This window comes from Akanthomyces muscarius, chromosome 4 (assembly GCF_028009165.1).
Source record: "Akanthomyces muscarius strain Ve6 chromosome 4, whole genome shotgun sequence".
NCBI lineage: Eukaryota > Fungi > Ascomycota > Sordariomycetes > Hypocreales > Cordycipitaceae > Akanthomyces > Akanthomyces muscarius.
The window spans coordinates 4,781,469-4,849,141 of NC_079244.1; the positions used below are offsets into that span (position 1 = coordinate 4,781,469).

A 67,673-nucleotide genomic window follows, 5' to 3' on the forward strand; every position below is an offset into this window, starting at 1 on the left:
CGAGGCGAGGCGGGCTGCCTTTGAATGCACAACTTATTTCTACCATTTAGTATTTTTATCCAATGAGATGCCCCAGTTGAATCAGCAGCCTCAGACACATTTTTTTTTTCCTTTTTTTTTTTTTACCAGTATACGGTTGCTCGAGTGTTTGTCAAACTCCGATCCCCCCCTTGTCAACGGCTGCATCGTGCAGCTCGCCGTGACCATTACTCGCCCCGACAGATAGATGTGCTCCACGCTAATGTGTCGTGCCTCGTTATGCCAGATCAGCTCAATCAATCAAGTAATCAGACGCAGGGCACACTACGCAAGGACGAAAAAGAGCCCCAGACAAAAAAGGCCCGATGCTGGGGACCTTTCTCTGGCGAGTCAAGTGATTGATCATTGAGTGTCAGGCGTATCAATTGCTGCCCACGCTGTGCAATGGAAAGACTGCAATGTGATGCACTGTTCTTCACAAAGCGTTGAAGACCATGTTTCCACTTTCTCGAGTCCCATACTAACCTAGGCCATATGCTGGCTGTTTGACAAAACTCTCTTACACCTTGCCCTTCCCCCTAACAGCTTTGCTTTGATGCCCCATTGTTCGTCCATTCGCTCGGCTCAGAACCACGATGGACTCATGGCCCCAGTCTCTCCCGGGCTCTATCTGCCCCATCTCAAACCAGCAAGCTTATTAGTCGGCTAGTGTATCTCCGCCTTCGTGCCCTCTGCTTGTGTGCTGTGATTTCTCTTCACAGAGTTCCCCTCTCATGCTGTCAATTTATTCAACTGCCCCTGATGGAACTTGCTGGCGCTGCATAAAATCGTAGCCTTATCTCTGCTAGCCGCCTGAAATACCTACCGCCCCTGTGCCCCTTTCTGGTCTAGCGAGCACACCACAGCTGGCTCTAGGCTCTTACCCGTCTTCGTGTCTCTGCTTTGTCTCGCCGTCTCCTCTTTCGCATTGTGTCTTGGTGCGCTTTGTTCGTGAGCCCCAAACCGTCAAGCTGCTGTGCACGTCATATCACATCAACCATTCATGACTTTCCCTCTTGACGCTCGTGCGCTCGGCTGGCTTAGAGCTGGTGTCTACCTCCTACTTACTATTGTAAATAAACACCAATTTTCAATATCTATATACCACCGCCCGAACTGCAAAAATTTCAAATGCACGTCTCCAATGGAGACAGAGCGGGAGCTTACTTGAACCATGTGGTTACCCGCCCGCATCTTACTAGATAGTACTACCGACCATCTTCTGTACGACAGCATCCCTTACCTAGCCGATGAAATCTGGCATTGACCCAGGTGGACGACTTCCCAAGCATTGAATAGACGTCAGATCCAGCTGCGGTTACCTAACAAAGAACCTGTGATGCCTCTTCCTGCCCGCCCGGCTTTCTGCCACATCGCGCACCCCCCGATCCACGCTCTGACACAGTGAACTTGCGAGATGCGGTAGGGACGCCATACCTACACACCACACTCCGTCCATCATGCATGGCTGGACCACACGCAGCAGATGCATGCTGAGTACATATCCGCACCTGCACCCCTCCAACAAGCGTGGCAGTCAACAGCTCGCCCCCAGTTGGCCGGCCACACTCCAGTGAGACTGCCCGGAGGTGGCGACCATCCTCCGGCTTCACTTCCGCAAACCAAAGCAAACTTCCCGCCTGGCTCGCTCGTGGATCCAGCCACTTTCCGGTAGGCTAGCCTTCTAAAATAAGCCTGTGGATTGGATCTGTTTATTTTCCTATGCTAACCCTCCTCCATACGTGTACGACATCATCCCCCAAGAAAAAAAATACCCAAGCCCTGGATTCCCTGACACGCCTCCCCCCCGTCCACACGCCTCCCCCCTTGGCCCAACACCCACACACCACCCCTTCCCTCTGGCCTGGGCTTCTGCCTCCCACTTATTACCTATTCCTAACTCTTTTAACCTGCCTTGCTTGTCACGCTTGTCTGACCTTTTCCTCATTGATGGGCCTGATGTGGACTTGGGCATGTGTGACTCGGGTGAGAGAAGAGCGCATTGCCCTGGAGAGAGACCCCTGCCGCCGCCTTCATTTTTTTCGCGACCCGATCTGTTGGCAAGACATACAGGGAATTAAAAGAGAGAGAAAGCACCCTTGTCAAATCCAGGCGCCCCCCGTGCTAGGCGTTTTTTAGACGTGTACAACGTACCCCGTACAATAATCCAAGTGGTACTGCTGCTCTGCTGAGCCGTTGCCGCCGTCAGTCTCTGCCTCATCTGCTAAGCTCATCTCCCCCCATTGGTCGGATGAAACCCCGGCATGTCCAATCATGCTTCCGCCTAGCCTCATAAACACTGCTCTTGCTGTGGCCATTTCTATCCAGTCTTTTTCCTCTGCTCATCTCTTCCACTCTTCGTACAAGTACCTGTGTACTGCCCGTTTTCGCTAGCCTCCTTTCAACTTGACCGTTTCTTGATGCCAACCTACCACTCACTGCCTACACCTTCTTTCCAGATAGAGCTCACCTGCACCGCACGCCTGCCTGCCTCTACTCCTACAAACACTACACTCACTAGCACTTGCCGTTTTCATCAAAGCAAAATCCAGAAGTTTTCTTGTTCCCGCCTTTGTCGCCGCCTGTCGTCATTCGGCGCGCATACCCTGTCCACCGATTACAACCCAACACCTGTCCGACTTAGCCACAGTCGGAGGCCTGCGTTGGGCATTGACTCTCTAGTCATTTCGTCTCCGATCATTCAAAGGCGCACATGCCCACAGCCTAACAATAGACAGCCCTATCCCAGTGCCGGCTACCCATCTCTCGCATCCTTCGACGCCCTTTATTAAACCAGTTGCCTGCCTGTTCGCCGCACCGGGCAAGCAACGACCATAATCGCAGTCGTGGCTCAAATCGAGACACAGTCCCTACTCTGCCTCTCGCAGGCAGAGTTTCCTTATTCGTCAACCGTTCCCATCAACTTTCGTGGAGTCTCAAAGAGTAGCCTTAAGAGGCCTGCATCTGGACGAGCATCTCGAACGACCATCACAGTGGATATCGCCTCTCTAATCAAACGAGAAGACTCAGATGAGTCGAATCTTCCGCCGGCAGACTCGAATCGTGCTCCCTCATCTTTCGCTTCTTCGGTCCCACCAATGCTTGCACAGCCAATGTCCCATGGACCACCTCCTCTGGCCTCCCACATGTCCCACCATCAGATGCCTCAAATGCCGCCCAGGGGTGGTAGTTCGGCAACCCGACGCCACTTGCCTCCGCAAGGCATAGATACATATCAACAACAGCCTGTCAAGAAGCAAAGCAAGTGGTCCGCGGAAGAAGACACTCTCATTATCGAACTACGAGGCAAAGGCATGAAGTGGGACGACGTATCCAAGCACTTGCCTGGTCGAAGCGCCATCAGCTGCCGCCTTCATTACCAAAACTATCTAGAGCGACGCAGCGAGTGGGACGAAGAACGCAAAAACAAACTCGCACGACTGTACGACAGGTTAGTATTTTCCTCTCTCCCATGGCAAAATTGATTTCCCTTTCACCAGCAAGCACCAGTTCTGGCAGCCAGCACTTAACAAGCCATAGGTGAAGTGATTTTACGCGAGGCTGACATGACGGCAGATTCAAGGCAGAGATGTGGGCAAAAGTGGCAGAAGAGCTGCAGGTTCCGTGGCGCGCGGCGGAAGCTATGCACTGGCAGCTCGGAGAACATGACATGGCGCGAAGGGCAGGTCAAACGCCATTCACACTCGCCGCTGTCAATGCGGAGGCGGCCGGCCGAAATTCTCACATCCGAGGTCACGCTCATTCGCAATCGCAAGAGAGCGTGGGACGCGAAATGCGAGCATCACCACCACAACACCCTTTTGGAGCCATGACAAGCTCCCGTTCAGGCAGCGTCATGTCACGTCGTGATGCTGCCATGCAGATTGGTCCACCACCACCACATCCTATGCCACCTTCTGTCACATCGATGCCGCAGCAACAGCAGCAGCAGCAGCAGCAACAGCAGCAGCAACAGCAGCAGCAACAGCAGCAGCAACAGCAGCAGCAGCAGCAGCATCATCCACAACATCATCCTGGCGACTATACTTTCCACAAGATGGGTCCTGGTGGCACGTTGCCGCCTATACAGCCACAGCCAAGAGTGCCCGGCCCGCTGCCTGGCGTTGCGGAATTGACCACGGGCGTCACGCCCTATTCCACGCCACCATCGATACACATACCCGGACCACCGCCGCCGCAGGGTATGCATCACGGGATGGCGCCGCAGCAGCAGCAGCACGGACACCAACACGGGCCGCCGGCCATGTACGCGGAGCAAGACCTTGGCCGACTGAAGCGACCTGGCAGCCCTGACAACCGACTACGCGAGAGCAACTACCGACGACGAATGGACTGATACGATTCTTTTGCTACTTCCTCTGCATAATTTCCTTTGTCAAAATTTGCATAGACGGCATGATTTTTACGGGATATGGGCGGATTACAGAGTCGAGCATTTTGAAGCGCGCGGATTTTGAAGGATTTTATTATTATTTTGGGAATAGAAAAACGCACACACAACAACAACAACAACACAACAACTACAACTGGTTTCCGACAGACGGCTGGCACGCAAGCGGAACGTTTTTAATGACCCCAAAGCATCCAGAAAAAAAGGAAAGTCACAGCAGCACAGTGACACGGTTGCACACGACACAAAACAGCAAAGACAAAAGTTGTGGTTTTTCTTCTTCGTCTTCAATAAGCGATAGATTCATTTTCTTGGCGAGGATTGGTAAATTTCTTTCTGTCTTTTCTTGTTTTGGATACAATATTCTCTTGGGGGTGGTCATCTGTCCATTGGGAAATCTCGATTTCATACGGTTGAGTACATTATGCAGCGGATCTGGTAATAACAAGCGCTTGGATTTCTTTTACTCCGAACAAACTGGTTACAATGTAGTGGGATAGGCTGGAAATCCACCAAAGGGATATTATATAGGGGCCATAATGTTGCTAATAGCACTGCAAGGGATAATTCTCTTAGTTTTTCGTCTCGTCTCGCCGCATCTCTGTTGTACTTTTGTGTGCCTGTTGCCGTTGTGTGGCTGCTTTTGTGACTCACACTGCGCGCTCACAACCACAAAGAGATTTTGCAGACCATGTATATTAGACTGCTAAAACATGCACGATTTGCAATACACCGTCTACAATAAGAAAGGAAGAGGTCAAGCCATGTCCCCTCTTCCTAATTGACAAGTATCGTGGCTGGTATTTTGATTACTATTATTTCTTTGCATTCTTAAACTTTTTAAACTTTCACGAATCTGCGTGATCACATGCAGGATCAGCAGCGACTTGAAAGGACAGCACACATAATCTGCTCCATAACCTGGGGAGGGCGGTCTATGTGTATGTGAGTTTCCATTCATCTTCGTTCCGTTTCTACGACTGGGGCCGGCTAAAGACCGCCCACCAGTTATCGCGCTCGTAGCCACTCTCCTCGACTACACCGCCCGCGGCGACAATGTCCTCCTCGAGCTCGCCCTCTTTGTAGAGGTGATAGTACCGCTGGAAGGTTTCGTTTGGTCGGCCCTTGGCCCGCATGACCCAGGGGACTAGCGTGTCCTGCTCGCTGCCCTCGTCCCAGCCACGACGGCTGCTCGACTGCTCGAGAGCCCACACGTAGACGAGACCAGTAGCTTTGTTGTGGCTGCTTCCGCCTCTGGGGGTGTCCTTGTCGTTACCGCCTGGTGGGCTGCTCCCGGCTGGCTCCGAGAAGAGGCCTGCCGCTGCCGGCGATGTGTGTGACGACGGTTGAAGCCTTGAGAGAAGCTCGCCGATGGCCTCGACGCGGCGTTGCTTCGTGGAGAGATGGTGCACGACGGCGATGCAGATCACAAAGTCAAAGGCGCCGAGGCGGTAAGGCAGGGCAAGGCCGTCGGCCACGGCGACCTCGGTGCCGCTGGCAATAAAGCCACTGCTGCTTTTTTCTTCTGCTCTTTCAGCAGTAGTATTGCTATTTTGCGTCGCAGGGGCGTCTTTTGGAGCAGAACCGCGACTGCGCGCGAGGCGCACGAGCTCGTTGCTGCGGTCAGACCCCAGCATGTGCAGCGCGGGATTGACATCGAGATACTTGCCGTTGCCACACCCTACATCGAGCCCAATGGCCCCGGCATGTTGGGCCGCCAGGTAGGCGGCCACGCGAGGCCAGGGCGAGTGGCGCGTTGACGAAAAGTGCGGTGCGATGGCCTCGTACACGGCATGCACGTGCGTCGACTCGTATGCCTCTGCGTCGGCGGCATGATGCGCATGCGGCCCCGACTCCGTCTGCTGCTGCTGCTGATCCTGCACTGTCGCCATTGGTGAGAGCCCTTAAAAATGGAAACAGGCCGTGGGGGGGCGGAAGGACAAAGGGTAGTAACTCGCTCGGCCTCAACTGCCGGGTGAAATTCTTGGCGTCAACGTCGGGGGGTCCTTGTCAAGGCTTCCTCCGTCCTTCTTCTCTGAGCCTCCACGTTTATGCAACTCAACCAGAGATATAAAACTCTTTTCACTCTTTTCCCCTTGCAGTGAAGTTACAAATCGCGTGCTCGTTAAAACGTCTGTGAGCCTTTTTCTTAAGAGACACCCGGCGGGGCGTGTAATGCAACGTCAAACGACCGTGCGATGGTCGGGTCTTTTCAGCTAAACACCGGCGTTGCTTCAGACGATTGCTGTGATTGGTTCGGTAGGACTGATGCGGATTGGGTGTGGGCTGGCGGTGGTGATGCAAAGATCGATGCCAACATAACAATGCCACGCAAACTCGCGAAACCGGAAGAGTAAGGAGGGCGCGCAGGTTAGTTGTTCTCGGGCGACTGCGACAACGGGGAAGAGGAAACGGCTATAGAAGGAACATGAACCCCTCTCTATAGCATCGATTGCCGATATAAACGATGGGCTGATGAGTCTGTGTGTCTGTTGGTGGAGTTGGCAAATGAGATTTCGTTGTTGCCTCCTTTGCTGTGCAGGGCGTGGGGCCGCAACTTGTCGGCCTGTGACTGGTGAGGCCTTTTTGGTTGTCTCTTCAATCAAATTGAACCGTTTTCCGATGCTTATCGTGGCCTTGTTGCGTCAAAGCTTTGCCGTGCTGGTAGGATGAGATGCAGCCCTTGCAGTTGCAAGAGGCAGAAAAAAGGTTGGTCGGGTTCTGAGTGGATCACGCACTTGCGACACCCCCCTCTCGATGAGTCGCGACGGCAGTTGATGGGCAACTGTGGGAGAAGCTGTCCTCTTCCGCTTTTCCGAGAGCATGGTTGTTTCTGGAATACTGTTTGCATTGAATTATAGGTCGCGGCCCAATTAGCATCAGTGTGAGTGCCGTAACAGCTGCCTGTCTACAGGGACCCCTCGAGCCGCCTCTTGGCCTGTGCCTCATCGATTGATCCCTGGGGCTGGTTCGTTCTTGTAACACTCTTTTCCTAATGGTCAAAAGGCATGAAAAGAGGCTTTTTCTTTGGCTATAGCGCGCATAAAGCACTCCTGCATTGACACATGCTATGGCCTATGTAGCGCGTCGCAGATTGTTGCGTCTGTCACGTGTCGGGGCTCATTCATGCGTCGAGCCAAGACATGAGACGGTCTTCAAAACCTGCGAACCGAACCTTCGTGTTTTGTTTCAATGCGTCTTGTCTTCGGATGAACCGCCAAGATGTAGATGGGACCTACAGCTTGGTTACAGTGGCCTTCAACCACCCAAAATGTGTGGCTAGGGGGCTATTGTCAGCGATTGCTAATCGCAAGCATGAATTGCCAAGAGGGAAAGAAGAAGTTTTACAATGAACAGAAAGGGCAAGAAGAACAGTCAGAGTCATGACTGTAAAACCCCAGTATTTGTCAAGAACTTGGCATAATTATGCTCCACGGGCCAGGTGGTGCGCGGTGACGGTTATGCCCCAAGACTACGAGACCGATTTGTTTTTCATGCACTATCATGACAAAGCCTTACGTACAGACGTTATTTATGGAGCGTCCATATCGTTGTAGATGCTCCGCTGGTCAATAACACGAGTCTATTATAACCACCGGCAGCGTGCGAACCGTTCGAGTGTTTCATGTTGTCAGACGCTATGCTTGCACGCGGGTAGCACACCGGTAGCTGTTAGCCACTTTAAAAAGAAATAAATTGAAAATAAAATGAGGGTAGTAAAGTAAATAATGAAAAGTAAGAGCAAATGAGAAAATCCAGAAGGTTAGAAAATAATAGTAGGTAAAAGAAATAATAAGCCGCGGCTTCTATTAATTGGAGCGAACTCTTCTTATGTCACCCACTTACTTGCCTTGGTATCCCATTGAAGCAGCACTGAACATGGGTATATGTGTGTGGACAGCACTCTTTTCATACTATATTTAAATTTGTGACTCATGATTGCAATACTAGCGAGATTACTTCGGCGCGCTCTGCCATGTCGCTGTTGATAAGTAGCAGACACTTCAACTGGCCCGTGGGTTACTATATTATCCCGTGCTATACATGCGACAAACGCCACTGGGGAACGGCAATACCGGCATTAACTTGTTGAATTATGCACTGTGAAGTCTCGACAAATAATCAGCTAGAGTGAAATTCCCCCAGATCAATTTGAAACAGAGTTCGAGTGCTGAGTCCAACGCATTTTAAGTAGAGACGTATCCATGGCCACCTATAGAAATGGTCACATCATATTTTCTCCTCGGCTTGTATTTTCTTTTTCAAATTATATACAAATTTCTTAGCACTACCGGTTGCCAGCATTGAGAGGACTCTTGGGGTCGTAGATATCCGTAGAAATCAGCTCAGGGTACTTGACATTGCCCTGCTGAAGCGCAGAGTCCATCGTCTCCATGATGGCAATGCTCTCGCTCAAGGGCAGAGTCTCGCTCTCCTTGCGGCCGTCACGCAGACAACGCGCGCACTCGTCTGCCTCCCAGAACATGCCATGGCCGTAGTCAACCTTGGGGTCCTTGGGGATGGGGCAGTCGACAATGTCGACGTTGCTGTCGCCTTCGCGGATGACCTTGTACTGCGTGGGGCGGAACGCGGGACCAAAAACTTGGATCTCGCCCTTGGTGCCCTGGATGCGGATCGCGGGGCCGGCCGAGTTGAGGCCGTTGGGGTCAGTGGCTACCTTGATCGATGTGGTCGCGATACCGGTCATCTTGTTCTTGGGGAAGTGGCACATGATGCTCGTCGTCTCGTCGGCACCGGTGCGGTACTGGTCGATGGCGGCGAGGACGTTGGGAGACTCCTTGTCCTTTTGGAGGTGGTACAGTGTCTGGAAGACCCAGGTGAGGGCGTAGATACCGAGATCGAGGAGCGCACCGCCGGCGAGATCCAGGTTGACCATGCGGTTGGTGTCGGGGTACTTGACGGAGCCGTCGTCCTGACCATCCGCAAAAGCAAGATCAGCTACAGGATGTGGTCAGCCATGTCCATTACTGTCGAGTCATGATATGAGAATTTCCATACCAGTGGTGCGGTGAACCCTGCCAATGGCGCCAGAGGTAATCAGCTCGCGGATCTTGATGCTGAGAGGAAAGTAGCGCGTCCACACAGCCTCCATCAGGAAGAGGTTCTTCTCTTTGGCCTTGGCGACGAGCTTCTTGGTCTGGGCCGCAGTGACGGTAAGCGCCTTTTCGCACAAGACATTCTTGCCAGCCTCGAGTGCGAGCATGGCGTTTTGGAAGTGGTGGCTGTGGGGGGTGGCAACGTAGATGATGTCGACATTGGGGTCCGCGACGAGCTCAGCGTACGAGCCGTAGGTCTTGGCGGTAGAGGGCCCCTTGATCTTTTCGATGAAGCTGGCGGCGCGGTCGGCGGAGCTCGACGAGGCAACGGCAGCAATCTCGTGGCGGACATCGTGGACATCGCGGACGGCGGGGTCGCAGAGCAGATCTCTGCAGAATGCTGCGACAACAGATTAGACACGCGCACGCAAGACGAGGAGCTTGTTTGCAGAGCAGCTTACTCTCGGCGATTCCGCCAGTGGCGAGAATGCCCCATTTGACAGTGAAGGGAGATTGAGAAGCCATGGCGACGATGATTGTGTTGAAGTTGCGAACGGAAGCCTGTCGTGGCTGTTGTGTTAATTGTGGTGTCACTACCCCGCCATAGGGACCAGTCGCCTGTACTAACCCTTGTGTATCGATAAAACGGTTCTCCTGGCTCCGTGGAATTTTGGTTGGTACACAAGCTTGCTGTATTTTCGAGTGTGTATGAAGATAAACAAATACATGCACAAAATGTCTAGCTTTCCCCGCGAAGTACGTCCGCCAAACGCGGGATCAGCGCCGCCTCCTCAAGGTGGGATGGTGGGGTTTTCTGAATGACGTCCATTATTTGCGACTGCGAAAACCGGGCCCGTCGGACGACGAAGGGCGCCACGAATTCAACGTTACCTTGGTCGGGATCCAGTTTTGGAGCAACTTGACGAACGCAGTTTACGTTATAAAATCGAGTTGACGAGAGTGATATCACATCGCACTGGAGAGCCCGGCTATTTGGCAGTACTTCGATGGCTGTTCTACGGGGAACGATACAACAGAGAATAAAAGTTGGAGCTGATAAGACCATCATGGAGAATTTGGCGAACATTTTAGAAATGCGCAAAGCCTGAGGATCTTAATGCGAATCCGGATATAAAGGTTGGTCCCATTTCCACAGCTCGTTGGCCGCTTGTGCAGAGCTCGGAGAAACCGCTTGGGTGGGCAATGAGACAGCTGGCGCATAACCAGTCTGACTATTCGAACTAGCAACTGTGTTTTGCGGGCGATTTGCTGCCAACTCTGCGTAATTCGGTGCCGGTATATGCTGCAGACTCCCTCCTTGGTTCCAAGCAAGCTGTTGGTTGCTGCCCTGCAGCTCGCTGGTCTGGTCACAGACCGACTGCCCGGGTGCTTCCGACAAGGGCTGACCGAGAAGCTCTGACTTGTAGTACGGTTCTGCCCGGCTTTCTGATACGCATATCCGGCGGTGCCTGCGAGCTCCTGCCGTCCCGGAGGAGGCGGCGGCAGGGGCCCAGGTGCAGCGGCGGCCATCAAGGCTGACTTTTCGCTTTGAGTTCTTGCACGTCTCTTTCTACGAATGAAACAAAGCATGAAAATGGCAATGCCGGCAAGTAATATAACAACGGGTGTCGTGACGCCAATGGCAATTTTGGCGCCTGTTGTCAGCCCCCCGCCGCTGTTGCCATGATAATTCGATGAACCTGAGGTATTGTCGGGAGAAGACGAGCCTGTTCCGCCTGACGTTGAACGCGTACTGGAAGATGATGATCCTTTCAAAGCGGACGTCGGAGTGTCAGCTTCTGAATTAGGGCCCCCCTGAATCATTATGACGCGCCGACCGTATGCTATGGAGGTCGTGGCAGATAGTGACTGAATCGTGAATGTCGTCGGCTGCGGAGTGCAAGATGTCTCTCGGATAATACCGGTGAGAACTTGACTGACGCTACCGGGTGTGTAGCATTTATAAACGTCGTCATTGGCACACGTGTAGCCACTGCGTTACAAATCCAAGTCAGCCAGTGATCTGAAACTCGTAGATTGCTCCATTGAGAATTCCTTACTCTGGATAGCACCCGATGGCCGTCTCGCCAATTGCTAGAACATTAAACATGGCGCGACTTGCTGTCTGGAACAGTCGGCCCGTCGTTGGAGGCTCATCATTGGCGGAGCGCGTCACGGTGCACATGAGGAGAACCCATTAGGACATATACTACCTGGCGAGTACACGGCGATGGTGGTAAGCCACTTGTCCCCCGTGTTGATGTATGATGCCAACGAGTTGGGAAAGCATGCTGAGTCTGCGCCAAAGATTTGGCCATCTCCGGAAACGGCTCGGCAAGCGTAGCCTACCGCACCGTTGAGTCCGCCACCAGTCTTGGTAAAGGATCCGTCCAAAATACTGCAGCTTGAAGGCGCGGAAAAGGTTGTCGTCAGCGGGCCCAAGTTGGTTCGCTCAGTTGGCACAGACATGTCTGTTGGCCACTAATTCTGGCCTTTTCGTCCCGGAAAAACAAGTGGCAGCGGCAGTCCCTCGACGTAATCGAAGAGTTGGTCGTGTCGATTCGTCAAAACGGTTGTTGGCAGCGTCGTGTCGATTCAGATGAGGATTGTTTCTACAAAGGAGGACAGTAAGAACGCAGTGAGAGGAGAAAATCTTTGATTCCGCACATGCAAGAACGAGAAGGGGGCAGAAATTTTGCGCTATTCATTTGATGTCATTCAATATTCAGCTGCTCTCATTCAAGCGACATGTCGATCGTGCTAACAAGTCTGAGCCAACCTCAGCCTTATCACGCTAGCTAGCCGGTTCGACGAAGATGCTTTAAAATATGGCATGCTATGCGACGCGAGGGATACACTCAATGGCAAGATAAAACAAACATTTCCCTTTCCGCTCAGAGCACCAATTAAGCCTTGATTAGTATCAAAACCTTCGACAGCGAATTGAACAGGGCGATCCTAGCATTATACCCTGCGTTGCATCTCGTTTCCGTGAGCTGCTTCACGTACGCAGTAGAGCATGTTCAACTACGCTACAATTTGCGATTACTTCTCTGATAGCATACAATAGTATGCAGAAGAAAAAATATATACGGCAGGATCACGATATGGTCGAACAATGGAGCAAAAAGACAAAAAAATAGTTGACGACATTGGGATTCGAACCCAAGCGACTCTCGTCAGTCGAAACCACCTTGGAGGTGATAAGGTCATCCCTTGACTCGACCGCCTTAACCACTCGGCCATATCGCCAGGCCGGGAAAAACCCGGTTCAGTGGGAAGTGTGCCACAATTACCTACTATATTCCTAACAATTTGTGGCTAGAATGAACGGCAGGTTTTGAACAACCTGCGCACTTCAATACAAGTCATATTCCCATGATAAATGATCCTAAGCGACTAATAAGTGACGCTTTTGACTATCTCCACCTAGAAATCCTTCTCTCGTCGATTCTACGGACGGCGCTGAAGATCAATGCGTACAGGTCTCTCACATCGTTCACATTTTCAACCTGAGTTTAATGCTAATATGATGTTCCAAGTTTCTATAACCTGTAGTTGCATGCAATGGCTAACGAACGAATAATTACTTGACATGGTGAGCTCACCGCGTATTGTACCTCCATGAAGCAGCCTCATTGTCATTCACACGTAGTGGACCCCGCTTATTTCCGTACCTGTGGCAATCAGACAGCTGCCGACTTGAGCCTCTCAATTCACACAGTACAGACTCACCATCGTCATCGAATATAATGGCACAGCCGTCCATAGGTGCTCAAGCGTCCCGCTTGGCGCGAGACTTTACGCTCAACGGGACCTCGCGGACGCGCATGCCCAAGCTCGTCTACGGCACGGCCTGGAAGAAGGACGCGACAGCCAACCTGGTGTACACGGCTCTCAAGACGGGCTTCCGCGGCATCGACACAGCCGCGCAGCCGAAGCACTACAATGAGCAAGGCGTTGCGGCGGGCTTCAAAAAGGCTGTCTCAGAAGGCTTCGTGAAGCGTGCCGATATTTTTGTGAGTCTACCGGGCTTGTTCGCACTTTGAGTTCGGAGCTGGATTCCTGACTGTTTGGAATTCTAGATTCAAACCAAATTCACGCCGCCAAGCGGCCAAAACGAAAATGCACCGTATGAATTCAGCGCGTCTGTGGCAGACAAGGTTCATCAGTCAGTCCAGTCGTCGCTCAAGAACTTTACCATAGACGGCCAAGATGCCTATCTTGACAGCGTAGTGCTGCACTCCCCGCTCGACACGCTGGACGATACCATAGCGGCTTGGAAGACGCTGGAAGGCTATCATCCGCACCAGATCCGTAATTTGGGCATCTCCAACGCCACGCTCGGCATCGTCGAGGCACTGCATAGTCGCGTTACTGTCAAGCCTGCCGTCGTTCAGAACCGATTCTACCCGGACACCGAGTACGAGGCTGGGCTGCGCGCGTTTTGCAAGGAGCACGATATCAAGTTCCAGTCATTCTGGACCATCGGAGCGAACCCGCACCTAGTCAAAAGCCAGCCAGTCGTGGACGTTATGCAGGGCGCTGGCGTTGATGCTGTGTCTGCGTATTATGCGCTGGTCATTGGCCTGGAAGGAATCACGATTCTGGATGGAACCACAAAGGAGGCGCACATGAAGGAAGATTTAGAGGGCCTTGAGCGCGTTGGTATATGGGCTGAAGGCGATGGTGAGGCGACGTGGAAGAAGGCTCTCGGTAGCTTCAAGCAAATTATCGAGTCTTGATGAGATGTCGGGTAGGCTGTGCAAGTCCAAGCTTCCATGGAGCCGCATCGAATCTTTGCTCCAATAAAGAGAGTGCACTATTGATAAAAATGCTTCTATGTGTATTTGATCACAAAATGCGTATATGGTTTTGTTTAAATATCCTTGGCAAAGGTGTTGGCCACAATGAATGGGAAACAAGCTGTAGCCTCCATATATACCTGTTGCAGGGTTTATTAGCACTCCTTTGAACCGATGGGCCAGAGTATCACCACAGGGGTAAAAGCTTTGACCATTTACCTTAACACTGTCTGCGCCGATTTTGATCTTGCCCCACGAGACTGCCTCATCTGGTCTGGCGCCAGCATCACTACCATCAAATTCCTGTCCCGTGTTGATGTATACTGCGGACTCTGCACCGTTGCGCATGAGGCACGCGTTGGCAATGTGGTGCTTGACGATGCCGCCTCCCAGAATGATCATGCCAGCCCTCTTGGCGCGCACGGAAATGGTGTTAATCTTGCGAATGTCCTCGACAATGTCGACCTTGAGCTGCTGGGGCGAGGACTTGAAGGTGTGAAAGTAGAGCATATCGCCGAGGCTGCCGTCGGTCAGTGCGGGGCAGAAGACGGGAATGCCGTTCTTGTAGGCCCAGTAGTAGACGGAGCGCTCGTCGTTGATCTCTTTGCCGAGGCGGTGGATGATTTTGGACGGCGTCCAATTGATCTCGTCGTCGGTGCCCTTACTGGCCTCTTGCTCCTCGAGCATCTTGTCGAGGATGGGCACAACCCAGTCCTCAAAGGCACAGTAGTTGGCGTTGGGCACAACTAGGTTTCCGATGCGGTTGAGACCACGTTTGCGCAAGTTGGCGCCGACGTCGCTAAAAGACCCCATGTACGTTTCGCCGAGGCACTTGATGAAGTCCTCCTCGATGCCGCCAGCGGTTGTAACAATGGCGGAGACGTGCTTGTGTTCGACCAGCCAGCGCAACACGCCGCGGAGGCCCGACGATATCAAATTAGAGGTGTAGCCGAGAAAGATGGTGGTCTTGTCACCAGTCTCTGGGTCTTTCCAGTCTTGCTGGAGAGGAGAGTTAGCTTATTGTGTTGTATGATCTTATTTGACGGAAGTGCATGAATTTACCATATCATTTATAATTCGAATGGCCTCGCTCATGGCTGAAGCCTGGAAGCCCATGTGACGCATGCCCATGAAGAGATCGTGTGCTGTGATGGGACCCTTGAGCTTGTTGAAGTCGAGCTCCTCCACCTTTTGGGCGTCGGCGGGCATCTCCTCGGACTTGACGAGAACGGCATCCTTGGCGCCAGAAGGCGCAGACTGGTCGACCATGATGGTTATGGTATGCTGTGTCCTCAGTGCTATAGGTAGCGATTTGCAGCATGAGTTGCAGGCAGTGAATACAATTTTCCGGTGAACCCCACTATGACTGTCGATACCTGCACCCACTGGGCAGGTACGCCTCGTTGTACCGCCTGCCAGGCGAAATGCTGCGGACTGAGCGGCGGAATGGGCCTCGATTCACTCTAAAAAAAAGAAATAAAAAAGAGTCGCGGAACAGAACACTGTACTCGATTCATGCTAGGTCAGGCCAAAAACAAAGAAGCAAAATAGCTATGGCGAAAGCAGGCAAACGGGTGGTGTTCGGTCGGCCAACACACCAAGGCCGAATCAGGACTAGCGTTATTCGATGCCTGGCACCTGGGCAAGGCCAGCTCAGCCTTTGCCTGTCAACCTGGCTGTCTGTATCCGTACCTGTACCTACCTAGGTACCTACCTAGCTCTGGTGCGTTCCGGCACTGCACGTCTCGGTTAGCGCGGTGGCTCGGTGGCTTCAGCCAATGGTTGGCCGTTCTGATAGGGCGTCTTCAAGTCGGCGGGCCACCTCACCTGCTCGCCCGCCTGCCTGCCCGAGGCCCTGGGCGGCTTCTGGGGGGCGCGCGACTTGGCTGGTGCGGTGCACCGTATTTTGAGGTGCCCCCCGGGGGTGGGACCGCCGTGCATCCTTTAATCCCTTCATCCATCTTTCCGTTCGACACGCATCACGACGACGGATACCCGCCGTTTGCTGCAGCTGCGCCCCGAGCTCTGCTGCTGTACTCCCGCGCCCGTATTGCCGACTGTATTTTTAATCTTGTGCGCTCCGAGTTGCGCTCTGCCGCCCGCCGCCTCTTTTTGGCGTGTCCTTGTGCGCATCGAGCCAAATCTGTGCGATCCGATCGCCAGGAGACCACCAACAGATTCACTTTTTCCGACCACACCGCTCGCCAAACGCCATCTACGCGCCCCGTGCCCTACCTATCGCTGTTTGTATGAATGGGGCCCTAATCTTATCGCGCCAAGCAGCGACGCAGTGGCCTGCTCTTGAGCATGTACGCATCCATCACTCCGCCCTCCCTACCAGCCGCCATCTCGAAGCCATCGTGACCCGGTTTCCGACGTGACGTCCGCCATCGCTGGCCGGGCTTGGGCGCCTGTCCCATCGGCCACCTACTGACTTTCTCCTGCAGGGCTTCCAGATATTCCAGATATGATCCGGACCGGCGGTCGCGCTCTCCCAGGGACCGCTCGCCGGATCGCTTCGACCGTGGACCGCCGTATGACCAGGATAGACGCCGCTCATCCGCCGAATCGAGAGGAAACCCCGGTGGCTTCCCCCCCAATCGCGACGGCTTCGGTGACTCCATGCGAAGAGACCCGCCGCGCGGTCCCAAGGCCCTTATCGACATGCCCAATGGTCCCCGCGGTGGCTTTGGAGGAGATTTTCGTGGCGGTCGCGGTCGTGGCAGGGGTCGCCCATGGCCTGCTCGCGATGATAGTAGAGAACGCGGCAGGGAAAGAGATGTTGACTTTCGCGACCGTTATCGCGATGACCGTAGCCGCGAGCGAGACCGCGATCACAGGGATAGAGAGTGGCGCGACCGGGGAGATTTTATTCGCAGGCGATCCCCCATTGGGCGACCCAGATCACCCAACCGAGACTTTAGGGATCGTGAACGCGATGCACCACCGCCAGTTGATGTGGAACGACCTCGTCGGGGCTCTCGTGACGCTGGGCCCCTTTCGGCTGGATCTACTGCATCTGACCAACCCTTCAGCGGCCCTTCGTTTGCTCGCGGAGGTGGCTTTATGAGAGGTCGTGGGAGAGGGGGACGAGGCGATTGGAACTCCGACCGAGGTAGAGGGCGCACTCCCTACGATGACCGCAATGACCGCTATCCTAGGAGTCGTTCTCAAGAGGGACGCTGGGGTAGAGAGCGCGACGACCGAGACAGAGGGGACCGTTATCCTCCTGACGATGGCCGCAGAGATCTTCGTGACGACCGCGACAGATCTGACAGAGATCACCTTCGAGTCAAGCCAGATGCCCGCACGCCAAACCCGGCAGAGTCGGCACCGCAGTCCCGCGAGGTGTCGCCTCCTCCCATCGCACCATCCGCCCCAGCATTTGGCTCCGTACCAAATAGAGGATCGATATCCATCGACGGGACGGGAAAGCCGCCTTCCATGCCTCGGGCACATAGCGACCGTCCGCCTTCCTCAGGCCATTTGGGACCCGACAGCCCTTCCATGAGCACCCGTGGCCCCCCACAGGGCCCTAGTCGACAATTTGGCAGAAGAATACCGGACTCTCCCAAAGCTATGCGGTCGCAAACCTTTGCGTACGGAGGCGACTATCCAGAGCAACGCCGGCCCCGTAGTAGCGGAGCAAACTCTGATTCCATCACCGGCATAGAAAACCGATCGCGGTCCAATTACAGTGCCGAGCCAGGCGAGATTGTTAAAAGCGAAAACGACACGCAAGACTCGAAACACTTGGCTGCCGATCTCGATGAAGGTGAACTTCCCCAAGAAGACGAAACGCCGTCAGCTCAAAAGCCCGATACCAAAGCTGTCCCGCTGAGGGTAACTCGTAAGCGGAAACGACCTGTCGTTGGGGTTGTTCGATTTTCCCTCCCGCCGAAGACTTCGAAAGACGATGACTCTGAATCCGACGATGACGAAGATATGGCCGACTACTTTGACATGGAGATCAGTAAAACTGAAGCCGAGCTGAGCAAGCTCCATCAGCCTGAATTGCCACTCGAAGTCCTTTCGCGCTATGCCTCGCTCTCTCATGGAGCAATGGTGAAAATACTCAATGACCATGAAAGGTTGACCGAGATGCTTGGCGAACCACCGGAAGGCATTGCGATTGCCCCGACCAAGGAAGAAGTGGAGGTGGCCAAGCCTGTCCAGGACGAAGCTGCTGCAGCAGAACCCCAGCCAAAGCCAGAAGAAAGCACTCCCGCCTTCGCTGATGTTCCGGAGGCGACCAAACCCGAGGAGTCGACTGTTTTACCTGTGGCTACAGTTCCGGAGCCTGAGAGCAAAGCAAAAGAGCCAGGGCAGAAGCTAGAGCAGGCACCAGAGCAGGCACCAGAGCAGGCGCCAGAGCAGGCGCCAGAGCAGCGACCAGAGCAGCGACCAGAGCAACAGCCAGAGCAACAGCTAGAGCAGGAGCCGGAGCAGAAGCTTGAACAGGAGCCGAAGCAGAAGATGAAGCAAGAACTCGGACAAGAGCCCAAGCAAGCACCGAAAGAGCCGGAGAAAGAACCGGAAGAGCCAAAGCAAGGGCTGAGGCGAGAGCCGGAGCAGAACCTAGAGAAAGGGCCGAGACAGGGGCTGGAGCAAGGGCCGGAGCGGGAATTGGAGCCCGAGCAGCAGGCCACAGTGGTACTGCCGGTTCCTGAAGTCGACGACGCCATCAAGGAGCCAGTACCTGAACCTGAACCCCAAGTCAACGGAGATGCACAAGCTGCTCACCAACAGCCGGTGGAATCCAAGACACTCGAACCTCTCCTGGCAATGGAAACCACCGACACGGGATCCAAGGTACCTAGCACTCCTTCACAAGTCGAGGACGATGAGACGGAGTCTGAAGACGAGGCGTACCTGGACGTTGATGCTATTCGCCAGTACATGACTACTCCACCACCCGACAGCCTTCCAACTTTCGCCTCGAAGCCCTGGGAAAAGGACACTGACTTCTTAGCAAGTCTTCATCCTGATCCCGAGGTCGATAAATACGTTGCGCAGCACATGGACAAAGTCCACCTTGATAGGGATCATGAACAAAATGAGCAGCGCCACGTGTACGCAGACAATTATATCCGCTATCTCGATTTCACGACCTCGAGCGATCCGGTTGCGGTCAAGAGTCGAGACAAATTCTCCGTCACAATGCCAATTCCAGAACCCGCTGCCGCTGCGACGCCTGAGCCAAAGCCCGAAGGCCGTACGTCAGGACGTCGCTTCGCCTCCGAACGTGATCTTGAGCGAGTTCTTCAAGCCTCTATGCGTGAAGATGAGGAGCGAAGGGAACGTGAGCTTAGAATACAAAAGGAAAAGTACCGCAGCGAGAAGGAGGCTGATATACCTAGCATGTACTGGGACGCCGAAGAACGCCAGAGCGTACAGTACTGGGATCATTCTGGCTACGTGCCGCAAGACCGGCTAGTATCTACTTGGCAGGTCCTTGCGCCGACAAACAACTTTACAAAGGAGGAATCAGAACTTTTCGAGAAGCGATATCTGGAGCATCCTAAGCAATGGGGCAAGATTGCAGAAGTCATTCCCAACCGCGACTTTGGCACATGCATCCAGTATTATTACCTTATGAAGAAGGACCTCAATCTCAAAGAGAAGCTTAAGAAACAGCCCAAGAGGCGCAAGAAGGGCCGAGGCAAGCAGCGTTCTAGTGCCCTGATGTCTGAACTTGGCAATGCGGATCCCGAGACGGAAGATAATCAGGAAACTGGAGAAAATGGCGAGAGGCGTCGGCCGAGACGCGCTGCTGCTCCTACATGGGGCTTTGAGCAGCCTCCCATTGATCCTGATACTTCTACGCCTGTCTCAACCCCAGGTCGCCGTGGCCGAGGCGAAGGAGGAGAAAAGTCCGACGGACGGAGGCGCGGCAGAAAGTCAGCCAAAGACAAGGATAAGGAGGCCAAAGAAAAGAAGACTAACCAGTCATTGTCCGCCGCATCTACTCCTGGACCAAGCAAGGGAAGACCACGGTCGTCTTCACGTATGCCTGAAGGTCCTGTACCAGCGACCAACGAAATCCATCCCGCGATACCCAACTTCGAGCAGGCTATCCCCTCTGGCATCCAGCCGCCGTTTTCTGTCCATTCGCAGCCTATGACTGGCATCGAAAGGCAGGTCACGCCTGTAGCCCCGCCTCCCATAGTAGATGTGCTATCGGCGCCGTCTCTTAGGCCGGAGCCGCCGCCCCCACCCCAGCCAGCAATGGCAACGTTCAATCTGTCACAGTCCAGCCAAGATCGGAAGGCGGCTACGCAAGCATCTAGTTACTGGAGTGTATCCGAATCCAACGATTTCCCATTGCTTCTTGCAGCATTTGGGTCGGACTGGAACGCTATTGCAAATCACATGGGCTCCAAAACTGCTGTCATGGTAAGTTGATGCAGCAAATGAAAAGCCGAGATTGCAAACAGCTAACATTTTGCTGTAGGTCAAGAACTATTTTGTTCGCCAAAAGGACCAGACAAAACCGGAATTGGAAGCCATCGTGCAGGATGCAGACGCGAAACGTATGCGAGGTGAGAATCGACCCGATCCACCTCCGCATACGGCTGGTGGTCGTGGAAGACGATATGATGTATTGCCACCTGCACCAGGGCGACCGGGACCATTTGGCGTTCCACCAGGTATGGAAATGCACAATGAACCGCCACCGCCAGTCAAGCAGGACGCTGGACTGCCAGGCCGTGCGCCAGCGTACCCCGCCTACGGTGTCCCCATTGCAAAGGCACCTGCACAGGGTCTTGGGCCGCCGGCAGGACAACCTGTCGGAGCCCAAGCCGCACCACCGCCAGTCGGCCCGCCGCTTTCTCCCTCCCGCACTGGACGTGGACCCCCGCCTGCCTTTGGATTTCCGGACCGTGAGCGAGATATTCGCGGATCCCTTCCACCGAAAGCACCTGGTGCTGGCAGTCCTGATATTCGAGATCAGCGAGCCTTGCACGAGCGCCAGAAAGCAGATCTTGCACTTCGCGATTCTCACATGCGCGAGAGAGAACGGGAGCGCGATCTTAGTCGTCAGTCTATGCGTGTTAAGCAAGAGGAGATGGCACCCCAACATGGAGGCTACGAGCCATTTGGCCATCGCCAACAGGCGAGCTTAGGACAAGGTAGACCTGATCCACTGTCTCTTGGACGACCGGCAACGACAGAACCGTCACGCAACTATGGCCAAGGGCCGCAGCCTGGCCGCGGATTGCTTGGCGATCCTGGCCCTGGCCACTCACCGCCTATGGCGAGACCAATGTCCACGATGGGCTCGCGACCACCATCTGGAGAGCTTTACCCTTCCCATCCTCCTCCCCAATCGAGTACTCCTGGGTCCGTTGGTGGCTTAGCGAAGCCTTCTGAGCCACGTAAGACGTCGAACATCATGTCTCTTCTGAATGACGACCCTCCACCAGCACCAAAACGGGTCAGCGAAGTTGCGGCTCGAGCTGTCGCAACTCCACCGCCACAGCCCATGTCGCGGCCGCCCCCCTCACAACAGCAGGCCGCGCCTTTGCGTCGTGAACCGGAGCCAGGGTATCACTCATATGGTCGCAACCCTCCTCAAGCGGCTCCTGCAGGCATGCCTTCGCTCAAGCCATCGCAGCCTCCCCCAATGTCGGGATCGCGGATGGCAATGGAAGCTCAGCCCGAGCGTGATTACTACCGATCACATGCATACCCCTCTGTACAACAAAACACGGCCACGAACTCGCCGCCGACGGCCCCTCATCGATATGCTCCTCCGCCTTCACAAGCATACCAGCCGCAGCCTGGCTACCCGACTCAATACGGCTCCGCGCCGCAACCGCACGCAGCCTCACCGCCTCCTCAGTATGCCGGCCACGGAGCTCCCAGAGGACGGGACCATGGGCCTCCTCCTCCGCAGAACGTTCGTGACCAGGGCTGGCCTTCTCATCAGCAGCCTCCTGGCAACGGCTGGCAACAGGGCCCCGGGCCTAAGACGTCACAGGGCCCGCCACCACCGCAGTCGTGGTCTCCAGCTCCGCAATCGCAGCACCCCTCCCATCCACACACAGTTAGAGATGAGCGAGCGTACAGCACGCAGCCCATGCAGAGTCGCTACGCACCGCCGCCAGCAACCTCGCGGCCTCCTGACCCAGGGCCGCCTTACAACCGCTACTCGTCGACGCCCGTGCCACGTGATCCGCGAGAAATGCCCGGCCGGAGCTACACTCCCGTCGGTTATGACAACCGAGGGCCGCCACCTCCTCCCCAGGGTCCAGGAGGGTATCCGCAACCGGACCCGCGAGACCCAAGAGATCCACGAGATCCAAGAGACCCGCGGGATATGATGTCGAGAGGACTGCGACCGCAAGACTCGTATGACAGACGCCAGGATCAATATAGACGGTGATTGGGTGGGTTTTTTCTTCTGTATTTCTTTTCGTTATTTCAGAACTCTTGTTTATTACAGCGGCCGAAGCAAAGGAGTGGGAGTAGGAGCAAATGGAAAAAGGGCATGCACGAATTTCATTACGAGCATTCGGTGTTGGATACCAATGGTTTAGGGGATGTATGCATAGTTTGGGGTGGTCTTTTGCTGAATGGTGCTAGGCGCACTTTTGTATTTGTTTGATTTTAAAAGGTGTTTTCATTCTTGTAGTTTTTCCCCATCGCCATTCTTTTACCCGTGCCGGATTGCTACCCTTGTATCATTGGATTCTACTTTCGCTGGAGGAAGATGGCATCCAAAGTATCGATAGTCTGGTGTGTGGGCACCGTAAAACTTGAATCAGATCTCTGATTTAAATGCATTCGAAATTAACCATACCTTTTTTGTCTCTAACGGCTGCGGGATTGAACTGCCTGTGTCTCGTCATGGCGTTGACGTCGTGTGGGTCTGCACCGTGGCGGATCTGGCCGCCCCTCTACGCGACGACGCGACCAGGAGAGACGAGCGTTCGAATCCAACGCCTGCAACACCGCTGCCATTTCTACTCATAGGGGCGGGGAAAAACGAAAAGAACAATCGGCGCGCACCTGAGGGACACATATATTGCGAAGCAAGAAACAGTATGGCTTCGGGTCACCGCGGCGCATCCGTGGGTCCGTCCCGCGACAAGTCGTATTTCGAGCAGCAGCGCGAAGCTCTCCTCGGCGACATTGCCATGGTACGCGCGGCTCATTTTCCTTGTTCTCAACCCTTTTCGCGCAGGCTCAGCCGGCTAATGTCGCACGAACAGAGCTTTGAGCAGGTCCTCGGCAACATTAACAAGTTGAATCGGTCGCTAGAGTCCATCATCGCGGTACGTTTTGCATGCGACCCTCCCGCGGGGTAAGCCCACGTTGGACTAACTGTGTTGTGTATGTGTATAGGTGGGAAACGAGTTCTCGTCGGTGGAGACGCTGTGGTCGCAGTTTGAAAACGTCATGGGCAAAGACGAGACGGCCGAGAAGCAGGGCGAGGGCGATAACGAGGGAGAGGAGGAGGAGCAGTCGTCATCGCCGCCGCAGCAGCAGTCGCAACAGCGGCAGCAAGGATCGGGGCCGAGATCGAGGGGTGTGAAGCGGGAGGCGCAGAGCGATGCCGAGGAGGAATGAATGATACCCCAGGGACTTTCCTGTCCCAGATATACTCTCTACTAGATTGGAGAGAGTACAATATACATGAGATATGAACTGCATACATTCACAGTCGAGCTACGATCGGATGTTCGGTTTTAAAAGCATTGTAAATATTATTTTCAGCCTGTTTTGCGCCTGTCTTACCCCCGTGATGGCAGAGAGAGAAAGAGACGAAGAGGAGGGGGCATCCGGGCCATACCACTGTCTACAACAGGAAATAATGACAGATGAAGAATAAGAAAGTAATATCAACAAAGGAAAGCACTTTCGTCAACACTCTTTCGCGACAAGTGAAAGAGAAGCGTCATCCAGTATATACCCGCAAACACAAACAAACACAAATCGAAAAAAGCAGCCCGCGCACTCCCTTTGGCAACCCGTCAAAAAAATAAAAAAAATTCAACAATGTCGTTCCCTTTCTCGCTGTCGTATAATGCCATAAATAAATAGAAACAGTAGTAACCCAAAAGTTGTGCCAGAAGAAGAGTCGAAGACAACAAAACAAAAAGAAGAAGAAATTCGTTCAATACGGTTCATTCATTAGAAGATAAGAGCCTTGTTCGTCAGCTGTACAGTAAAACAGGTTCTCTCATTTTACTCAATTTGTTTTGTGTCTAGAGAAACTGGCACTTTCTCTTCTTCTTCTTGGCCTTGAGGGGCGGCAGGGGTTTACCCTCGGCGTTGGCAGCCTGGGCGGCGGCGGCGGCCGACTCGACGTTTCTGCGGTCGTTGGCGACAATGGTGAGGATGGCGCGCTCAAAGATCTCGTCGACGCCGAGCATCTCCTTGCTGCTGCACTCCATGTACTGGGCGTCCATCTTCTGGGCGACGGCGCGCCCTTGCTCCGCGGTGACGGGCGTCAGGCCCTGCGTCTTGAGCATGTCGATGCACGTTCGCTTGTAACGCAGGTCCGATTTGAGGCCGACGAGGATGAGCGGCGTGTAGGGGCAAAAGTGGAGAACTTCGGGGTACCACTGCAAAAATCGGAGAATTAGCACATGTCAAGAGGCCAAGTAAGAGTAGAGTTGCTTACCTTGTCGAGCACATTGTCCAGCGAGTTGGGACAGTCAATGGCGAAGCAGACGAAAATCAAGTCAGTCTCTGGGTAAGAAAGCGGGCGAAGGCGGTCGTATTCCTCTTGTCCAGCAGTGTCCCACAGAGCCAGCTCTACGGTCTTGCCAGAAGGCGGATGGACGGGGTAGGTGATGTAGTTTTCGAAGACAGTCGGGACGTATTTCTGTTTAGCACACTTCGTTAGCGATCATTGATGCGCTTTGCTGTCGCTTGATCGCAAATTTGCAACTTGGGGCGCATAAGTTTGCGAGTTGTTGATTCTTCGCACCTCTGGAAAGTAGCCCTGGCTGTAGCTGATGAGCAGACACGTCTTGCCACAGCCGCCGTCGCCGACGACGACAATCTTCTTGGAGTAGGTGGGCGGCTCTGTGACGTGCGTCGCGGCTGACTCGCGGCCCGAGGCGGAGCTCATCGTGGTGCTCACGGTGCCGTCGCTAGATCTCGTCCGCTGGTTGCGGCGCGGCTGGTCGTAGTTTGCCGAACCGTAGTATGAATTGCGGTATTGCTGTTGCTGCTGCGTCGCCATTGTCTTTGTGTGTGTGTGTGTGTTTTAGACAGGCCAACAAAAAAAAAACACGTCGAGGAATGTGCGACGTATGATTTGTCTGCGATTTTTCTTCTCCCCTTTGCGACAGAGCAAGGTGACAAAGTGCCCTTTTTGGTCAAACGTTGCCTAGGTGATTCAAGATCCTCGGAGGGGCTGCGTTTGTCCGATGGCGGGCGAATCAGTGACACAGATTTCTTGTGCTAGCCTTGCGATAACTCTGGTGATGATGAAGTAGATTCCGTGTAGCTTCAGAATTCAGATGCTATATTCGCGCGCAAAAAATATAGTCAGCGAAGCAGAAAAAAGTGTTATGTTGAGAGGAAAGAAAGCTGGGGTGATTGTCAGAAGCTTGAGTGGGCAAGCTTTCTTTCAGCGGGCTCTGGGTGGTGTGGTGCTGGCGGCCCAAAGTAAATATGTTGGCAGGGCAACGCCACTACCCTGGTCGCAGGCTTTGTTCAAAACACGAGCTGTCGCGGGGCTGGCCGCTGCTGGATATAAAGTGCCATTTATTCGTGGCGCAAGGAGGGGCTAGGATCGATTAGAGCAGGGACTTAGAGGTGTCCTGGAGCTTAATGGTAAATGGCTTACTACCAGTATGTGCATTCGTGCGGGTATGGAGTCGCATGCTGTGGATGGTCGTGCGGCAGCGCGGATGCCTCGATGGCCTCGAGGAGAAAATGTAGTGTAACATGAGGGCTGAATGTGCACAGATGGTGGGACTTCACAGGTCAATGATTCCAAGTCCGACTTGAGAGCGAGTCTGCAATGTAATGCTAGATGGCGCGTGCTGGCCTGAACGGCCGCCGCTGGTTGCTGCCAGCTGGCGATGCGCGTCCGTTTGCTGCCGGCCGATGCGTTTGACGCAGCAGCCCCTTGAAAAACATGTGCATACTGAATCGAAACTTCTTCCCTTGCAAGATCTCTTTTCATCTTTCTTTCCTCCCAGCATCACTGAACTATTGTTTCCGGCTTCAATGGCAGACTCACACTTCACCAGCATCTTGGCTACGATCAGGTCTGGCGAGTTTAGCGATCTTAAATTCGTTTGTAACGATAAGGCGTTCTTTGTTCACAAGAACATCGTTTGTACGCAATCTAGTGTCCTGGACAGCACCATCAAAGTCAGATTGGCCGTAAGTTTGTTCCGATCACGGTCTACGACTTGGCGCCTTAGATACTTACGAATCATGACTTGCGCAGGAACCAGTGTCTGACACAATTAGCATGCACGGCTTTGAGATACCAACCGTCGAAAGTTTTGTCCAATTCCTGTACACCGGGGACTATGCAAACACCAAGCAGGAAGGCCAGGAAGGCTCCCAGCAAGATGGAAATGTACGCCCGGAACTTCTGGGCCATATTCATTGCCGTGAGATTGCGTCCCGCTTTAAGGTGGACAGACTAATGAATCCGTCGCGAGCCAAACTTGAAGCACTGATCGATAAGCACCAAGACAGTAGTGACCTACGCTCAGCTCTGCCAGCTGCGATTCGCTTGGCACATACCGTATCGACCAGCCAAGACGTCATGGACTTGCTATCTGCCTCGGTCGCTCGAAACATTGACGAGATCATGGATGATGATCTTCTCTCCAACATTAGCGACGTGCCAGAGTTTCTCCTGGCCGTTTTGAAGCATTCTGCGCGCAATGCTTCGCAGCTCAAGACCGAGCGCGCCAAGAGAATGCAGGAACTGAAAGAGCAGGAACAGACAGCTTCAACCATCCCGGAAGGGTCCCTGAAGCTCCCTCGTGACACGAAGTCATGGATAAATAATTATTGCAAAATGTCTTTCAACGCTGAGTTCACAGATGCATTCGAACTGATCTGCCGAGGGTGCCATTCCAACCAGGATCTAGCCAAAATTCAAAAGCCCAAACCCTCCTCGCCATTCTTCGGTGCTCCTGCCTCATCACGTCCACTTCTCTTCGGCTCAAACAAGGGGATGTTCGGCGGCGCCTGAGAAACACGTTTGCCAGTATGGAGTTTGGCTGCTGATTGCGACATTAACTTGGTTCAGACGCAGGATACATTTTTGTACAGTACGACCGCATCCTGATGTTGACACGTCCACACCGACCCGCGAACAAATGTTTTTGCTCTTCCACCCCATAGATCGAGTCCTGAATTTTGCCGCAAGACAGACAGCGGGGAGGCAACGGCAAAGGCGGAGGCGGTGGTAACGGTTGGGGCGAGAGAACGGGTCTCAACTACGATTGATGCAATGATTATTTCTCGCGGACCTTGAATGTACCATTTTTGCTGCTGGCGAAATTCCTTTATTCGTTCTGCTTGCGAAAGGATGTTTGTACAATAGCCCCATGCAGGACGCTGTCGCGCCGTCGTCCCATTTCAGATAGCTCCGTGGTGGTCCGTGCACCACCACGAAAATTCAAGACGAAAATTCACGACGTGCCCGGCCAGCCAAATTTTGCCGTCTCCATCATCACGCCTGCACAGCTCCTCAAAGTCTTCGACGCCATTGCCGCTGCACCCAACCCATTGGCCCAGCATGGCGACGACGCAGACTCCCAGCAAGTACGTCACTCTCGTGTCGGGTGACGGCTTCGAGTTTGTGGTGCTGCGCGAGGCAACCATGATTAGCCCGATCATCAAGGGCATGCTCGAGCCTAGAAGTGCGTGAATCGAATTTTCCCTCGGTCGGCCAAGTGGCTTTCCTTGCAGACACGACCTGTCGATGCTTGCAGATCAAATGCTTACCAGAGACCAATTCGTTGCAGGCCAATTTGCTGAGGCCAAGGATGCACGCTGCGTGTTTCACGAAATGAGGTAAGCTCAACATGTTGTGCAACCATCTGCCCACGAACAGGCGGGGAGGGAATGACGATATAGGCGTCGCATCGCCGAGCTTTTTTCCTTGACAGAACAGCCGCGTTATTGGCATCTCGTCTTTGGCGGCGGCGCGTTCTGGGTGATTCTCAACTACACTTGAACCGACTGTTGCCTCCCCTCTTCAATTTGTGCCGTTTCCTCTGGGAGTGAAGGGCGTGGAGCTAATCTAGTCCGCCGACAGCGCCGTGGTCCTCGACAAGGTGGTCGAATACTTCCACTACTGGTACCGATACCGCAACAGCGAAGACGTGCCCGACATGGAGATTTCCGTCGAGATTTGCCTCGAGCTGCTGGCGGCGGCAGACTACCTGGGCTTGGACCAGTAAGCTGCCCAGCCCCCCCCCCCCCCCCCCCCCCCAGCTGGCCGGATTCTGACTTGGTAATGGCAGGAGCAACATGAACAAATGATTTTATTTCGATACACGGTAGGCGTTTATTGGTCATGGCACCCTTTGATTTTGGCGTTGGGGGTACTGGCGCAACCCACAAGAGCAACAGCCTCACGGTACATATTAATGAAGACGACTATTTTTTTTGACGACTGACCGAATCGAAGCGTGACGACCAACTCGATTTATTCGACGATACCTGCATATGTGACCGCACCATTTCAGCATATACGTTCTTCCCTGCAACTCCTCCGTGGGTCGAACGTCTATTAGAGATGGAAGATTGACATCCCGCTCACTCTGTGTAGCTCAGTTGTGCATTGAGTGTTCACTTTTTCTGCTGGGAGACATTTCTTTACTTTTCCTTTTTGCCTTGCTTCACGTGCTGCCCTGTCTTGGTCGTGAGTCTTTGTTTGTGATGTGACCCTTGTGCTACCGCGGCTCCGCGGAAGTGAGGGTTAGGTAAGCTGCACCGGAACTCGTGGCTCGCAGAGCTCTTTGCTGCAGTGGCGTTTGGGTAGCTCTTATAGGGCAGCGGTCTGCCATGCTGCCCACGTCAGCGTATCAGCTCGGACTGAGAGGGCTGATCGACGCCATGTGTCGTGCGGTAAACGTTATGCAGTCAGAACTATGAGCGGCGGAGCGGCGTGGATGTTGAACCGCCCCTGAGGTTGTGTAAGCGGCGATTGGATCCTTTGAGTGGATACGTATTACTACGAGAACTGCGGCTTTTACCGTCTTTGCGAGGCTCTCAGCTGCTCGTACAGAAACTCTTGGCTGTTCGTCCCAATCAGCGTCGAATTCAGTTATTGATGCTCGACCTTTTTTCTACCTGTCCAAGGATTCTGTGTTGATTCTCGCCACTGGCCTGAAATCCACCCCCGCGAATTGTCTAGGTCTAAAAAGTGGCTCTCGCATCTTGGACGCTAGAAAGCAGGCTGTAACCAACACAATGCCAGCTTGCCAGTTTGGGTAGCATTGTGTCGCAGTAGGCCAGCCCGAGTTCCAGGCTGTCGGACCACCGACCAACTTGTTCCATGCAGCCTAGCCCATTGCGACGTCATGGCGGCTGCCCTGAGGGGGGATGGGGAACAGGAAAAGAGGTGAGAGGGCAGCCGACGACGGGGGTGGGCTCGGCTCCATCTCAGCACACAATTGCCACCATTGCCACGTACAAGCACACCACCAACGCAGATGGGTGTGATTTCCAAGGAGGCGCTAGTTAGCTAGCAGTGCCCAGTCAGCGCCAATTTGCTGTTTTGGTGCTAATTGGTGCCAATTGTTGCTCGGCATGGCAAATAGGTCTTGAGGTGCGTCTTGGCTCTCTTTATCCGTCTGCTTGGCCCGTCTGCGTGGCCATTGTCCCACCCCAACTAGCAAGCTCCCGCCAGCTCCCAATTTCTTGGGCGTGGCCCCGTGGTTACACGGCAAGACGGGCATCGGCTGTGCGTACGGATAGCATGGACTGAGTACTGGTAGTGTGTCGTGGTGGCGTTGGCCCTCGTGCATTAGCTCCGGTAGTTGGGGCACCACTATACTATGGATCGGCACTCCGTCGCAGAAGGAAAAGAAAAAAGATGGTCATTCGAGAAGCAGCGTGGCAGCGTCGTCGGCGAGTTTCCTTTCCATCTTTTCGAGGGGGGGGGGGGGGGGGGGGGGGCAGAACACGGTCTGCGTCAGCACGCTAAATATTTGCTTGGTATCTGGGGGCCTATACGGAAGTATATAGCTCGGCCTTTGTTAACGCCTCGGAGAACTAGGATATAACACAGCAAGATAAATGTCTCTGAATTGCAATATAGATCTGAACCCCCGTTGATGTAATAATCGTTCTATGGCCAAGAAAAGCCTCTATCACGCGCACGACCGATTTCTTTCTTCTTCTTCCAGCCCTCGGAGTCCTCGGACGGCTCACAACAGGATGTCTAGTTGTTCGTGTCGTCGCACAGAACTTTGACAGGAAGCCAAAAGGGTCCGTTGTTTCACGCTGATAACGAATCAGACCCCGCCAGCTGCGAGACGGTGTTTCCTCATTTGTTCTTTAATTGGTTGTTTTCCCCCCCATGTCCATCGCCTCTTCTGATTCATGGCCTCGCTTCTTCTTTATTCTTTTTTTATCGGTTTCGGACGAGTCCCGAATGTTTTTTTTTTTTTTTTTGGCTGAACCTGATTGCTCGGCCCACTCCCCCTACCGGCACTGCATTGATACTAAAAAACACGGCCTTCACCGACATGGGAAACGCGTTGATTTCCACAAGGCGGCCCCTCGAACGAGTCGGGCCTCGATGAGCTGAGCTGGCCTAGCCCTGGGTCTATTTTCTTGGTATTGGCTTTTCTGTCATGCCTCTGGTTCCCGCCCTGCGTTATGTATGCTGTGCTGTAGCCGGCCCCCCCCCCTAACCCATGCAATGTCGTAGTGCAGGTGCCGAGTCCGCTGGATGGGGAAGCATGGCAGCCAAGGAACAGCGACGAAAGAGAGACAGCAAATTAAGTAAATAAAAATAAAAAATACAGTGTGGCGCATTTTCCAACTACGCTGGCAAACTATACTGCTCTAATTACGTCTTGCCTCCACATCCCACGCAAATGGGCTCCCAATATTCGGACTGACGATCCTTCTACACGCGCACCCCCTGCCACATGGACTGTGGCACCTTTGTCAGTGCGGCCTGGGCGAGCGAGCGCCGGCGCTCCCTGAGCCTGAGCCAGGTGTTCTTGCATAATGGTAGTGGCGATTCGGGTAATAAAACAGACTCGCTGTCCGTTTTGTTCGCCGTTTGATGTGGGGTGGTGAATTATATACAAATAAGACGCGGGTTGGTTTCTCGCCGGCGACTGCATCTGCTCCCTCCTCCTCCTTCCGCCTCTACGCTACTTCGAACTGACCGCTCCTCATTGCTCACACTGACATCGACCACCTTCTTTGTTCTTTTAAACCTGCAAACACCTCCGAGATTCAATAGGAACCAACCAACATGACTGCGCCCGAAATTGCGCATACGGATGGCGCCAAGCTGTCCGTCCTTCGAGGCTACGACACTTCACATCTCATCGTCGACGAGACATGGGCAAAGCAAAACTCGGGCGAAGTCGAGTTTCCAAAGTGAGCATCATCGCCTTCTTTTGCAAACGGCGCACCGATGGCTAACCCCAAATTGTTTGGCCGTTTCAGATCCAAGGCCATCGCTGCTCGAGATGCCATCGCCGAGTGCGGACGGACATATCACGGTTACAACGCCGGCTGTAGGTGCTCGACACGACGGTTTTTCTCAGGCCTCTGTATTGACGAGATTTCTCTCTGCCCCAACAGCTTACTATCTACCAAATGATCCTGTAAGTAGCCCTCGGCTGCCCCCCCGTCACCCTTGTTCCTTTTATCTTGGCTGACAAAATTACTCGCAGGAGGAACACGAACGGCTGGGTACGTCAGACCTGGCGCTGCGGGTCTTTCAGCGTGGCGTTTACTAACGATAAGTTGTCTCGGTAGATCACCAACACCGCATGGTACGCCTAATCCAACAAGGAAAGCTGGGTCTTGCACCCGTGCAGAACCCCAAAGATGTTGTCGATGTCTGCACCGGCACCGGCATCTGGGCCACAGAATATGGTGAGTAGTGGCCCTTTTCCCCTTTTCGCCTCGCCATTCCGAGTGGATTTAAAATTATACAATACCTTTGTTTGGCTCTAGTGTCTTTTTTGTTTCGTCCCATCTTTTTTCTGGGCGTGTTCCAGCGCTGACCATGTAATTTGCGACAGCCACCGAGCATCCCGACTGCACGGTCCTGGGAAGCGATCTGAGCGCTATCCAACCACGTGAAGGCGTTCCCAACTGCACATTCATCCAGCACGATGTCGAGAAGCAGGACTGGGACTATGGCCGCAAGTTTGATTATGCTTATTTCCGCTACATGGTGACGTGCTTTGATGACATGCCCGCGGTGCTCCGCAAGGCGCGCGACAACCTGCACGAGGGCGGCTACATTGAAATCTTTGACACGCCCATCCAGGCCCTGAGCCTCGACGGCAGCATCGACGGAACGGCGCTCGAGGAATGGGGCGAGGTCGGCCGTGCTGCCGGGCGCAAGCTCGGCCGCGACATGGCCAAGCCGAGGCAGTACAAGCGCTGGCTCGAAGAGGCCGGCTTCGTCGACGTGGTGGAGACCATCATTCCCGCGCCAGTGAATGAGTGGTGCAAGGACGAGCGTCAAAAGGAGATTGGCCGCTTCATGTTTCACGACTTCTACGCTCTGGTGGGTGGTCTCAAGAAGCTGGTCCTCGCCGCGGGCTACACATCGGACGAGGCCGACGACTTTTTGCGTCGTATCCGCAAAACTCTCGAGGACCCCAACGTGCACGCATACTATGAAAAGTGAGTTTTCCATCTTTTATATTCTGCCTTGTTGCATTGAGTCGTTGGCTGGCGACATGGCCTAGTGTGTCCCACAGCGTCGTTTGCGCTCTAGTCGCAAACTCTGATGATGAAGGCAAATGCTAACCGTTTCATCTCTTGTTTAGGTACATCGTCTATGGCCGCAAGCCCCGTGCAGACGAAGTTCCTGTCAAGCTTCCCAAGGAGGAGGCGGAGAAGGAAAGCACAGAGACCATCAAGGACGAGAAGGCGCTCAGCTTCAGCGGCATGATCATGTCCTCGCTGGTCATGTGCAAAGAGTCTCTGCGCATGACACTTAGAAACAGGCTCGGTTTGGAAATTTAATATCGACCAACTTATGAGAAACATGGTGTGATGACGTTTGTATTTTAATTTTTACTTCATCTTCCGGGGGCTTCCAATATCTTCTGGACGCACGACTTATGCGACGATTTTACAACGACTCTTGCTTTGGAGCCGGAGCGGCAAAGCTATGGAGATACAAATCTTGACTTTTTATATTTTATAAATCTTCTATTAGTCTTAGTTGGCTCTGAGAGACTTTTACATACTCTATCACTATTGGCTCTTGCGAACTTTACCGGCCAACTACCGAAACGGAACTTTCTTTCCACCCCCGCTCCTCAACTACACCTTGTCTCAGGTTCAACACCCCTCTACCAGTGGCAATGGCAGGCTACCATGCAGGCTGAACCGAATTGGGCTATTGGGCTTGCTCTTTTTGGCGCCTTGCATGCTGTCGGGTCGCAGTTCCCTATGGCCCGCCAGAATTGTGTCTCGGAACACAACACGAACAGAGATGTGCATTGCAACGCCGGCGCGGTGCCTTTCCGGTGGCTGCGCTGCGCTGCGCTGCGCTGCGCTGTGACCGAACTCGGACGGCCCACTTTGGCCGCACGCGCTGTGGAAGAAGTGGCTGTGCAAGTGCAGAAACAATATATAAGTCATGGAAACATGTTCGGATACGGTGTGTGGTCTGTCCTTGAGAAGCTTGAGCTCACCTGAGAGCAGGGTTTGAGACAGCCGCCATGGTCGCGGCATGCACGACGAGGTAGGATAGTTGTGCGCTCGAACATGACGTGAAGTATCCTACTGTGGACAAAAATGAAAATGAGATGAGAGACAGAAATGGAATCAAGTATAAGAAATGACACAACTACCGCGGGTTTGTATGCACGTGTGTGTTTTTCGCCGAATAATGAGTACAGACGGTGCGCCAAGACTTGTCAGTCTGAACCGCAATGTGTATGTATATATATTCATTCTGTTTTGAAAGTCTATACTAATATATCTCATCAGATTGAGCCTCTTCTAAAACCGAAGTCATGTCTTGAGGATCCACTCAAAGCCCGGCGATTTCATCTTTTCCTCAAGACACCAGGTTTTACTGAGCCTCAGTCTCATTAAGCTGTGCGATAATCTCGCTCAGCAGCGCCTTGCTGTTCTCCTCCACTTTGGCCTCTGCCCAGCGCTCCAGGTCCTCATCGCGGGGCTTGGCCCCCTCGTTGAAGCTTGCCAGCGTCTTGGCGCCGGCAGGCACGTTGACGGTCGTGGGCACGACCTTGAGGCCGACGACGCCCAGCACGGTGCGGAGGTGCGCCGCGACAGAGGCGCCGCCGCGACCGGCGTACGAGACGACGCCCGCGGGCTTACCGGTCCACTCGTGGAAGAGCGCGTCAATGGCCGTCTTGAGCCCGGCGGGGATGCTGCCATTGTACTCGGGCGTGAAGAAGACAAAGGCGTCGTAGCCGCGCACGAGGGCCGACCAGCGGCGCGTGTGCTCGTGGGAGTAGGCGGATGTCGGGTCGGCTTGGGGGCGGCCGGCCGGGTGCATGGGCTCGTCAAAGACGGGGAGCTGGTGCGCCTGCAGGTCGACCGTCTCGAGACGGATGTTGGGGTGGGAGGAAGCGACGATGGGGTCGAGGTACGTCTTTTGGATGTAGCTCTGGATGTGAGGCCCCATGCGGGGTGTCCGCGTGCTGCCGATGACGAGGGCAATGGTCTTTGCGGCGGCGGGCATGGTGGATGATGGTGCGCGGAGGTGCCGCTGGTATGGGGGTTGTGTAAAGGTGAGGCAATTTTGTTATTATCGTGAGTTGAGGCGTGGGCTGGTAGGATGGGTAGCGCCGGATGTCTACCTATTTAAGGCCTCTGGGGTTTTGTTAGCGAGCTCCGGCTGCTTGGCGTGGCTCCACGGCCGTAATCATGACTAGGCATTGGTCATCTGAAATGGTGTGCCGGAATAGAATGATTGCATCGATAATGCAGCTATAGTGTTTTATGTCAGCATTCTATCGCATTCTGAACCAAATTCCATATTGACGTTGTAAATGTTCCACGGTGCGTCAGTGGCAGTTGCCGCGGGCACCCACCAAAGCGGGCGCTAGACTGGCTGTCGCTGGTGCTGCTTCAAACGCGAAAAACGTGCTTCCAGCAACCGCGAGGGCATCGACTCTCATCCGCCATGGCCTCAACTACGCTAGAATCGAGCGGAGTGCGGGTGGCCGTAGAGGGATGCGTGAGTAATTGTTTGGCCAGTCAAACCCCCCCGACCCGACGACTAATTGATGCAGGGCCACGGCACGCTCAACGCCATCTACGCCGCCGTTGAGCGGTCTTGCAAGGAGCGAAAGTGGGATACTGTCGATCTCCTCATCATTGGCGGAGATTTTCAGGTAAGCAATACATGGTTCTTCAATCAATGATGGTTTTTGAAACATGACTGGCTAACTGCTGCCAGTCTGTCCGCCACGCGCAAGATCTTGCGGTCATGGCTTGCCCCGTCAAGTACCGAGAGCTTGGTGACTTTCCCGACTACTATTCTGGCGTGCGCAAGGCGCCCTATGTCACCATCTTCATCGGCGGAAACCACGAAGCCAGCTCTCATCTCTGGGAGCTCTTCTACGGCGGCTGGGTCGCGCCCAACATTTACTACATGGGCGCGGCCAACGTCTTGCGGTTCGGCCCCCTGCGCATCGCTGGCATGTCTGGTATCTGGAAGGGCTTTGACTATAGGAAATCTCATTTTGAACGCCTTCCGTTCAGTGACAGTGACGTGCGGTCATTCTACCACGTGCGAGAAATCGATATCCGCAAATTGCTGTTGCTGCGTACGCAGGTCGACATTGGCCTAAGCCACGACTGGCCCAGAGGTATTGAGAAACATGGGGACTCGGAGCGGCTTTTTAAACAGAAAAGAGACTTTCGACAAGAGTCAATTGATGGCACACTGGGCAACGTGGCTGCAGAATATGTTCTCGATCGTCTTCGTCCACCGTATTGGTTCTCTGCCCATCTGCACGTCAAGTTTGCTGCCTTGAAACGCTTCACCGCGCAACCGGAATCCGACTCAAAACACACAGAGCGACCAGATACCGAGGAGCCGGCCTCAGAAGTTCCTCAAGAGGCCAATCCAGATGAAATCGACTTGGATCTTGACGATGGCGATGATGATGCGCATGATGTACCCCCGCAGGCCAAACAATCGGTGGGAAACAACCCAAAAGAGGCTAATCCAGACGAGATCGACCTGGATCTCGATGACGACAACGATGCTGGCAATGGCGGGCCCTCTCAGCCTAAAAATGGCACGGAGGCGGCTCCTGAAGTGCGGGAAGTCGCCAAGGACGAGCCAATAGAAACAAACAAAGTCTCTGAGGAGTTGTTAGCCCAGTTGCCAGCCTCTTTCGCAAAACCACCACCACGACCCAAGGGAACCCCTGGTCAACCTGTCCCGCCGGGCATCACGAATACAGAGGTTCGCTTCCTTGCGCTTGACAAATGTCTTCCTGGCCGACGATTCTTGCAGCTGTGCGAAGTACATCCATTTGACAACAATGAGTCTACCCGCTATCCGGCAAGTGAATTGCCATCTCGCTACAGACTAGGATATGACCCAGAATGGCTCGCCATCACTCGAGTGTTCCACCGCGAACTTGTCATTGGCGACCCAGCCTCCCGAGTGTCAGCTGATCTGGGTGAGGCGGAATATATCCCTCTCATCGACCGTGAGAGAGAGTGGGTAGAGGAAAACATTGTCAAGACCGGCAAGCTCGCGATTCCCGAGAACTTTTCTCAAACGGCGCCGCCATATGAGCAGGGCACACCCGAAATCGTCCACGATCAGCCAAACGAATATACCAACCCGCAGACGGCAGAATTCTGTCAGCTTCTTGCTCTGGATAATCTGTGGGATTTTAGTGAGGAGGATAGACAAGAGCGAAAGAGTCGTGGCCCTCCACCTCCTGTCGAGAGGTTCGGCGGAGGGTTCCATGGCGGCGGTCGAGGACGTGGTGGTGGACGTGGCAGGGGCGGACGAGGTGGACGAGGAGGCGGACGCGGCGGGGGAAGAGGGCGTGGATCCCGTGGAAGATGGTGATTCAGGATCACGGCAGCTATTAAACGTGGCGTGGTGTATTATACTTCTTAAACGCAAACACGCAGCATATTTGCTAACTACTCTGAGCATCATTTCATACCTCTGCCCTAGATTTCATGAATTTCTTCATTGCTGTCAACCCTAAACGAGGATACAAGAAAACTCTCTTGAGAAAAGTGTCTATAATTGCAAGCTGTTGACAATCCAACCGAGGCCAAGCATATCGCCGCGATTGACTCTGACAAGTCTTCCACTTTGGCCGTTTCCAGCCCAGGAAATTGCCAGAAGCATGTACATTTTATTGGCCTTCATTCGGTGAGATATTGGACCTCACATATTCGCTGCAGCTCGATCTCAATATATGGACTCTCCGGCTCCGGCAGAGGAGAACCCTCTCCCCACCACGCCTGCGGCCAGCTGTCACGCATCTCCCTCGTCTGGCACCGGCTTTCCCGCTCAAGCAGCCATGAAGGGTCGAAAACCTCCCAGTACTCCTTGACAGTGTCAAGGCCTGGGCAACAGATTTTCGGTTGTGTCCATACCACAGACGGTCTCGCCGTCGATATCGACCGTTTCGTTTCGTCGGCAGTCTGGCACGTGTAACCTCGATGCGATGCCGAAGATCGAGGGATAATTTCTTGGCCCAATCCATGTAATCTGGCGTGATGTCGTCTGATGGGCTATTTAGTTCCTTCATGAGGATGGTGGCCTTGTATAAGCAATTGAAGAGCCGCCTCTGGCAACAATCTAGATCCGTGGCGGCTGCTCGGATGCCTTTGTTGAGATGGTAGATATACTTTGCGATGCTGTGGAGTGTTAAAATTTGGCTAGTGAGTGAGAATATAACAAGAACTTTTACGAGAAAAGGCGCTGGCCGGTCCAAGCGCAGGTATAACAGCTTCCGTGATTGTCAGGGAGTTGGGGGAACTGTGTGGTGGAAAGTGTGCAAAATGGATTTGGTCAAAATCTTTGAGCGCTGTGAGCATTATTGGACAATCCGATATGAATAAAAGCGAAAATCTTACTCTTTCACCACACGGGAATCGCCCTTTTAATTTGAAGCGTGCGTTGTTGACCAGGCTTTTCGCCCAACAACGACCTCCGAGCTCAGCCTGACTGACCAGAGCCAAATACGTCTCGCAACCAGATGGAATTCAGAAAGATATATATCTTAGTCAAAAGGCGGAAGTGGCTGACACGTCAATCGTCAGGAGGCCGACAGGGAGATGGGTAGCACAACGGAAACCCAGACAGGGAGTTGGCGCCGCCGCCCTTCAGATGAGCAAAGCCACATAGGTCTTTTTCCCAGCTGAGCTCTGATGCTGCTCATACATTGTGGGAGAAGAACGACCGATACTTCAGCCCTACTGAAGTCCATTGAGATGGGTAGTACAATGCGAAGCTAGGCATGAGAGAGGAAGACGCTGTTGCCAAGCCGGCGGTTTGGGTGGACGGCGATGCGAGCAGAATGCCCACTATAGGTTTCAATAATGAGCAGACTACTCTTCTATACTTTTAATTACGCTTGTGGGGATCTATGAGGTTCTACGAGCTTGTGTTGCGGAAATGTCATTTCGTGATTGCTCGGCAACATGATCCTATAGTCGTGATAGGAAAATGGTCCCAACGTCACTTCTAGGCTGATTCTGTATATTTAGATTCATTACCTCTTGGCTTTGGCTTTATATATGTCTCACTGACGTTGAGTTGAAGCTAGCTCGAGAAAAAAAGTCTATGACAGGTTTTCTGAAGTCAGGCCGGCTCGAAGCCGTTCGAGATCATTTACAGTAGCGTGGTATTGAACGTGCCAAATTGTGCAAGTCAATTTGCGGCAAAACGTCCAAGTTGGAGTGTGGTTGTATGGTCGATAGCGGCCGTACTAATCGACCTGGCGGAAATGCAGCCGTCCCATCTACACGAAACCGTGGCGTGGGTGGCGAGTCCAAGAAGATGGTCGCATGGACACTTCTCTGGTGAAGCTTGGCGAGATGGTGATCGGCTCCGCCTCCTCGCGCTGCAAGGCTACGGAGATGTACAATGAAATGGCTTTGCTGCGGCGTCCAATTAAATCAGCTATAGATTCCGCAATAATTTCCGAACCTGTGACTATGGCAAAGCGACAGAGGCAGGGGCCCGACACGTAACTGAGGCTCGGTTACGTCTGTGCTGGCAAGTCTCGAGGTAACCCCAACGGGTAACATGACACGGTATAACTAGAGGGTGCATTTAAAGCTGCGAAAACCGCCAGGATGTACACCAGCTGCTGCCTGGACGCGAGAAGAGGCCGCCGAGGAGAAGACCAGCGCCAGCCTTGGGCCTGACGAGCGTCTCTGTCGGGCTGGTGCTATCCGGTGGCAGCAGACTCGTATGGAGCCAAACCGTCAGAGGACAATTGATTTCTTGAGTAACTGTGATATGTCGTCTGATGAGACGTTTTTTTCGTACCTTCAAGAGGCGGCCTGCATTAGGCCCGGCGCGTAACGCCAGAGCCCGCACTGCCCGCATAAGGGCGGGTGGCAGCCGTGCCCGACAATGCCGATGGTGCCCAAGACAAAATTAGCACAGAGAGGAAACGGGAAAAAATATTGGAACAGCGTTATATAATTGGTCCGATGACCTATCTGGCCTATTCACTGAGGGTGGCGGACCATCCAATAAGTGTGGTACACGCAATCCCTGAACGGGCGCAGGTCCTGGTGCTTCTCTGCCAGTTGCTGGAAGCCATGCTTCAGGTAGGCGTCCCTAGCCTTCTCCCCCATGGCGTAGATTGTTATGGGCAACTTGAGCTTGTCCGCCTGCTCGCAGCCGGACCTAATGAGCAGCGAAGCCACTCCACGCTTTTGGTGCGACTGCTTGCAGCAGAGATATTCAAGACCTGCAGTTTGTATCATTGTCAGTTGCGCTAGCCTTGCAGATGTACAGGGCGGCCGTGCACGATGGCAGATCCGGGGGTAAACAAGAACGCACTGATAACCGGGCCAGTAGGGGTATGAGCCGCCCGCCAAGCAGAGACATGGTCGTCAGTGCCCTGGCCATCTTCAACGAAATGCCAATAAGCCGTGTTGTATTGCAGTTTCCAGTGAGCCTCTTCTTCTTCACTAACAGCCGGGGTCTGCGCCTCGAGCCAGTCGTCTGGGTTGGGTACAAACCATCGCGAGTAGCCGACAATCTCGCCCGTGGGAACGTGAATGACTTTTTGATGGCGGCGGATGTTCCTTGCCGTGAGCTGATTATAGGGCTCTCGTAGAATCATGGAATCGAGAATCGTCTCCTGTCTATCAGGCGGGAATTCGCTGGTCCACCAAGGCTCTTTAACAAAGGACTCAGTCTTGGCCTGTGATAACCCCACACCATCATCAACAGTGCAATGAGGAATTAGTACATAGTCGCTCGCCATGTTAAAGCACTTGCAGCTAGAGGAGCTTTAAAATAGAGAAGAAATAGCAATTGCCTGGCCCTTGTAAATTAGAAGGAAAAAGCCGGCCTATTCCATTATTTTATAAGCACCCAGAAGTGAAGTTGCGACAAAAGGACAGGTGGTTAAAGATGTCGTTTGTAGCTTACTCGGCAATTAGTGCCGGCGTGGCGGCTTGAGGCTGCCAAACTAATAGCACTAGCGTAGGCAACGAAATTAATTGTCCAAGATTTATCGGCAAGCTTATAAATCTATTCCCTGTGGATGCTAGCGATGTCATCCAGTGAGTGGCATTCGGTGCCTGGGGTATTGTTGCGCCAAACTAGACCCGAGTTCCTGACCACTGTGCACACAAATGAGCGGACAGTGCTGTACGGCTAATAATTTGATGCAAGGAGTCTGTGTGGTGAAGAAATTACAAATCCTTATTGGCAAAATTGATTGAATGCCCAATCTTGACTGCAGATGCTCGTCAACAGCAGTCGCCCACCGCTATTTCTCACAGTGCGCGGGCTCTTCACCACCATGTTGCACTGTGCCAAGATCCTGCACGAAAGCCCCAGCCGCAATAAATTCTCAGAACAGCTCTTCATCAACGAATCGACCAGGGACAACCAACGCCGCTCAACGCCGTCCACTATTGGTTGCCCTTTGAATAGCCAAGGCAAAATCCGTAGCTTTACTTTTCCTTCCTCGCGTGCGCCCATGTGGACGACGGCGGAGTACAAGTATCCGACCCCTAATGCCAGCCGCGCAATGCGCTGGACGCGAATGAGATGATGGCTGAGACTAAAAAGGGCGAAAAGGAGGATGTATTCGAACCAAGTGTGGTCGTTGATAGCTTGGAAAATGACTCCGTTGTCCCGATGAACAAGATACAACCTGCAGAGGCCGCTGCCGAAAGGCCGTCAGCAGATGTTGTCGCGACATGGCTGCAAATCCTGCTGGACCCCGCAATGAACAGAGAGCCCGAGGAGTTTTATCTTGAGAGAAACATACTCCAAAGATACAGAAAAGCCAACCCAGAGTACTCAACGGCCGCACGAAGATGGCCGCATTTCGCTGCGCGGTATTGGGACACGGTTGGCCCGGCCGCGAGGCAGCTCTTTGGCAACCACTTCAACTTTATGCAGTGGGCGCTTGAGTACGCTCGCGAAACCTATCCAGATATATACGGTCCCGAATCTCCATCGAATGATGCCATTCTCGACCTCACCGATGTTCTGTATGACGGAACGTTTTCCCCATTGCACATTAGCGCATCCCTGGGGCTTGAACCGGCATGCTTCGAGCTGATGGAAAAGCCTGAGGCGCCAGGCGCCATGTTTCGGGAGCGCGCGGCGTCGCCTCTATTCTGCGCACTTGCTGGGCCCCAGATCTTTACTTGCAGAACGTCCATGGAAAAATGGCACAAAGTGATACATCTGCAGTATCCAGAGTTGCATTGTCGGCTACCAATCATACGGAGGCTGTTGGAGCTGCATCGCCGAAAGCGCATCCTCTACGAGTCGACGGGCCGGATGGGACGCTTGTTGATGTTTCTTGCGTTCCGCGCTACCGTCTTGACAGGATATGACAGCCTGCTGAAGGATGTCTTGCAAGGTGGCGGCGACGTCAGGGCTGTCATTGACTTGATCAACGATGATGAATTTTCCTACTATCAGCCAACCGACCCCACGGTAACTTCCAAGATCTTGAGCAGTATCCTTGATCTGGTCCTTGCCCCGTCCAAACTCAATCTCATTGAGAGGGACAGGCAGGCCCTCATTGATGCCATCCAGGACGCCTTTCTCATCAATGCAGGCGCTCGTGTTGCTTCCGGCCAAGTCGACATTACAGATGCCGAGTTCCAAGAAGCGTTGAAGGATGCTTTTCTCGACGACAGTATCATCTGCTTCCGGCGGCTCATCCACCACCCCAGCTTTGACGCCAATGCTCCTTCTCCGACCGGGCTGGCCAACGGCACCTTGCTTCACCACGCCGTATGCGATGGTCTGGTCGAGTTTGCCGACGTCATTGTCGAAGCCGGCGGCAATTTGGACGCGCGGGACCACATGGGCCGCACCCCGCTTCTGCTGTGCAACGACACGGAAACCCTCGCGATGCTTGTCAAGGAGCACGGCGCCAAGACGACGGCAGTAGATCACGAGGGCCGCAACATATGGCACTATGCCGCAGCGACCAACGATGTTCCGATGCTCATGTGGCTGGCTGGGCATGACACATGCAAACTCGAGAATTTAAAGGCCCCGACGAAGGAGGGTGCCACGCCAATGGACCTCGCCATGCAGAGCGGTCTGGAGTCACTCGATGGCAACGACAAGACACGTCTGGACGCTACGATAGTGCTTCAGGTGCTGTTGAGCAATGAGGCGCCGCATGCTGAGGAAGTTGCAGGAATGAGTGCTGAGATGGCGATCTCAAAGATTCTGAGGAGCCAGCCACGTCCAGGAGGGGAAAGTCACGCATTGGGCAATCTCCTTCGACGGAATCACGCATAATAGTTGTACAATAGCACACAAGTCACTTGATCTTTTCAACCCCGGGACAGTGACCACATTTATTCCGCTTGCGCTTCGCTAATGCTGAACTCAAAACGTGACCATCTATAGGAGGTTTTGATACGAGAGATGTGACACGCTGCACTCTCTTCTCAGCCCTGGTCCTCCAGTATGAAACGGCGCGTCGAAGAAGCAGTAGTGTAAGCCACGAACAGCCCAGCCACTACCACGCGAGGCAAAGTGTGCACTTCTTAGACGCAAATGTGAGAGACTTTTATTTAAGATTCATCGTATATTTATATTGGCTGGACTATGCCATGCGTATATCATTAACTGAGCTTGGAAGCCTCCAGCATGCTTGAGGAACATCTCAAGTGCCATTGTTACTCGGGTGCTACATACGGCGTCTCAAATGGAGCCTCGGCCTGCGGAGTTAGACGCGCAAGGTGACGACGCTGACCGTTTTCCCAGTCCACAATCGCGGTATGCTGTGTAACACGGTTGTCCCAGACGACGACGGTGCCCTCCTCCCACTTGACGCGGGCCTGGAAGTCGGCTCCGTATGCGAGATGGTCGTAGAGGAACTTGAGCAGTGTGTCCGACTCCTCCTTCTTCAAGCCGACAATATCGCGGGTAACTACGGCAATGATTAGTAAATCATCATTTACCTCAAAAATTTCTCGCTGCAGAAAATTAACTTACATTGAGGGTTAACATAGAGGGCCTTTTCACCAGTTGCAGGGTGGGTGCGCACGATGGGGTGATCATGGACCACGGGCTCGCGACGCTTGATGCTATTTCTGGCAGCGGCAGCATTCACCTGCTCAATGCCCGAGTGTGTCGCGCGGAGGCCGTGGAGACGCTCCTGGAACAGAGGGCTGAGGCGCTTGTAAGCCGTGACGGCGTCCACGAAGAGCGTGTCGCCGCCCGTCTCGGGGCGGTCGAGGATGTAAAGGAACGTGGTGCCGGGCGGCTGCTTCTCGTACGAGATGTCTGAGTGCCAGGCCACGGAGCTGGTGCGTGCCTGGAAGTACGTCTCGTGGCCCTTGTCGCCGGCGCCGCGATGGACGAGATGAATTTCGGGGTGGCCCTCGGGCGCGCCCGACGTCGGGTGGATGTGGTGGCGGCCAAAGTACTCGCCGTACTTGAGCGCGTCGGGAATGGAGAGGTCGGCGAAGTCTTGGTTGCGAAAGGCGACAACCTTGCGCGTGGCAACGTAGTGGGCGAGCTCGTCCTTGCCCTTGTCGGTCAGGGCCGACAGCTGGATGCCGCGGACCTCGCTGCCGATGCTGGGCGTGAGCTCGGTCACGTCGCTGCCCTCGGGGAAGAGGTTGGGGTATGAAGTATCGGCGTCCTTGCCGTGCTCGTAGTGCTCGTACGGCTCCAGAGGAGGCCAGGACTGTGTGCGATCCCAGGTAGGGAGGTAGTGAGGGTACTGTAGAAGTCGTGTTAGTCAAGGAAGGGTCAATTAGCCGGTGCAGGGTCGGCGACATACCTTGGCAGGAGGCTCGCCAGTCTTGCCCTCCTCGGCGGCTCTGTCTACAAACACGGCATCAATTTCCTTGTACTGGCCAAGGTGTAGCTTGTATGGCTGCGGAGGCTTCTGTTCGGAGACAGTCTTGGTTTCGGTCAGAGAAGGAGCCATGACTGCAGTCTGTGTGAAAGATATATTGACAAAGGTTATAATGCTACAATATTCTAAGAAAGGTCCTTTTCGAAAACAAGTGGGAGCATTCACGTTTTATATACCTCCTTTCCAACAACGAAATTCAGGCACCGGGACGCCGAAACTCGGACGGCAGGGCCTCTCCCCCGCAATGGCATGCGTGCCACATACGATTGCGAAATTTGCCCACGATCGCCCCAGTCGCGCACTTACATTCCATTAGCTGATGTAAGCATACTCTCACCGGTTGATTATCAAAGTACCGATCTTTTTGGGTACAATTTGCCTAGTGTGACTCCGTGTTTTGGTGCTGTGTGTGGGTTGTTGATGCTATCCCACGAGGCAATCACGCCATTGATAGCCTTCTCAGTAGGACAATGGATGATGACACCACTGCCGTTCGCAGACATTCCTAAAGCACGCAATCCAGAAAAGATGAGAGAACGGGCGCTTGTATGTCTCATGTCATTATAAATGGTATTCGTATTATCAGTTGATTAAATGAAACTAGATTTAGGATGGTCAGGGTCGCAGCGATCTTAGGGCCTCGCAGACATGCAGGCGAGAGCCGTGAGCGGAAATATGTCTCGAACTGGAGCTGAACTTGGCAATTCGCCGTAATGATTGTTGGAATATCATCTGATGTACCCAATAAGTCTGATGACGTGAGACAAGCGTTCTGCCATCCGGTGGCTGACTATTCGACAGAGCATAGTAGGAGGCGGGCATGAAAGACTACTCGATCGTCGCAAGTGCCCACAGTCACACTTGAAAGATTTTCTATAAATTCCTGAAAATGCTATCCCAATAAAACATGGATCTGATCGTTTCATGACGATGATTCCGGCCACGTGGCTGTAATCTACAGCCAACGAAAATACTATTTCGCGCTCTCTTGTGCCATGGATTGCAGGGACTGTTCTCACCCAGTCTCCATCTCGCAGCTTCAGACGACTTGAAACTCGGGGAATATGAAAAACTGCTCTTTTGAGGCGGCGACCAAATCCACACTCGCGCGTCAAACACTGCCGCACAAGGTTTCATATCCTCTGACGCCGGAATTCCCTGCCAGCCGCGCCCCTTCATCAAAGTCGAGATGCCGAATTGTTTGGGATAATATTTCTACGCCTCATATTGGCTGAAAAGCCGTCGCAAATATCTTGAAAATAATTTTGCACGCCCTCGATCTGTGTTGGGGTTTACGAAACCAGGCGGCGACTCGGGCATTGCTGTCTGTCTCTTGCTCAGGCGCATCGATATCTTACAACAGTCAAGCAACAAATTTCAGATGCGCGCAGGGAAAATGCATGTGAGGTATGACTAACAAAGCAATGGTGAAAGTGATATTTGATGGACTTTCTCATGCTGCCGCCATTGATCGACGGTGGCAATGCGTCGTGATATCTGCCGCGGCCGCGTACTTCCCGCACACGGCATCTTGAGCTGTGAACGAGATTGGCCGAACTTCGACCCAGCTTGACCCGGAGACTTTGCTCCCAGCCAGTGCCCACCTTTAAAGTAGATGCATGGCCGCCAAGTTGACATTCAAATTTCTACAGCATAATTTAATTGACAGATGGCATCTTGTTTATTGATGCTGCATCCGTCGCAACTCCATTTTATCACCGGATCAAGAAGCAAATATGTATAGCACTCGTGTCTCTCATTCATATTGTGTTTGCTTGTCTATGTATATAAAGAGTAAAACGGCCCGCATCATTCTAATTGTTCTCCCCAATGAAGCTCAAGTTGACTAATCCGCTACATAGTCTCTTTCTAACATGCTCGCTAGTTAGCCTGTGTACGTACATGCGACCTGACGTATACCCAGCTTATAAGATGACCAGATTTAAAAGACCATGGTCAGGAACGAATCTTCTTAAGCTGGCCAAAAACCTCGCATAGTTGGAATAGCAACAGGCTATAGTGCGGGTTTATCTTGACTTTTGCTCCGCAGACGCATCTAGCAGTTCGAATGCCATAAGCCTATCAGCTATGCTAAAAGACTCTTTCCAATCCGCTTCGAGTTTAAGAACCACCTCACAGTTCCCTTGCTTCCTCCAGATCTCGCTCGGGTAACTGGTAAACTTCCATTTCTTCTGGACATTGAAGAGCTCGATGGCCAGAAGGCGGCCCTCTTCAGCTTTACCTGTGACCCTCAGAGTGTCGACCTCGTTCCACGAAGTTGAGAACCACAGAAGCCTGTCGTAAGCCTCTTGCTCGAACTTGCCTGTACTTTCAGATCTTCCTGCGTTTTCGCGGCTGTTGCACAGCTGAGCTATTTTGCCCGCCAATTCAACCTCTGGGGCGCCGTCGTTGCGGTCGGTGTGGTCGTTGCGGTCGCTGCCTTTCGTGCGTTTGGTGCGTTCGTTGCCAAGTTCCTTTAGTAGCGATGCTAGTGACATATAGAGCCTAGCCTCGCTATCTCGACATTTATTGGTGGTTTGGATCCTAGAAATCTCATTTTGAATAGCCTTGATTCTTTCCAGGGTAGTCAGCTGATGTGGTAACTCTGCTTCCTCAGTCGATCTGATGACTCTTTGCAACGCTGTCGACGCGCTGCGGGCCTCATTTCTTGGGCCAACTTGTGTGATTTGCTCTTCAGACATTTTTTGATATTTGATGTGGTTTTACAATGATTTGCTAATGGAGAGAGGCTTGGCGAGTAGGGTGGTGGTTGATAGGCTGATGGGAAAAGAGAAATTTCCTGTTAAGGTACGGAATGGCCTGTCTTATGTACTTTTTACCAAGGCATCAAGTTGCAGTGCGTCACAGTCCATATTGTCGCCTAGATAAAGAGTAACAAATAGGAGGAAATATCTAAGACGTCTGCTGGTGCATAAAGAGCTACAAAGGGTTCAAGATGTCCGGTGAATAGAGATTCGGAAAGGGTGTAAGAGGTTAGAGCTACAAAGGATGGAAGACGTCGAGAAAGAATTGAGCAATGCTCTGTATCGTGATCATCATGAAAGCAAATAGAAAGGTCAAAATTTCTGTTTATTCGCAGAGGAACATGGCGCCTGACAAAGATTGCGAGTCATCAGTGAAGGGGGAACTAGTCCATTTCCATATCAGGAGAGACAACGAAATGCAGGCACTTTATCGTAGCACAGCGCTCCAATTGCCAAAGAAGACGAAAGTACAAAATGGACAGCAAAAGATCTATTAATTGGCAAGCTATACTTTTGCAAATTGCAGTATCTTTCAAGATGCAGCATTTATTCCAGCGGAGGCGGAATTCTGCGGCATTCTTCTCATGCTAGCCACGGTTGGCCATTTACAACCCGACAAACAATCCGTCGTGCTCCAGCGGATTAACCAATGCAATAACGAAAGAAGGGGGACAAAGCGGTTGACTCTCTTGCTGCCCGCCATGCGACCATTTGACAAAGGCAGATGTAATTGGGCCCCGGTCGATCTGGGCTTGGCAGCGGTGCATCTAGACAAGGGGATTCCACTCTCTCTGGGTCTCGTGACTTTTATCTGTCCGGCAAGAGTAATGCTCATTGCACTTTTCGGTACTTAATAATCTGAATCCTAAACATCGATCGTAGCTTGTCTACTGGGACTCTTTCGCTGAGCATTCACGGAACCTGGCTCCTTACCACGGCGGGGCGGGGAGGGGGATGGGGGGGTTGCGAAGCGATTTCCGAAGGCCAGTGTCTACCAGTATATTTTAGCAGCTTGCGCGGCTTCAGAATCACGTTGGAAAGAAAGTATACACGGCGTCCATGGATGCGGCGGAACAAATTTCGGTCTCCGAGAAGCAACCTGTTAGTACAGCTCTTAAGGTTGCGCCACGGGGCAGTTTGACTAGGTGCACCACCCACAACCCGCGCGGAGACGCTGCCAGGGGAGGGCAGGAAAAAAAGACAGTGTGTGGTTGTTGGCCACAAAAGAAGGAAAGAAACTTATTAAAAAAAAAAGAAAAGAAACGACGAAAACGACAAAAATGACAAAAATTACGAAAGCGAGTAGAAGAGAGGAAAGCAAGTAAGCCAAACAATTTCGACAATGAGAGTAAGAATGCTTGGTGGAAAGAAAAGACAGCGAGATAATCAGTCCCTGTTCATCTTTATTTTAGCCTTCTTTGTTGTCACCCACTTGCCTACCAAAAGGGCAGGCTCTTCAGCGAACAGTACCTGCAAGTTTATCCAGCAGTGGGGTAAAGGCACTATTATCAAAAACTTTGCGCACTGTAGCATTTTATTCATTGCTACCGGAGCGGCACAGACGGCATAGAAAGACGGTTCTTCCATGGCGCACCCGGGCGGCTGCCACGTTGGTTGGCTGGTTCGCACGCCCCAGTTCCAGTTCCCCACTGTGTTTCTTATCAGATGATCAAGATAATTTCCGCAGGATCTGATAAGAAAATCCTGCAAGAGGCATCGCAGCAGTAGGACAAGCTCTTCCGGGCTGACTTATGTCAAGGACGACCCTGAATTGATGTTACATGACTAGTCTCGCATACTGGTACAGATATCTAGTTGTTAGAACGTCAAGGCTCCCGCCTCGGACATTATCGGCTCCTCCCAGAGCAAGGATCCTGGGATAATAGTGCGCAACATGATTTTGACGCCCCTCTCCTTAGTGTCCCGAGTGGATGTAACCAGCGGAGATCAGTCACCAAAAGGTGCCGTCGAGACTCAACGCTTGCCGGCATGTGGCAGCACCCCCATAAACGGCGCCTCAGCTCAAGCCTTCTCTTCACCCCGAGTCCAATTTTCGTCGCCTGCCGATACCCAGCTGTATTTCCCGCACGCAATAGCGTCGTTTGCTGATCCGGCTAGTTAAGAAACGTGCTTGTCCCCAAGGGGTTCTTGCCTTTTCTTCCTTTGCCCATAGTCTTTCCATCCAGCGACAGGCGCCGTTTAAAAACCCGACTGGTCGCCCACCCTCCCCCGCCCTCAGCTCCCTGTTGCCATGTCGCGTGGCTCAGAGTCGCGACCTCATCTGCAAGAAACGAGCGCAACCGCCGCCACTACCAACGACGCCCATACGCATCTGCTTGCACAGGCTGCTCGGAATCGGCTGTAACGATGGCTTATTTACTAAGTCACAGTAGGTCTGTTTCTTAGGAAGTGAGTCAGGCTGAGGCTACAGGGTAGCACGATCTTGAGCAGTAGGCGATAAACGGTCGTTAAGAGTAGAACTCTCAATAGTGAAACTATTGCTTAGATTGATCAATAGAGATCTAAACTATCTAGACTAGCTGTGGCCTTTGGGCTCCTTAATATACTAGAACCAATCTCTATTGCTCGGTGATGCTCTCCTTGCTCAGTGTGCTCAGTGCTGAGCAGGCTGAGCAGACTGATCAAGGTGAGCAGTCACGTGACACTGCCCCTCTTTCCTAATCGGGCTTCCTAGCAGTTGCGTCACTTCCGCTGGCCGCCGTTCCGCCGGCCAGGCTTCTTTGCGTTTGTAACATAATACTCCTCCTCCATTGGTCTTGTCCTCAAGGCCGCTACAACAGGCCTCCGCACAGGTTTCAGCCGCCGGTGAGCAACTTCCCTCCTGCATCCTTTTTTCTTCATGGCTTGACCATGTCTAACGCACGCGTTAGTAAATCCTATCGTTCCTCCACTCAGCGCCGCCACGATCTTATTTCTCGAATTGAAAAAGTCGGCCTTCAACTTTTCGACATGGGTCGATGTACACCTTGTCGGGAGAGGAACTCTCTTTGTTTTGTTCTGAAGGGTACACGAAATGTTCGGCTTGTCTGAAGAAGCAAACCCCTCACTGCGATGGTAACTTCTCGACCGAGGAGTTCGACCATATCGAATCACAGAAGGAGCGTCTTCGTCAGGAGGCGCAGCGCAAGCGTCAGGAGGTTGGCCGTCTTGCAGCCGCTGCTGCGGCGGCATACTCCGCCTTGGCTCAGGCACAACAGGAGGAAATCAACATCGCGTCCAAGCTGGATCATTTCACAGAGACGCAGTCTCGTATGCTTCGTCAGGAGGCGCTGGCTTTGGACAGCCTAGACGAGCCTCCTGGGTCTATGATTGCTTTGGAGGATCCTAACTGGATGTGGGATGAGTCTCTGCTTTTCGGTGGAACTGCGCAAGCAGTTCCGAGCAGCCAGACAGGTTCTTGATTGGTTCCCAGGTGTTCTCGGAGTTAGGGTATTCCTTCCATTTAATGAGATATTCGCGTTTTTTGTGGTTTCCTCGTGCTCTGAGTACTTTCTCAATTTCGTATTCGTCGTTGTTTTCCACAACAATGTCTGTAGTGACTGTGATGTCATCTGGTGCTTTTTCCAGTAATGAGATATGGAATATGGGATGGATTCTCATTCCATCGGGTAATGATAGTTCGTAGTTGGTGTTCGATATTTTTCGTTTGATAAGGAATGGTCCGATTTTCTTCCAGTCGAGTTTGTCGCTGGGTCGCTTTGTTTTGATGTTTTTGCGTATGAGGTAGACTTTATGTCCCTCCTCTAGGATTGGCGCTGGCAATCTCTTTTTGTCCGCATAGTGTTTCATACGGTTTTGTAAAAATATCCATTCTTGTTGCAGTTGTTTTTGTATTTCCGTGATTGTTGCTGCATGTGCTGTAGCTGCTGGTGCGTTGACATTCCGTGTCGCGTGTGTTGCGATCACAGGGTCGAATCCGTAATTCGCTTTGAATGGTGACATCTTCATGTTGTCGATTTCGGAGCTATTGTAAGCCCATTGTGCGAGTGGTAGCCACTCTACCCAATCATCTTGTTGGTGGTTGACATAGCTTCGTAGGTATTGTTCCAGTACTTGGTTCAGAATCTCAGTCTGACCATCTGACTGTGGGTGGAATGCCGTAGATAAGCTTTGCTTGATCTTCATTGTCTCCATGAGGCATTTCCAGAAGTTTGATGTGAACAATTTGTCGCGATCCGATATAAGTTTTGTTGGTAATCCGTGTTGAGCGATAACTGTTTTGAAAAACATGTACGCCAAGTCTTTGGTGTCGCTAGATTCCATGTAAGGAATATAGTAGGCATACTTTGTGAGTTTATCGACAATGACCAGGATACTGTCGTAGTGTACTCCTGTCATGGGTTCTTTGGACTTTGGTAGCTTGACGATGAAGTCCATGGTAACAGTTTGCCATGCTCTTTCAGGTGGTGATATCGGTTGTAGTTCGCCGTAAGGTGCATGTCGTGCTGACTTTGCTTTGTTGCAAACGTCGCATTTTCTGATAATTTCTTGCACAATCTTCCTGCTCTCAGGGAAGTCATATGATCTTCGTAGTCGACTAATTGTTTTTGCAACACCTTGGTGTCCATGTAGCGGGTGTGCGTGTATTTCTTCCACAAGCTGTTTTTGTAATACAGCTGGGACGTATAGTCGATCGTTGTAAAAGTAGTCATTTTCTTTCCGTGTGAGAAATGGGGTCGATCTCCAAGTGTCGGTTAGACGGTCTCCTTGGATTCTTGACTTGATTCTTCGCAGCCAGATGTCATCTGGTTGTACTTGCCAAGTCATGTTGATTTCTCGGGTGCCTAGTACAAGGTTCCCGTCCTTGGTTTGGCGTAGCAAGGGTGCATTGTCCACTTGCTGTTCTGTCTTCAAATCCTCTCTTCGGCTGAGCGCGTCTGCTCTTCCGTTTTCGGATCCTTTGCGATATATGATTTCGAAATCATAGTCTGTGAGGGTTTCGTACCATCTGATCTGTCGTTTGTTCAGATCTTTCGTAGTCGTAAAGGAGGTTAGGTTCTTGTGGTCGGTGTAGACCTTGATCTTATGATTCGCTCCTTTTAGGTAATGCTTCCATTCCTTGAAGGCTTCGATAATAGCCATAAGTTCTTTATCGTGTATGCCGTAGTTCAATTCTGGTCCGTGGAGTTTCTTTGAGAAGAATGCGACTGGGTGAAGTCGGTCTTCGTTGTCTCGTTGTCCAAGTTGTCCGCCGAGTGCGTAGTCTGAAGCGTCGGTTTCAACTTCGAATGGTTTGTCGGGGTCGGCTGTAAGTAGAACTGGCTCATCTAGGATTTTCTCTTTTAGTTTCTGGAAGGCGTCGGCTTCCTTGTCTGTCCATTGGAATTCGTTATCCTTCTTCGTGAGGTTGGTAAGAGGAATGGTGATTTCTCCGAATCCGCGGATGAAGCGTCGATAGAAGTTTGCGAATCCGAGGAATCCTCTTACTTCTCTGATGTTGGTTGGCGTGGGCCAGTTCCGAACATCTTCGATTTTGGATGGACTCATCCTGATTTGTCCTGGTGTAATTTCGTATCCTAGGAACTCGACTTTGTGTTGATGGAATTTGCTCTTAGCTACTTCAACGAGGAGCTGGTTGTCTTGTAGCGTCTGTAGTACTTCATGTACATGTTTCTTGTGTTCCTCAAGTGTGTTGGAGAATATGAGGATGTCGTCAAGATAGACAACAACGAATTTGTCGAGCTGTTTCCGTAAAACATTGTCGATCATGGTTTGGAATGTTGCGGGTGCGTTGGTGAGGCCGAATGGCATCACAAGATACTCGAAATGTCCTCTCGTGGTTCGAAAGGCGGTTTTCCACTCGTGACCTTTAGCCATACGAATCAGATTGTAAGCTCCTTTTAGGTCGAGGGTGGTAAACCACTTGGCTTGTCCAAGCTTGTCTCGTATCTCCGCAATGAGTGGTAACGGATATCGGTTCTTGATTGTGATCTTGTTAAGTTGCCGATAGTCGATGCATGGTCGTAGCTTTCCGTTTTTCTTTGGTACCCATAGGATTGGGTATCCTGCTGGGGATTCTGATGGTCGTATGTATCCCTTTTGTAGCATCTCGTCCAGATACTCCTTAAGAGCTTTGTCTTGTGCAGGGTTCTGGGGATATATCTTGTTGAACGTTGGTTCAGTACCGGGCTGGAGCTTGATCTCGTGGTCCCAGCGTGAATGCTCCGGTAGTCCTGTTTCTAGCTCTCCGCTGAACAGCTTGCTGTACTTTGAGTATTCCTCGGGAATCTCCGTTGTACTAGCTTTGGGCTCTCTGGCGATCACATATATTCCTAGAGGCCTGTCTTGATTCGATTGAGGTGCTCCTTGTGAGCCGCTCTCATTGTCGTAATCGCATCCTGGTGGATCCCATTGGAGTTGGCCTGTTCTCCAGTTGACTCGGGGATTGCTCGCTCGCAACCAGGGTATCCCTAGTATAACATCGTGTTTTGAGATCACTGTGATGTCCAAGGTAACATGGTGTTTCGTGCCTTGTATATCGATCGGAAGTTGCGCTACTTCCATATCGACTACTCCTTGGCCGAATTTTACTGCATGTCCTTCCACAGTCGTGAGTCGGTAGGGCTCGTCTTTCATATTCCAAGGCAATCGTAATTTGTTGACGAGATTCGGCGAGATAAAGTTTCCTTGTGCTCCGCTATCGATCATTGCCTGGATCTTTCTTCCCATGATCTTCATGGTAATCATAAGGTGTGCGGTACTGCCGATGTCTGCAGTACATAGAGACCTGTCAGATCTCCGTCGAAGAGTCGGTCTTACTTGCAGCGACGGCTGTCTTTTCCCGAATTCCTCTTTTGTTCGCGTTCCTTCTTTCGTAATTGTCGGTGGTAATCTTCCGATTGTTCGGAGCTTGGGCAGCGTTCTGTTTGCTTGCCGGCTATGTTGATCGAACTCGGACTAGGCGAGTTTCTCGTCATTACACGGTTTCCTCCATCCTCATAACGTGAGGTCATGGCTCGGATAGTGTATGCGTTTTCGTCCTCAACATAGTAAGTTGCGTCGTCGTTCTTCTTGAGAAGCAACGTGTTGGAGGTTCTTCTCCAAATTTTCCAGTGTCGGAGGTCTGTCTCCAAAAAGGGTCCTTGGCCCGTGTGCTGTGGCTTGGGGAACCATCTGTATTCAAGTTTCTTCCAGAGGTGTCTCTGGCATCCGTGGTGTGGGCAAGAGGCCCATGAAATCATGGCGTGTTCCCTGTGTGATATGCTTACGACAGGGTTTCGTCGGATATAGGCGGTACTCATTCCGATGGGTCGGTATAGTAATTCAACGAGCATCGCGGGATCTGTGATATCCGTGCCATGGATCACGACGGCTGTAGGTTCGGGGTCCCCTTCTTCCATTGATAGTGCACTGACGAGGTTGCTAGGTCCTTGAGGGTATGGAACACACGTGAAAGCGTCGGTCAGGTCGAGCCTGGTTGTATATGCTGGTGGCTGAGTGCCGTGTTCCCAATCTTCTTCCTCAGGTACCGGCTGGGTTCCGAAGTCCCAGTCTTCGTCCGAACTGGTGTCGTCTACTGAGCGGTGTTCGTCCGCTTCCAGGTATCGTTCAGTGTCAGAGACGTATTCTTCGCTGTTTGCCATACTAAGGTTTCGAGTAGGCAAATCTTCGCGGTTGGCCGCGTGGAGTTTTCGTCCTTCTCCAACGGGCTTCCATTGTTTCTTTTTGGGGGCGTGACATTTGTTCGCGAAATGTCCGGTCTTACCACAATTGTAGCAAGTCTTCCCCTTCTCTTTATGTGCGGCGTCAAGTTCCATTGGTCCGGCGTGGTGTCCATACGCAGTGGAGGTTCGTCGGTTTTTGCTTGTATTGGGTTTGTTGAACCTTGCATAGTTGTTAAATTTTCGTCCACCCGTCTTTTCTTGACGTCGTTCATAGAGTCGGTTGTCCGCTTTAATGACTGTCTCGATGAAAGTGTCGAGCAGCTCGGGTCGTTCTTCTCGGTAGATGTCGTCTTTAACTTCTTCTTTGAGGCCTTGGTAGAAGATTTCGATCAAAGCTTCCTGTCCCCAGTTGAGCTTGGCCGCGATCCGTTTGAACTCTCTTGCATAGTGAGCGGCGGATCCGGTTTGTCGGAGACGAGTAAGCTGTCGAGTAGCTTCCTTATGTTCATCGGGGTTTCCGAAAGCACTAAGGAGTCGGTCCTCAAAGGTTTCGTAATCCGAAAAGACGTGGACAACGTCTGCACCGGCTTCAGCGCCGTGCTTTAGGTATGCCCGCAGCGTAGGCTCCCACCATTCCATTGCTTTTCCGGTCAAGAGGTTTCCGATGCAGAGGATTCTGTCCTCAGCAGTGTTGAGTGTTTTGTCATTGACTCGGAGGTAAGCCTGGGCTTGGGTGAGGAAGTTCCTCACATCTCCCTTGTAACCATCGAATGGTTCGGGTTTGGGAAACTTGGGTTTGTTTGCCTGGGCCCTTTCAGGCATCCCGGAGGCAGCAATTTGGTTCTCATGTTGTTCCATGGTTTCATGGAGGGCATTGGTACGAGAGAGAAGGCTTCGGTTCTGCTTCTCGAGCTCGGCAATCTTGGCCATGAGTTGCTGGATCTCCATTCCAGGGTTGGTGGTTCTTCCGCTTGCGGTAGACATGTTAGCTGCTCAAGGTTTCAGGGTAACTCACTGAACAGGATTGATCAAAATGTAACGATGGCTTATTTACTAAGTCACAGTAGGTCTGTTTCTTAGGAAGTGAGTCAGGCTGAGGCTACAGGGTAGCACGATCTTGAGCAGTAGGCGATAAACGGTCGTTAAGAGTAGAACTCTCAATAGTGAAACTATTGCTTAGATTGATCAATAGAGATCTAAACTATCTAGACTAGCTGTGGCCTTTGGGCTCCTTAATATACTAGAACCAATCTCTATTGCTCGGTGATGCTCTCCTTGCTCAGTGTGCTCAGTGCTGAGCAGGCTGAGCAGACTGATCAAGGTGAGCAGTCACGTGACACTGCCCCTCTTTCCTAATCGGGCTTCCTAGCAGTTGCGTCACTTCCGCTGGCCGCCGTTCCGCCGGCCAGGCTTCTTTGCGTTTGTAACATAATACTCCTCCTCCATTGGTCTTGTCCTCAAGGCCGCTACAACAGGCCTCCGCACAGGTTTCAGCCGCCGGTGAGCAACTTCCCTCCTGCATCCTTTTTTCTTCATGGCTTGACCATGTCTAACGCACGCGTTAGTAAATCCTATCGTTCCTCCACTCAGCGCCGCCACGATCTTATTTCTCGAATTGAAAAAGTCGGCCTTCAACTTTTCGACATGGGTCGATGTACACCTTGTCGGGAGAGGAACTCTCTTTGTTTTGTTCTGAAGGGTACACGAAATGTTCGGCTTGTCTGAAGAAGCAAACCCCTCACTGCGATGGTAACTTCTCGACCGAGGAGTTCGACCATATCGAATCACAGAAGGAGCGTCTTCGTCAGGAGGCGCAGCGCAAGCGTCAGGAGGTTGGCCGTCTTGCAGCCGCTGCTGCGGCGGCATACTCCGCCTTGGCTCAGGCACAACAGGAGGAAATCAACATCGCGTCCAAGCTGGATCATTTCACAGAGACGCAGTCTCGTATGCTTCGTCAGGAGGCGCTGGCTTTGGACAGCCTAGACGAGCCTCCTGGGTCTATGATTGCTTTGGAGGATCCTAACTGGATGTGGGATGAGTCTCTGCTTTTCGGTGGAACTGCGCAAGCAGTTCCGAGCAGCCAGACAGGTTCTTGATTGGTTCCCAGGTGTTCTCGGAGTTAGGGTATTCCTTCCATTTAATGAGATATTCGCGTTTTTTGTGGTTTCCTCGTGCTCTGAGTACTTTCTCAATTTCGTATTCGTCGTTGTTTTCCACAACAATGTCTGTAGTGACTGTGATGTCATCTGGTGCTTTTTCCAGTAATGAGATATGGAATATGGGATGGATTCTCATTCCATCGGGTAATGATAGTTCGTAGTTGGTGTTCGATATTTTTCGTTTGATAAGGAATGGTCCGATTTTCTTCCAGTCGAGTTTGTCGCTGGGTCGCTTTGTTTTGATGTTTTTGCGTATGAGGTAGACTTTATGTCCCTCCTCTAGGATTGGCGCTGGCAATCTCTTTTTGTCCGCATAGTGTTTCATACGGTTTTGTAAAAATATCCATTCTTGTTGCAGTTGTTTTTGTATTTCCGTGATTGTTGCTGCATGTGCTGTAGCTGCTGGTGCGTTGACATTCCGTGTCGCGTGTGTTGCGATCACAGGGTCGAATCCGTAATTCGCTTTGAATGGTGACATCTTCATGTTGTCGATTTCGGAGCTATTGTAAGCCCATTGTGCGAGTGGTAGCCACTCTACCCAATCATCTTGTTGGTGGTTGACATAGCTTCGTAGGTATTGTTCCAGTACTTGGTTCAGAATCTCAGTCTGACCATCTGACTGTGGGTGGAATGCCGTAGATAAGCTTTGCTTGATCTTCATTGTCTCCATGAGGCATTTCCAGAAGTTTGATGTGAACAATTTGTCGCGATCCGATATAAGTTTTGTTGGTAATCCGTGTTGAGCGATAACTGTTTTGAAAAACATGTACGCCAAGTCTTTGGTGTCGCTAGATTCCATGTAAGGAATATAGTAGGCATACTTTGTGAGTTTATCGACAATGACCAGGATACTGTCGTAGTGTACTCCTGTCATGGGTTCTTTGGACTTTGGTAGCTTGACGATGAAGTCCATGGTAACAGTTTGCCATGCTCTTTCAGGTGGTGATATCGGTTGTAGTTCGCCGTAAGGTGCATGTCGTGCTGACTTTGCTTTGTTGCAAACGTCGCATTTTCTGATAATTTCTTGCACAATCTTCCTGCTCTCAGGGAAGTCATATGATCTTCGTAGTCGACTAATTGTTTTTGCAACACCTTGGTGTCCATGTAGCGGGTGTGCGTGTATTTCTTCCACAAGCTGTTTTTGTAATACAGCTGGGACGTATAGTCGATCGTTGTAAAAGTAGTCATTTTCTTTCCGTGTGAGAAATGGGGTCGATCTCCAAGTGTCGGTTAGACGGTCTCCTTGGATTCTTGACTTGATTCTTCGCAGCCAGATGTCATCTGGTTGTACTTGCCAAGTCATGTTGATTTCTCGGGTGCCTAGTACAAGGTTCCCGTCCTTGGTTTGGCGTAGCAAGGGTGCATTGTCCACTTGCTGTTCTGTCTTCAAATCCTCTCTTCGGCTGAGCGCGTCTGCTCTTCCGTTTTCGGATCCTTTGCGATATATGATTTCGAAATCATAGTCTGTGAGGGTTTCGTACCATCTGATCTGTCGTTTGTTCAGATCTTTCGTAGTCGTAAAGGAGGTTAGGTTCTTGTGGTCGGTGTAGACCTTGATCTTATGATTCGCTCCTTTTAGGTAATGCTTCCATTCCTTGAAGGCTTCGATAATAGCCATAAGTTCTTTATCGTGTATGCCGTAGTTCAATTCTGGTCCGTGGAGTTTCTTTGAGAAGAATGCGACTGGGTGAAGTCGGTCTTCGTTGTCTCGTTGTCCAAGTTGTCCGCCGAGTGCGTAGTCTGAAGCGTCGGTTTCAACTTCGAATGGTTTGTCGGGGTCGGCTGTAAGTAGAACTGGCTCATCTAGGATTTTCTCTTTTAGTTTCTGGAAGGCGTCGGCTTCCTTGTCTGTCCATTGGAATTCGTTATCCTTCTTCGTGAGGTTGGTAAGAGGAATGGTGATTTCTCCGAATCCGCGGATGAAGCGTCGATAGAAGTTTGCGAATCCGAGGAATCCTCTTACTTCTCTGATGTTGGTTGGCGTGGGCCAGTTCCGAACATCTTCGATTTTGGATGGACTCATCCTGATTTGTCCTGGTGTAATTTCGTATCCTAGGAACTCGACTTTGTGTTGATGGAATTTGCTCTTAGCTACTTCAACGAGGAGCTGGTTGTCTTGTAGCGTCTGTAGTACTTCATGTACATGTTTCTTGTGTTCCTCAAGTGTGTTGGAGAATATGAGGATGTCGTCAAGATAGACAACAACGAATTTGTCGAGCTGTTTCCGTAAAACATTGTCGATCATGGTTTGGAATGTTGCGGGTGCGTTGGTGAGGCCGAATGGCATCACAAGATACTCGAAATGTCCTCTCGTGGTTCGAAAGGCGGTTTTCCACTCGTGACCTTTAGCCATACGAATCAGATTGTAAGCTCCTTTTAGGTCGAGGGTGGTAAACCACTTGGCTTGTCCAAGCTTGTCTCGTATCTCCGCAATGAGTGGTAACGGATATCGGTTCTTGATTGTGATCTTGTTAAGTTGCCGATAGTCGATGCATGGTCGTAGCTTTCCGTTTTTCTTTGGTACCCATAGGATTGGGTATCCTGCTGGGGATTCTGATGGTCGTATGTATCCCTTTTGTAGCATCTCGTCCAGATACTCCTTAAGAGCTTTGTCTTGTGCAGGGTTCTGGGGATATATCTTGTTGAACGTTGGTTCAGTACCGGGCTGGAGCTTGATCTCGTGGTCCCAGCGTGAATGCTCCGGTAGTCCTGTTTCTAGCTCTCCGCTGAACAGCTTGCTGTACTTTGAGTATTCCTCGGGAATCTCCGTTGTACTAGCTTTGGGCTCTCTGGCGATCACATATATTCCTAGAGGCCTGTCTTGATTCGATTGAGGTGCTCCTTGTGAGCCGCTCTCATTGTCGTAATCGCATCCTGGTGGATCCCATTGGAGTTGGCCTGTTCTCCAGTTGACTCGGGGATTGCTCGCTCGCAACCAGGGTATCCCTAGTATAACATCGTGTTTTGAGATCACTGTGATGTCCAAGGTAACATGGTGTTTCGTGCCTTGTATATCGATCGGAAGTTGCGCTACTTCCATATCGACTACTCCTTGGCCGAATTTTACTGCATGTCCTTCCACAGTCGTGAGTCGGTAGGGCTCGTCTTTCATATTCCAAGGCAATCGTAATTTGTTGACGAGATTCGGCGAGATAAAGTTTCCTTGTGCTCCGCTATCGATCATTGCCTGGATCTTTCTTCCCATGATCTTCATGGTAATCATAAGGTGTGCGGTACTGCCGATGTCTGCAGTACATAGAGACCTGTCAGATCTCCGTCGAAGAGTCGGTCTTACTTGCAGCGACGGCTGTCTTTTCCCGAATTCCTCTTTTGTTCGCGTTCCTTCTTTCGTAATTGTCGGTGGTAATCTTCCGATTGTTCGGAGCTTGGGCAGCGTTCTGTTTGCTTGCCGGCTATGTTGATCGAACTCGGACTAGGCGAGTTTCTCGTCATTACACGGTTTCCTCCATCCTCATAACGTGAGGTCATGGCTCGGATAGTGTATGCGTTTTCGTCCTCAACATAGTAAGTTGCGTCGTCGTTCTTCTTGAGAAGCAACGTGTTGGAGGTTCTTCTCCAAATTTTCCAGTGTCGGAGGTCTGTCTCCAAAAAGGGTCCTTGGCCCGTGTGCTGTGGCTTGGGGAACCATCTGTATTCAAGTTTCTTCCAGAGGTGTCTCTGGCATCCGTGGTGTGGGCAAGAGGCCCATGAAATCATGGCGTGTTCCCTGTGTGATATGCTTACGACAGGGTTTCGTCGGATATAGGCGGTACTCATTCCGATGGGTCGGTATAGTAATTCAACGAGCATCGCGGGATCTGTGATATCCGTGCCATGGATCACGACGGCTGTAGGTTCGGGGTCCCCTTCTTCCATTGATAGTGCACTGACGAGGTTGCTAGGTCCTTGAGGGTATGGAACACACGTGAAAGCGTCGGTCAGGTCGAGCCTGGTTGTATATGCTGGTGGCTGAGTGCCGTGTTCCCAATCTTCTTCCTCAGGTACCGGCTGGGTTCCGAAGTCCCAGTCTTCGTCCGAACTGGTGTCGTCTACTGAGCGGTGTTCGTCCGCTTCCAGGTATCGTTCAGTGTCAGAGACGTATTCTTCGCTGTTTGCCATACTAAGGTTTCGAGTAGGCAAATCTTCGCGGTTGGCCGCGTGGAGTTTTCGTCCTTCTCCAACGGGCTTCCATTGTTTCTTTTTGGGGGCGTGACATTTGTTCGCGAAATGTCCGGTCTTACCACAATTGTAGCAAGTCTTCCCCTTCTCTTTATGTGCGGCGTCAAGTTCCATTGGTCCGGCGTGGTGTCCATACGCAGTGGAGGTTCGTCGGTTTTTGCTTGTATTGGGTTTGTTGAACCTTGCATAGTTGTTAAATTTTCGTCCACCCGTCTTTTCTTGACGTCGTTCATAGAGTCGGTTGTCCGCTTTAATGACTGTCTCGATGAAAGTGTCGAGCAGCTCGGGTCGTTCTTCTCGGTAGATGTCGTCTTTAACTTCTTCTTTGAGGCCTTGGTAGAAGATTTCGATCAAAGCTTCCTGTCCCCAGTTGAGCTTGGCCGCGATCCGTTTGAACTCTCTTGCATAGTGAGCGGCGGATCCGGTTTGTCGGAGACGAGTAAGCTGTCGAGTAGCTTCCTTATGTTCATCGGGGTTTCCGAAAGCACTAAGGAGTCGGTCCTCAAAGGTTTCGTAATCCGAAAAGACGTGGACAACGTCTGCACCGGCTTCAGCGCCGTGCTTTAGGTATGCCCGCAGCGTAGGCTCCCACCATTCCATTGCTTTTCCGGTCAAGAGGTTTCCGATGCAGAGGATTCTGTCCTCAGCAGTGTTGAGTGTTTTGTCATTGACTCGGAGGTAAGCCTGGGCTTGGGTGAGGAAGTTCCTCACATCTCCCTTGTAACCATCGAATGGTTCGGGTTTGGGAAACTTGGGTTTGTTTGCCTGGGCCCTTTCAGGCATCCCGGAGGCAGCAATTTGGTTCTCATGTTGTTCCATGGTTTCATGGAGGGCATTGGTACGAGAGAGAAGGCTTCGGTTCTGCTTCTCGAGCTCGGCAATCTTGGCCATGAGTTGCTGGATCTCCATTCCAGGGTTGGTGGTTCTTCCGCTTGCGGTAGACATGTTAGCTGCTCAAGGTTTCAGGGTAACTCACTGAACAGGATTGATCAAAATGTAACGATGGCTTATTTACTAAGTCACAGTAGGTCTGTTTCTTAGGAAGTGAGTCAGGCTGAGGCTACAGGGTAGCACGATCTTGAGCAGTAGGCGATAAACGGTCGTTAAGAGTAGAACTCTCAATAGTGAAACTATTGCTTAGATTGATCAATAGAGATCTAAACTATCTAGACTAGCTGTGGCCTTTGGGCTCCTTAATATACTAGAACCAATCTCTATTGCTCGGTGATGCTCTCCTTGCTCAGTGTGCTCAGTGCTGAGCAGGCTGAGCAGACTGATCAAGGTGAGCAGTCACGTGACACTGCCCCTCTTTCCTAATCGGGCTTCCTAGCAGTTGCGTCACTTCCGCTGGCCGCCGTTCCGCCGGCCAGGCTTCTTTGCGTTTGTAACATAATACTCCTCCTCCATTGGTCTTGTCCTCAAGGCCGCTACAACAGGCCTCCGCACAGGTTTCAGCCGCCGGTGAGCAACTTCCCTCCTGCATCCTTTTTTCTTCATGGCTTGACCATGTCTAACGCACGCGTTAGTAAATCCTATCGTTCCTCCACTCAGCGCCGCCACGATCTTATTTCTCGAATTGAAAAAGTCGGCCTTCAACTTTTCGACATGGGTCGATGTACACCTTGTCGGGAGAGGAACTCTCTTTGTTTTGTTCTGAAGGGTACACGAAATGTTCGGCTTGTCTGAAGAAGCAAACCCCTCACTGCGATGGTAACTTCTCGACCGAGGAGTTCGACCATATCGAATCACAGAAGGAGCGTCTTCGTCAGGAGGCGCAGCGCAAGCGTCAGGAGGTTGGCCGTCTTGCAGCCGCTGCTGCGGCGGCATACTCCGCCTTGGCTCAGGCACAACAGGAGGAAATCAACATCGCGTCCAAGCTGGATCATTTCACAGAGACGCAGTCTCGTATGCTTCGTCAGGAGGCGCTGGCTTTGGACAGCCTAGACGAGCCTCCTGGGTCTATGATTGCTTTGGAGGATCCTAACTGGATGTGGGATGAGTCTCTGCTTTTCGGTGGAACTGCGCAAGCAGTTCCGAGCAGCCAGACAGGTTCTTGATTGGTTCCCAGGTGTTCTCGGAGTTAGGGTATTCCTTCCATTTAATGAGATATTCGCGTTTTTTGTGGTTTCCTCGTGCTCTGAGTACTTTCTCAATTTCGTATTCGTCGTTGTTTTCCACAACAATGTCTGTAGTGACTGTGATGTCATCTGGTGCTTTTTCCAGTAATGAGATATGGAATATGGGATGGATTCTCATTCCATCGGGTAATGATAGTTCGTAGTTGGTGTTCGATATTTTTCGTTTGATAAGGAATGGTCCGATTTTCTTCCAGTCGAGTTTGTCGCTGGGTCGCTTTGTTTTGATGTTTTTGCGTATGAGGTAGACTTTATGTCCCTCCTCTAGGATTGGCGCTGGCAATCTCTTTTTGTCCGCATAGTGTTTCATACGGTTTTGTAAAAATATCCATTCTTGTTGCAGTTGTTTTTGTATTTCCGTGATTGTTGCTGCATGTGCTGTAGCTGCTGGTGCGTTGACATTCCGTGTCGCGTGTGTTGCGATCACAGGGTCGAATCCGTAATTCGCTTTGAATGGTGACATCTTCATGTTGTCGATTTCGGAGCTATTGTAAGCCCATTGTGCGAGTGGTAGCCACTCTACCCAATCATCTTGTTGGTGGTTGACATAGCTTCGTAGGTATTGTTCCAGTACTTGGTTCAGAATCTCAGTCTGACCATCTGACTGTGGGTGGAATGCCGTAGATAAGCTTTGCTTGATCTTCATTGTCTCCATGAGGCATTTCCAGAAGTTTGATGTGAACAATTTGTCGCGATCCGATATAAGTTTTGTTGGTAATCCGTGTTGAGCGATAACTGTTTTGAAAAACATGTACGCCAAGTCTTTGGTGTCGCTAGATTCCATGTAAGGAATATAGTAGGCATACTTTGTGAGTTTATCGACAATGACCAGGATACTGTCGTAGTGTACTCCTGTCATGGGTTCTTTGGACTTTGGTAGCTTGACGATGAAGTCCATGGTAACAGTTTGCCATGCTCTTTCAGGTGGTGATATCGGTTGTAGTTCGCCGTAAGGTGCATGTCGTGCTGACTTTGCTTTGTTGCAAACGTCGCATTTTCTGATAATTTCTTGCACAATCTTCCTGCTCTCAGGGAAGTCATATGATCTTCGTAGTCGACTAATTGTTTTTGCAACACCTTGGTGTCCATGTAGCGGGTGTGCGTGTATTTCTTCCACAAGCTGTTTTTGTAATACAGCTGGGACGTATAGTCGATCGTTGTAAAAGTAGTCATTTTCTTTCCGTGTGAGAAATGGGGTCGATCTCCAAGTGTCGGTTAGACGGTCTCCTTGGATTCTTGACTTGATTCTTCGCAGCCAGATGTCATCTGGTTGTACTTGCCAAGTCATGTTGATTTCTCGGGTGCCTAGTACAAGGTTCCCGTCCTTGGTTTGGCGTAGCAAGGGTGCATTGTCCACTTGCTGTTCTGTCTTCAAATCCTCTCTTCGGCTGAGCGCGTCTGCTCTTCCGTTTTCGGATCCTTTGCGATATATGATTTCGAAATCATAGTCTGTGAGGGTTTCGTACCATCTGATCTGTCGTTTGTTCAGATCTTTCGTAGTCGTAAAGGAGGTTAGGTTCTTGTGGTCGGTGTAGACCTTGATCTTATGATTCGCTCCTTTTAGGTAATGCTTCCATTCCTTGAAGGCTTCGATAATAGCCATAAGTTCTTTATCGTGTATGCCGTAGTTCAATTCTGGTCCGTGGAGTTTCTTTGAGAAGAATGCGACTGGGTGAAGTCGGTCTTCGTTGTCTCGTTGTCCAAGTTGTCCGCCGAGTGCGTAGTCTGAAGCGTCGGTTTCAACTTCGAATGGTTTGTCGGGGTCGGCTGTAAGTAGAACTGGCTCATCTAGGATTTTCTCTTTTAGTTTCTGGAAGGCGTCGGCTTCCTTGTCTGTCCATTGGAATTCGTTATCCTTCTTCGTGAGGTTGGTAAGAGGAATGGTGATTTCTCCGAATCCGCGGATGAAGCGTCGATAGAAGTTTGCGAATCCGAGGAATCCTCTTACTTCTCTGATGTTGGTTGGCGTGGGCCAGTTCCGAACATCTTCGATTTTGGATGGACTCATCCTGATTTGTCCTGGTGTAATTTCGTATCCTAGGAACTCGACTTTGTGTTGATGGAATTTGCTCTTAGCTACTTCAACGAGGAGCTGGTTGTCTTGTAGCGTCTGTAGTACTTCATGTACATGTTTCTTGTGTTCCTCAAGTGTGTTGGAGAATATGAGGATGTCGTCAAGATAGACAACAACGAATTTGTCGAGCTGTTTCCGTAAAACATTGTCGATCATGGTTTGGAATGTTGCGGGTGCGTTGGTGAGGCCGAATGGCATCACAAGATACTCGAAATGTCCTCTCGTGGTTCGAAAGGCGGTTTTCCACTCGTGACCTTTAGCCATACGAATCAGATTGTAAGCTCCTTTTAGGTCGAGGGTGGTAAACCACTTGGCTTGTCCAAGCTTGTCTCGTATCTCCGCAATGAGTGGTAACGGATATCGGTTCTTGATTGTGATCTTGTTAAGTTGCCGATAGTCGATGCATGGTCGTAGCTTTCCGTTTTTCTTTGGTACCCATAGGATTGGGTATCCTGCTGGGGATTCTGATGGTCGTATGTATCCCTTTTGTAGCATCTCGTCCAGATACTCCTTAAGAGCTTTGTCTTGTGCAGGGTTCTGGGGATATATCTTGTTGAACGTTGGTTCAGTACCGGGCTGGAGCTTGATCTCGTGGTCCCAGCGTGAATGCTCCGGTAGTCCTGTTTCTAGCTCTCCGCTGAACAGCTTGCTGTACTTTGAGTATTCCTCGGGAATCTCCGTTGTACTAGCTTTGGGCTCTCTGGCGATCACATATATTCCTAGAGGCCTGTCTTGATTCGATTGAGGTGCTCCTTGTGAGCCGCTCTCATTGTCGTAATCGCATCCTGGTGGATCCCATTGGAGTTGGCCTGTTCTCCAGTTGACTCGGGGATTGCTCGCTCGCAACCAGGGTATCCCTAGTATAACATCGTGTTTTGAGATCACTGTGATGTCCAAGGTAACATGGTGTTTCGTGCCTTGTATATCGATCGGAAGTTGCGCTACTTCCATATCGACTACTCCTTGGCCGAATTTTACTGCATGTCCTTCCACAGTCGTGAGTCGGTAGGGCTCGTCTTTCATATTCCAAGGCAATCGTAATTTGTTGACGAGATTCGGCGAGATAAAGTTTCCTTGTGCTCCGCTATCGATCATTGCCTGGATCTTTCTTCCCATGATCTTCATGGTAATCATAAGGTGTGCGGTACTGCCGATGTCTGCAGTACATAGAGACCTGTCAGATCTCCGTCGAAGAGTCGGTCTTACTTGCAGCGACGGCTGTCTTTTCCCGAATTCCTCTTTTGTTCGCGTTCCTTCTTTCGTAATTGTCGGTGGTAATCTTCCGATTGTTCGGAGCTTGGGCAGCGTTCTGTTTGCTTGCCGGCTATGTTGATCGAACTCGGACTAGGCGAGTTTCTCGTCATTACACGGTTTCCTCCATCCTCATAACGTGAGGTCATGGCTCGGATAGTGTATGCGTTTTCGTCCTCAACATAGTAAGTTGCGTCGTCGTTCTTCTTGAGAAGCAACGTGTTGGAGGTTCTTCTCCAAATTTTCCAGTGTCGGAGGTCTGTCTCCAAAAAGGGTCCTTGGCCCGTGTGCTGTGGCTTGGGGAACCATCTGTATTCAAGTTTCTTCCAGAGGTGTCTCTGGCATCCGTGGTGTGGGCAAGAGGCCCATGAAATCATGGCGTGTTCCCTGTGTGATATGCTTACGACAGGGTTTCGTCGGATATAGGCGGTACTCATTCCGATGGGTCGGTATAGTAATTCAACGAGCATCGCGG

At 51.9% G+C, this 67,673-nt stretch overlaps 17 protein-coding genes across 17 annotated transcripts; 9 read left to right on the forward strand and 8 right to left on the reverse strand.

Annotated features, from left to right (window-relative positions):
• Positions 1-3,116: 3,116 nt before the first annotated feature.
• Positions 3,117-4,375, forward strand: LMH87_012331 (uncharacterized protein; the record flags this gene model as incomplete). Its single annotated transcript, XM_056201622.1, has 2 exons — positions 3,117-3,469; positions 3,595-4,375. The coding sequence occupies 2 exons, from the start codon at positions 3,117-3,119 to the stop codon at positions 4,373-4,375; spliced, it is 1,134 nt and encodes a 377-aa protein (XP_056053356.1).
• A 1,028-nt stretch (positions 4,376-5,403) lies between these two features.
• LMH87_012332 (uncharacterized protein) lies at positions 5,404-6,321 on the reverse strand (the record flags this gene model as incomplete). The annotated part of the gene is made up of 1 exon (XM_056201623.1): positions 5,404-6,321. The coding sequence occupies one exon, from the start codon at positions 6,319-6,321 to the stop codon at positions 5,404-5,406; it is 918 nt and encodes a 305-aa protein (XP_056053357.1).
• Positions 6,322-8,717: 2,396 nt separating this feature from the next.
• Positions 8,718-10,315, reverse strand: LMH87_012333 (uncharacterized protein; the record flags this gene model as incomplete). The annotated part of the gene is made up of 5 exons (XM_056201624.1): positions 8,718-9,388; positions 9,449-9,886; positions 9,948-10,047; positions 10,115-10,176; positions 10,258-10,315. The coding sequence occupies 5 exons, from the start codon at positions 10,313-10,315 to the stop codon at positions 8,718-8,720; spliced, it is 1,329 nt and encodes a 442-aa protein (XP_056053358.1).
• A 3,001-nt stretch (positions 10,316-13,316) lies between these two features.
• Positions 13,317-14,231, forward strand: LMH87_012334 (uncharacterized protein; the record flags this gene model as incomplete). The annotated part of the gene is made up of 2 exons (XM_056201625.1): positions 13,317-13,505; positions 13,572-14,231. The coding sequence occupies 2 exons, from the start codon at positions 13,317-13,319 to the stop codon at positions 14,229-14,231; spliced, it is 849 nt and encodes a 282-aa protein (XP_056053359.1).
• Positions 14,232-14,365: 134 nt separating this feature from the next.
• On the reverse strand, positions 14,366-15,560 carry LMH87_012335 (uncharacterized protein; the record flags this gene model as incomplete). Its single annotated transcript, XM_056201626.1, has 3 exons — positions 14,366-14,431; positions 14,511-15,290; positions 15,354-15,560. The coding sequence occupies 3 exons, from the start codon at positions 15,558-15,560 to the stop codon at positions 14,366-14,368; spliced, it is 1,053 nt and encodes a 350-aa protein (XP_056053360.1).
• A 509-nt stretch (positions 15,561-16,069) lies between these two features.
• On the forward strand, positions 16,070-22,680 carry LMH87_012336 (uncharacterized protein; the record flags this gene model as incomplete). The annotated part of the gene is made up of 4 exons (XM_056201627.1): positions 16,070-16,072; positions 16,572-16,600; positions 16,739-20,687; positions 20,746-22,680. 4 exons carry the CDS (start codon positions 16,070-16,072, stop codon positions 22,678-22,680), a joined length of 5,916 nt encoding a protein of 1,971 aa, XP_056053361.1.
• Positions 22,681-23,341: 661 nt separating this feature from the next.
• Positions 23,342-23,867, forward strand: LMH87_012337 (uncharacterized protein; the record flags this gene model as incomplete). Its single annotated transcript, XM_056201628.1, has 3 exons — positions 23,342-23,437; positions 23,510-23,572; positions 23,643-23,867. The coding sequence occupies 3 exons, from the start codon at positions 23,342-23,344 to the stop codon at positions 23,865-23,867; spliced, it is 384 nt and encodes a 127-aa protein (XP_056053362.1).
• A 638-nt stretch (positions 23,868-24,505) lies between these two features.
• On the reverse strand, positions 24,506-25,491 carry LMH87_012338 (uncharacterized protein; the record flags this gene model as incomplete). Its single annotated transcript, XM_056201630.1, has 3 exons — positions 24,506-24,865; positions 24,925-25,128; positions 25,234-25,491. 3 exons carry the CDS (start codon positions 25,489-25,491, stop codon positions 24,506-24,508), a joined length of 822 nt encoding a protein of 273 aa, XP_056053363.1.
• A 995-nt stretch (positions 25,492-26,486) lies between these two features.
• LMH87_012339 (uncharacterized protein) lies at positions 26,487-27,474 on the forward strand (the record flags this gene model as incomplete). Its single annotated transcript, XM_056201631.1, has 2 exons — positions 26,487-26,645; positions 26,713-27,474. 2 exons carry the CDS (start codon positions 26,487-26,489, stop codon positions 27,472-27,474), a joined length of 921 nt encoding a protein of 306 aa, XP_056053364.1.
• Positions 27,475-28,023: 549 nt separating this feature from the next.
• Positions 28,024-28,772, forward strand: LMH87_012340 (uncharacterized protein; the record flags this gene model as incomplete). The annotated part of the gene is made up of 4 exons (XM_056201632.1): positions 28,024-28,147; positions 28,253-28,301; positions 28,546-28,686; positions 28,754-28,772. 4 exons carry the CDS (start codon positions 28,024-28,026, stop codon positions 28,770-28,772), a joined length of 333 nt encoding a protein of 110 aa, XP_056053365.1.
• Positions 28,773-31,728: 2,956 nt separating this feature from the next.
• Positions 31,729-33,467, forward strand: LMH87_012341 (uncharacterized protein; the record flags this gene model as incomplete). Its single annotated transcript, XM_056201633.1, has 7 exons — positions 31,729-31,856; positions 31,926-31,996; positions 32,064-32,086; positions 32,156-32,174; positions 32,241-32,360; positions 32,510-33,122; positions 33,269-33,467. The coding sequence occupies 7 exons, from the start codon at positions 31,729-31,731 to the stop codon at positions 33,465-33,467; spliced, it is 1,173 nt and encodes a 390-aa protein (XP_056053366.1).
• Positions 33,468-34,527: 1,060 nt separating this feature from the next.
• On the reverse strand, positions 34,528-35,163 carry LMH87_012342 (uncharacterized protein; the record flags this gene model as incomplete). The annotated part of the gene is made up of 1 exon (XM_056201634.1): positions 34,528-35,163. One exon carries the CDS (start codon positions 35,161-35,163, stop codon positions 34,528-34,530), a length of 636 nt encoding a protein of 211 aa, XP_056053367.1.
• A 444-nt stretch (positions 35,164-35,607) lies between these two features.
• On the forward strand, positions 35,608-37,521 carry LMH87_012343 (uncharacterized protein; the record flags this gene model as incomplete). The annotated part of the gene is made up of 4 exons (XM_056201635.1): positions 35,608-35,661; positions 35,717-35,818; positions 35,884-36,900; positions 36,952-37,521. The coding sequence occupies 4 exons, from the start codon at positions 35,608-35,610 to the stop codon at positions 37,519-37,521; spliced, it is 1,743 nt and encodes a 580-aa protein (XP_056053368.1).
• A 2,630-nt stretch (positions 37,522-40,151) lies between these two features.
• LMH87_012344 (uncharacterized protein) lies at positions 40,152-40,918 on the reverse strand (the record flags this gene model as incomplete). The annotated part of the gene is made up of 2 exons (XM_056201636.1): positions 40,152-40,396; positions 40,489-40,918. The coding sequence occupies 2 exons, from the start codon at positions 40,916-40,918 to the stop codon at positions 40,152-40,154; spliced, it is 675 nt and encodes a 224-aa protein (XP_056053369.1).
• Positions 40,919-41,712: 794 nt separating this feature from the next.
• Positions 41,713-43,437, forward strand: LMH87_012345 (uncharacterized protein; the record flags this gene model as incomplete). The annotated part of the gene is made up of 1 exon (XM_056201637.1): positions 41,713-43,437. One exon carries the CDS (start codon positions 41,713-41,715, stop codon positions 43,435-43,437), a length of 1,725 nt encoding a protein of 574 aa, XP_056053370.1.
• Positions 43,438-43,820: 383 nt separating this feature from the next.
• LMH87_012346 (uncharacterized protein) lies at positions 43,821-45,082 on the reverse strand (the record flags this gene model as incomplete). The annotated part of the gene is made up of 3 exons (XM_056201638.1): positions 43,821-44,074; positions 44,140-44,872; positions 44,933-45,082. The coding sequence occupies 3 exons, from the start codon at positions 45,080-45,082 to the stop codon at positions 43,821-43,823; spliced, it is 1,137 nt and encodes a 378-aa protein (XP_056053371.1).
• A 1,955-nt stretch (positions 45,083-47,037) lies between these two features.
• On the reverse strand, positions 47,038-47,712 carry LMH87_012347 (uncharacterized protein; the record flags this gene model as incomplete). Its single annotated transcript, XM_056201639.1, has 1 exon — positions 47,038-47,712. One exon carries the CDS (start codon positions 47,710-47,712, stop codon positions 47,038-47,040), a length of 675 nt encoding a protein of 224 aa, XP_056053372.1.
• Between the last annotated feature and the right edge of the window lie 19,961 nt (positions 47,713-67,673).